The 70487-nt window shown below is 30.5% G+C and overlaps 8 protein-coding genes and 1 non-coding gene across 15 annotated transcripts; 3 read left to right on the top strand and 6 right to left on the bottom strand.

Annotated features, from left to right (window-relative positions):
• Positions 1 to 16321: 16321 nt before the first annotated feature.
• On the top strand, positions 16322 to 18950 carry LOC101215923 (protein FIZZY-RELATED 3). The gene is made up of 10 exons (XM_004142717.3): positions 16322 to 16984; positions 17067 to 17189; positions 17280 to 17384; positions 17482 to 17661; positions 17747 to 17809; positions 17891 to 18085; positions 18173 to 18274; positions 18365 to 18427; positions 18520 to 18588; positions 18709 to 18950. The coding sequence occupies exons 1-10, from the start codon at positions 16511 to 16513 to the stop codon at positions 18760 to 18762; spliced, it is 1428 nt and encodes a 475-aa protein (XP_004142765.1). The 5' UTR covers positions 16322 to 16510; the 3' UTR covers positions 18763 to 18950.
• Positions 18951 to 18979: 29 nt separating this feature from the next.
• Positions 18980 to 21206, bottom strand: LOC101216412 (ribosomal RNA large subunit methyltransferase E). 2 transcript variants are annotated; one of them, XM_004142719.3, is made up of 6 exons: positions 21017 to 21201; positions 20862 to 20948; positions 20727 to 20789; positions 20526 to 20627; positions 19676 to 19937; positions 18980 to 19599 (listed from the first exon to the last, which is right to left on the bottom strand). In XM_004142719.3, exons 1-6 carry the CDS (start codon positions 21092 to 21094, stop codon positions 19475 to 19477), a joined length of 717 nt encoding a protein of 238 aa, XP_004142767.1. In that variant the 5' UTR covers positions 21095 to 21201; the 3' UTR covers positions 18980 to 19474. The 2 variants fall into 2 exon arrangements, with proteins under 2 accessions (XP_004142767.1, XP_031741806.1); XM_031885946.1 differs by having other exon boundaries at positions 18980 to 19937; positions 21017 to 21206.
• Positions 21207 to 26743: 5537 nt separating this feature from the next.
• On the top strand, positions 26744 to 27979 carry LOC101216168 (expansin-A16-like). Its single transcript, NM_001280756.1, is given in 3 exon segments — positions 26744 to 26958; positions 27066 to 27384; positions 27478 to 27979. Coding segments are annotated over 3 exon segments (735 nt in total). The 5' UTR covers positions 26744 to 26846; the 3' UTR covers positions 27782 to 27979.
• Positions 27980 to 29193: 1214 nt separating this feature from the next.
• On the top strand, positions 29194 to 32661 carry LOC101215680 (transcription initiation factor TFIID subunit 7). Of its 4 annotated transcripts, none has more exons than XM_011657069.2 (7): positions 29194 to 29448; positions 29579 to 29670; positions 30434 to 30576; positions 31060 to 31193; positions 31280 to 31399; positions 31907 to 31976; positions 32304 to 32661. In XM_011657069.2, exons 3-7 carry the CDS (start codon positions 30462 to 30464, stop codon positions 32468 to 32470), a joined length of 606 nt encoding a protein of 201 aa, XP_011655371.1. In that variant the 5' UTR covers positions 29194 to 29448; positions 29579 to 29670; positions 30434 to 30461; the 3' UTR covers positions 32471 to 32661. The 4 variants fall into 4 exon arrangements, with proteins under 4 accessions (XP_011655371.1, XP_011655373.1, XP_004142764.1 ...); XM_004142716.3 differs by having other exon boundaries at positions 29196 to 29448; positions 30437 to 30576; XM_011657071.2 differs by lacking the exon at positions 29579 to 29670.
• On the bottom strand, positions 32662 to 35825 carry LOC101214322. Of its 2 annotated transcripts, none has more exons than XM_031886168.1 (9): positions 35477 to 35825; positions 34828 to 35385; positions 34400 to 34715; positions 33900 to 34323; positions 33716 to 33815; positions 33574 to 33633; positions 33381 to 33470; positions 33177 to 33281; positions 32662 to 33090 (listed from the first exon to the last, which is right to left on the bottom strand). In XM_031886168.1, exons 2-9 carry the CDS (start codon positions 35038 to 35040, stop codon positions 32782 to 32784), a joined length of 1617 nt encoding a protein of 538 aa, XP_031742028.1. In that variant the 5' UTR covers positions 35041 to 35385; positions 35477 to 35825; the 3' UTR covers positions 32662 to 32781. The 2 variants fall into 2 exon arrangements, with proteins under 2 accessions (XP_031742028.1, XP_004142839.2); XM_004142791.3 differs by having other exon boundaries at positions 35269 to 35385.
• Positions 35826 to 37263: 1438 nt separating this feature from the next.
• Positions 37264 to 37335, bottom strand: TRNAK-UUU. Its single transcript has one exon. It is a non-coding gene; the product is annotated as a tRNA-Lys (tRNA).
• Positions 37336 to 38850: 1515 nt separating this feature from the next.
• Positions 38851 to 46381, bottom strand: LOC101215450 (synaptotagmin-1). Its single transcript, XM_004142715.3, has 10 exons — positions 46091 to 46381; positions 45689 to 45754; positions 45118 to 45256; positions 44641 to 44776; positions 44493 to 44535; positions 40919 to 41047; positions 40346 to 40411; positions 39718 to 39856; positions 39251 to 39386; positions 38851 to 39146 (listed from the first exon to the last, which is right to left on the bottom strand). The coding sequence occupies exons 1-10, from the start codon at positions 46155 to 46157 to the stop codon at positions 39093 to 39095; spliced, it is 975 nt and encodes a 324-aa protein (XP_004142763.2). The 5' UTR covers positions 46158 to 46381; the 3' UTR covers positions 38851 to 39092.
• A 1877-nt stretch (positions 46382 to 48258) lies between these two features.
• Positions 48259 to 51252, bottom strand: LOC101214969 (receptor-like cytoplasmic kinase 176). The gene is made up of 6 exons (XM_004142713.3): positions 50810 to 51252; positions 50016 to 50335; positions 49686 to 49821; positions 49415 to 49557; positions 49205 to 49328; positions 48259 to 48988 (listed from the first exon to the last, which is right to left on the bottom strand). Exons 1-6 carry the CDS (start codon positions 50859 to 50861, stop codon positions 48558 to 48560), a joined length of 1206 nt encoding a protein of 401 aa, XP_004142761.1. The 5' UTR covers positions 50862 to 51252; the 3' UTR covers positions 48259 to 48557.
• A 6796-nt stretch (positions 51253 to 58048) lies between these two features.
• On the bottom strand, positions 58049 to 59993 carry LOC101214077 (receptor-like cytoplasmic kinase 176). Of its 2 annotated transcripts, none has more exons than XM_004142790.3 (6): positions 59832 to 59993; positions 59450 to 59736; positions 59207 to 59342; positions 58890 to 59026; positions 58643 to 58766; positions 58049 to 58533 (listed from the first exon to the last, which is right to left on the bottom strand). In XM_004142790.3, the coding sequence occupies exons 1-6, from the start codon at positions 59881 to 59883 to the stop codon at positions 58229 to 58231; spliced, it is 1041 nt and encodes a 346-aa protein (XP_004142838.1). In that variant the 5' UTR covers positions 59884 to 59993; the 3' UTR covers positions 58049 to 58228. The 2 variants fall into 2 exon arrangements, with proteins under 2 accessions (XP_004142838.1, XP_031741038.1); XM_031885178.1 differs by having other exon boundaries at positions 58397 to 58502.
• Positions 59994 to 70487: the final 10494 nt, after the last annotated feature.

Genomic DNA, 70487 nt, shown 5'->3' with positions numbered 1-70487 from the left:
TTTCTTTTTCAATCATATACCTTTTGTTACATTTGTCTTCTATGTTTTCTCTCTATTCTCTCTTCCCATTTCTTTTACATTATTCTTCCTATAACTTCTATCTCATTTTTAATTAGTTTTGTATTCCATTAACTTTACTTTCAATTAAATCATGTATGAAAGAATTGAAAATTTGTAATGTGTAATGGTAAAGTGAAGAAGTGAAGTAAATGTGGTGAGTAGATAGAAGAGTGGTTGTGGGAACCACAAACATGTTCCCTATAGTACCCATCCTCTGCCCCTTATTCTCTCATTTTCTCATTGCCCACTAATATATCTTCTACTCACCATTTCTTTTTCATTATTCTTTTATTCCCACACACTTCTCTATATTTTTCACTTTAACTTATATATTCCAATTTCACTTTATTGCCACACACACACACACACTAATATTATTATGACATGTTGGTTGAACTAATAAAGATAATTCCTTTATGATATGGGCATATAATGAAAAGAAAACATTTTAGTCAATTTCAAGTTTATGTGTATATTAGGGGATGAGATGTGCAATTTAACTTTAAGCTAATTACAAAATATTAAATTTAAATGTGTTTAATTATAACTTTAAGGGTAGGAAACAAATTATAGAAACTAGTTTTTATACAACATTTATAAATATGTGAGGGTGTGAAGTTTTTTAATATTAGGAGAATAGTTTTGTTCATTGTATGTGTTTTGACTTTTGTTTCATAACCAACTCAATTCATTGATCTCTTGGTTGCTGTCTTAAGGTTTTTTTTTAACTAAGGGACTATTGGAAATAAAAATTTCACACTATAACTAATGGTATTCTTGTAGGTTTGGAGATAAATCACACAAAGAGCCTTAAGCCATACAATCCCATCACATCCACACCTTGAAAAAGAAAAGGGTTCGACCAAAGGCACCAAGGTCACTCCTACGTCAAAGGGCTAATTAGAAGCTTCAAGCCAACCAATAGGTGAACTCAACTCGAGGAAAACTAGAATCGTGCGTCAACATGTTTTATGAAAACTCATTAGTTCATAAAGTTACTCAAATAAATAGCTCAATTAGTGTCATAACCAATTAAAGAATTATCCTAAAATAACTATATAATTAACGCTGTAAAGACACAAGTTAGCTAGAGTTAATTGGTTAAATATATGAACAAAACAAGAACATAATTCAAATAGTTGAAAAGTGTAAAATGTTATAAATTTGAACGATAACGATCTTCCTTCACATCAAACATTTAATGAACTAACAAAAAAAAGTAGGTTTATATTTTATGTTATCACATGAGTACAATAATGAAGAGAGGGAGAGATATGAAAGGGATTGAAAAGAGTAGAAGAAAGGGTAAAAGGTGAGTAATATTTGAAGAAAAACAAGTTGGAAAAACTGAAAAAGGGTACTCTCATTTTGCAGCTTCTTTATATGACCTCACAATTCCCCTAATAAATGTCACTTCTCTCCACACATATCTCATTCAATATTTCTCATAAAAAAAACCAACCCAAAACCCTAATCATATTTACACCAAATACACGCCATTTGTTTTTGTATGTAAGAATCTAAGGTCACACACACAGCCTAGGAGTATCGATATTATTTGTTAGTGTAGCCTTAGGTGAATCATAAGTCTTTGCCCTCAAATTTTGGCCTTATTGATTTTGCACATTTTTGAGTGGTTTGGTTTAGACTATACTATACTACTTACTATAGGGATGTTCATTCTTTTTTGTATATCTTACCCTTTACTTCAAATGGAAACTCTATCAGTATATACTTCTACCCTACACCTTTCCCTATTTCCATTCTCTCCTCTTTGACTTTCTTTCCTCCTTTTAATTTACTAGAAATCAGATTACAATCACTCTTTGAAGGATTCGATATATTTACTCTCTTTTTTTAACGATATTTACAAGGAAAGAAGGATCATTCAGTGCTCCAGACATCACAACTAGGATGACTACTCTCCAGCTCCCTCCTCACACCCCAAAACCGTGTGTCTTTCACTCTTTGAATATAAACTAAGTGTCTTTCTATGCATTATATATTATATCTTTTTCATATATACTAGTAGCATTTTTTGGTGAAATCAATAGTATTTATGACAGAATATTAACAACTTAAGTTGTAACTAAGTTAACGATATAGTTAGGAGAGAATGATCATTCGATTAAGGAGTGTAAAGAGAGGGTGTGGGAAAGAAGAAAGAAAGAAGTACAATGATATTAGAGAAAGGAAGGAGAATAATAAGGGTAAAAATAATAATAAAGAAAAGGAAAGTGAGAAGGACCCCTTAGGGCTAAAACCACCTGAAAGTTTAAAAGAAAAAGAAAAAAATAATGTGGAATCCAATGCAAAGAAAGAGGTAAGGTTTGTGTGTGTGTGTGTGTATATAGGAAGTTCACTTCACACATAAATTAAAGTTGAGAGATGTGCCCTAAAAACCAAAGGATTAGTACCATTACTTGGGGGGGCAATACCCCCTTTATTCACTGACTCACTCACTGCCTTCTCTTCTTCCGCTTTGCCAACGTACAATAATTCTCCCCCAACCCAATCATACTCTCCAATATCCTACTCCCATTGATAAGACTATATAATCGACATCTTTGTATGAATGACCTAAATTTTGATTATACTAATGCCAAATTAACTCAATTTTAAAAATAATAAAAACAAACATTTTGCTTAATTATCTCACAAACATCATAGAGTTAAAGTTTCCTATTTGTGATTGCGTATCTTACTGACTATGAGACCTCGAATGCAATTCTACATTCGATAAAAGTCCTAAAATTGCAAAAGTTTAACAATAGGCTAGTGAGAATTTGTATTTGATATAAAAATCGCATTTGGGATCTTGTCAATTTGCAATAGATGCAACAAATGGGCTTTACGAAAAGTTTATATTATTTTTAATTATGTTTTCAAAATTCTGATCATTTTTTTTTTTTTTTTTTGTTAGTGGAATCAAATTTCGATCATCTAAAAAAAAAAAGTCTATATTGTCGTTCAATTTTTTTTTTTTTTTTTTTTTTTTTTTGAGTAAAAGGAGATAGTCCTAAAAGTATTTCAAATTTAAATCTAGGAATTATGTGAGAATATAAATATTTTGAATCATTTTACACCCTTTTTCTTACCATTATATATATATATATATATGATATTGTATCATCTCCCTTCCCATTCTAACTATTTCCCAAAGGGTTTGTTTGTAATCACAAAAGCACCTACAACATATAAAGAATAATATAAATGTTCATAATAATGAAGTAAATTTGGTGACAAAAAAAAAAGGCCATGCATGCATACAGTAACAAGGGACCAATGTCCCTACATGTATTGTACAAAAGAGGGCCACGGACCCCCACTATATGATTTCTCATTTATTGTTCATAGTATTATTTTCTTTTACACACAACTTGAATTCCACATTTGAGCGGTGAATTGACATCTCTCTTATATCATAACAAAATTTCTTAAAACATATAATAGAATAAACCATAAAATGCCACTAATTTAACTATCATTTTTTTGGACAACTTTAGATTCATACATGCTCATATCTCATCATGTCTCTCTAATTAATTATGAAAATATAATATAATTATGAACATGTTTTTAACCATTTATGAAATCAGTAACCTCAACCCAAAATAGTTCAAAACATATTTACTTGATAGCGTTTACCTGGAAGTGCATTATATGAATTTTTCGAACTTAGAAGAGATATTTATTTTGAAATATGAACTATTCTTTGAAACAAAACTTTTTCTACCCTATTTTATAACAATTATGTTATTTTATGTTTTTGTAACATTTTTGTAAAATTGAGATCTCAAAATTATCATCCACGTCAACATACTTTACCAAATATTCCTACCTTTTAAATTAATTACTTCTTAACATTTAAAATGGATACAATTTTTTTCGTGCTAAAGTTTTTCAATTTATGCAGCCTCTTTAATTAACAAATGGGAATGTAAATATTTAAATTTCAATGTAGAAAAAAAATTGAGCAATAATTAGAAACTCTCATTTAGTGTTTAGATGGGGTTTTCCCTATTGATTTAATTTGTTAAGTATTATAATCTAAGTTTATGATTAACCAATTTTGATTTCAAATGTAAATAGTTAAAGCACACCGTTCAAGTGCTTCGAGGGATAAACAATGGTCTTTGTAGAGTGAAAACAAAACCACAAACACATCTTCATATAACTAGTTTTCGAGGGTGTACTCAACTGGAGACCACATCGGTACAAATATTCTATAAATATTATGAATCAAGAACCCACCTCTCACCAACAAATTTCAAAAGGTTTAAACATAAAAAAAAAGTTAATTATTTCATTCATTCGATTCAATTTTTAAAAAGTAACCATTGATTTGGTCCACTATGATATGATTTCATACTGTTAAACATGATCTTTAGTTTGTTTTGATTGATTTTCTGTTCTTGAAATTTTAGCTTATAAATATTACTATTTTTTTTCTCCTTTCTTTTCGAACAATATTTTCAAGATCTAAGTATCTTTCCCAAAAAACTAAATTTTGTTTTCATTTTAAAATTTTAGCTAAGAATCAAAAAAACCTTTACTGCCATAAAAATATCAAAGGGATTCATAACTGAGAAATGTGGAATACTCCTTATGAGTGTGTACATTTAAAATTTATAAAAACAAGAAAATTATCTTGAATTCCCACCAACTGATAGATGGTTCCCAAAATGAAATTAATTATCCCAAGTTATAAAAAGAAAAAAAAAAGTATTTTACCCTGTCTTGAAAATATTCTATAATAAGTAACTAACCATCTTACATCGTAGACATTAATATTTGGATAAATTAACAAGTATTTCTCCATTGAAAATTACAAGTCGATGCCAATATCCTTTCTTTTTCTTTCAAAACAGTAAATAAATAAAATAAATACACACTGTACTTGTCTTATTTGTCAAAGTTATATTATTGAGTCTCATTAATTGGACATAATTAAAAAAATATAATTCAAAAGTTCTAAATTAAATGTTGAAGTACTTGAAATACAAAGGCTTTTAGAGTCATGGGTTTGAACTTCGAATCTTGAGATCATAGTATAGTACCATAAGATATAATACGATGACAAAGAACGTTAGGTTTTAACCCATTTTCAGAAATACAAACCAATGCTGAAAAGCTTGTTTATAAGCAAATCAAACACACAAACTTAAACCAAATCGAAAGGTCTATGCTTGACCATTACGACGATCGCAAGAAGAGAAGGATTTGTACGTCAAGGTTTTCACGCCTGTTTGGTGGAAGGATTTTGTCGCTATTCCATCAAATGTTTGAGATGAGTTATTCTGATTTCTGACAAAATATATCATAACGACCATCTATGTATTATACAAAAAATTAAATTAGTTAAGTAAAACAAATGAGCAAGAGAAATGTATATGTAAAGAAATTGAAAAGCCATTTACATTCTAAGAACACTCGATAATAAGTGAGATGGAAGAGGAAAAAAAGAAAAATAGCTAAAATTTCTTGAGGTGGGTCTACATCTATGAACTCACTCAACAACAAACCATCATCATAATTATATCTTCATATCTTTACACATCTCTCTTACTTCCCTTCTGCAGAAACCTAGTCAAACCCTAAAATTCCTACAAACAAAATATACAATACACCATAGGAAGAAATAAGAAACATAATTAATTAAATATATATATATATATATTCTCCATGAAATAAAGGGAAAAAAAGCATAATCTCCGCTCAATTGAAAAGCCAAGACATAAATAATAAATATTTATACCTTTTTCTTCCAATGGGTACCAATTGTTAAAACAAGTACAGACATTTCTGAGAGAAAGGGGCCTCTTCCCATCAAGAAAATTTAATAAACAAAAATCACTGAAAGCAGAATCATAGACATTACATAGTTTTACCCACTTGCATTAAGGATTTATATACATACATAATATATAAATAATTCAACATAAAATATAAGAGATGATCTTAAGAAGGGCAGATGACTAAGTAATGAAGAATTGAAGGGTTGGAGGTAGAAAAAGAGCCATTAATTGCCACTGCAGCATCATCAAGATTCTCAAGGGGGTTTGGAGCAAAAATAGAAGAAAAAAACTTGTGAATCTTGAAGATGCAGCAATAGCAAACAATGGCTGACCATTACATCGAAGGCTTTGTTCTTGAAATTCTTAATCAATATAACAGGAGCATAAAAACTAATATGTAAAAAAAAGTTTAAGGGAGAAATGAAAGGGGAAGAAGAGGAGAAGATAAATGGGGTTAGGTTTAGAAAATGTGTATATATAGAGTTTCCATGGAGGAGGAAATAGGGTTTTTATTTTTATTTATTATTTAAAAAACATAAATAAATAAAGAGAGAAATAATTAAAAGAAAAAAAAAAGGAGAGAAATTGGTGTACCTACAACTACAACAGTTAGCCATCGTAATCCTAGGTACCAGATTTACCAAAACCTTTAATCCTTTTCTGACCTTTTCTTTATCTGTCACACATGTCAACATAATATAAAAGGTAATCTTTTGAGATTTCAAGAAATATAAAATCATTATTTTTAGAAAAACAGATTAGGCAGTTTTAATATTTGATGATATGTTGTTAGTTTCTGCATTGTAAATTAAATGGGTTGTGTTTGTGATGTTATTTGGTGACATTAATTATTATAACGTGGTCGACACAAATTTTCGTTGTTGGATGTAAAGATTACTCCTAATCGGCTGTGTCTTACGCTAGTTCAGAGACCATGGAACGTGTTTGTTTATCAATTGGAGATTCTCTTCTCTTCCGTTTGGGATCGACTTAAAGATGCTGCTACTACTCAAAACCTCCCACATTTTATTAACCAAGCTCTCCGGGTGGGATCATTGATAGCACTCAAAGTCTGCTATTCAATCTCAATTAATTTAGGATAGTTCAATGATTTTAGATTTCTATTTCGATATTTTGTAGGTTTGTTATAGGATAGAATGTGTCTTCGTGTTAAATTGGAGCTAAAATGTGTGAAAATGATTTCTAAATGTATTTATCCGGAGTTAATGAGGGCAAAAGATGTCAAATAGGCTTCTACCTTCACAATAGCTACCTTTGTCACGCACAACACACAGTTTGTTGCAACGCTCCAAAGTCTAAACGTGTGCATATATATATTCGTCAGTGTTGCGACGTCGTAACGATTTTATAAATAATATGTTCTCAGTCTATGTTAGATCATCTCGGATTCAAGTTGCTTTTGGGTGTCTTCCTCCCTATTTTCTAAGTTCATTTGGGTTTTTCTTCTCTTTTGTTATCCAAGCTTTCCCCATTGCCCCGCGTGTCAAGAATGGGATAAGGTACTCTATTTCTAGCTTGGGATACAAAGATTTTCATTATATTTAATTGCATTTGTGAAGAATTGAACTAAATTATTGTATCATCATACATATACCAATTATGTTTTGAATAGACTTTTTTAATTCATATTGTCGGACGCTTGAGGACATGTGATGTTTTCTTTCTATTCGTGTGCAATTTACTTATGAATTGTGCATGATGTTCATGAAGTGGTAAGTTGGATTAGCTTGTTAACTAATGTTGCTTTGCTCTAATCAACTTAGGATTGAACCATCTGAATAGTTAGCTATAACATGGAAGTTAATTATTCATCCTAACGCTCTTAATGCAACATGATTTGATTCGAATTTGCATGATTTTCATCTTTTTCGAATTAGATTAGTTGGATATTCAGAACAATTTAATTAGCTTTTCTAATTGAATTGGTTAGGTGTAGCCAATGAATTATATTCAATGATCAGAATCTCATGAACAAATGTTTTGAACAGAGTGAACTTGGTCAACCCAAGTTAGGATTTTTTTATTAGTGAATTCTTCCCAATTTACTTTTTGTGCAATTTGAATTTATTCATGCAAAAAATTGCAAGCCCCCTCATTGATAATTAACCTTGGGTTGGAAATTATTTACTCGAGAAATTTACGTGCTCTACGTGTTTGACCCGGACTTTGCCTCTAAAATTGGACTCTTGATGTGTGAATTGGTTTTAAATTATTTGGATGGTGAATTTGGTTTGAAAGAAATAGAAATATGTTTCAAGTATCGACAAATTCTACAGTCACATATGAGATGAAATTTATCATTGGTATCATTTGTCGAGCACCAAATCCAACCTTTTTGGCAATCATATGATGTATATACTATAGTTCTTTATTGGATAACTTTTCTTTAGTCTTTAATTATCACTACTTTTTTTTTTTTTTTTTTTTTGTGTTTAGTTGTTCTTTAGCTTTCTGTATATCTTTATGTGACATGGATATGATGACAATATTAAAATGTGTTAATCTAATTGAGATATCCGAGTGCACTTCCTCTTCTCAATCTATTTAAGTAATTTTTTTAAAAAAATAACATATATTCAATTTATATTTGACGATTATAAAGAGAAATGCCTCTCTTGTGATATTCTCACTAAAATTTGAAGAAGTTGAAATTGTCAAACATGAGGATTTATGAACTTCAAATTTTTATCACACCTAAACACAATAACAAAAGAAATTACAAGTAAAGTCTTACAAGTTTTGCTCGTTTGATTCAAAATAGAAACCTTTTTATGAATGGAAATTATAACCTAAAACAACATGATAAATGGAGAGGTCAAATTTTTATCTAATATTAACTATGACAAATAAAATAAAGTATTAAAATATTTTTGAAATAATTAAAAAAAAAAAAGGTTAAAATTAAGCATATTGATTTTGGTATTAAATTAAGTGAAAACTTTAATGAAATGATGATTGGCGTTTAATTAGAATAATAATTAGGGTTGTGGGAGAAAGAGAAAAAAGGAAAGGAAAGAATTGGGTAATTGTGTGGATGAAGAGATTTGGGTGTGTCCTTTGGGGGGGACGGTTCTGAATTGACATGACCCTGACCCTGACCCTAAACATGACCCTCTCACCCCCACCACACCCCATTGTACCCAACCCCTACTCTTCAAACTAATTAACCCTTTTTCCCTCTTTAATTGTTTTTTCTATCTTTTCTATTTTTCTTTTTCTTTTTCTTAAACTTAATTGTGTCTCCATTCATCAATATACAACATTCACCTAATTACAATATGTATATTAATTAATACTTTTACTGTTGAGTATAAAAAAAATTTATTAAAATTTAATAACGTTAATAAGATACCTGGATTATTTATCTTATTGTCAAGTGATTTACATCGCTAAAAGAATTAAATGATGTATAGTATAGTCTAAATAATTCATTTGGGTTTGTAATCTTTTCAACTTTTAACAACATTTTGATTGTTGTGGATGACTAGATCTATGCTTATTTAAGATGTTTTCATGTTATATTATCCTCCTTTTGGCGTATGAGTCTAAGTATTTGCCATATATTATCCTAATGTGTCTGTTCTCCAAAGTTATATATCATTTGCAATTTTAATAATTTTTACATTATAGTTCTTAATTGGAAGCCTTTTCATTTCTAGTATCTCTGCTCTTGTACTTCGGCGTTTTTTTACTCTTGTACTTTATTTCCATTATCAATACTTCTTTTGGATCGGAACGTGATAAGGACATTAAGGAAGTATTAACCCTAGTTGAGATGTTTAGGTGCGCTTACCAATCCCTTGACCTTTAATGCTCTTTTTAAAAATAATTTATATATAATAAGGCCGTTGAGTTTATGCATTTAATTTATATTAACACAAAGTAGAAGCCTTGAACGTGAAACTATTTGGTTTTTCACATACGGGAGGTTTCTATTAACTACGTACTAATATTTTACCACACTTCTAAACACTTTCTATTCATTTTTATTATATTTAAAAACAATTTTTATTATTTTAATTAAAGTGTGTTTTTGGTGGTATCTTTGCCATAATTCATTTAGTATTTGTCCTTTTAAAAGTTTAAATGTGAAAAATAGTCTAGCCAAACACAATACTTCTATTAATTTCACAAAAAAGAAAAGGAAAAATTATGTAAAAAAGATATATTTCAATGTTTAAAAGTAATAAAATTTGTTAAAATTAGGAGAATTATAAAAAATAGTAAATTTTAACAAAATATTTATAATATATAGCAAAATTTTTAGATTTTATTAATAATAATCATTGATAACCGTTGATATGCTTATGTTAATGACATTGATAGACAGTGATAGAAGTCTATCAATAGCTATTATTGAAAGAATCTAAAATTTTACTATAGTTGATAAATATTATAATTTATTTTACTATTTTTAAAAATACTCTTTCAAATGATGAGAAATTAAAATAATAATAATAATTAATAAAATTAGAATGATAAATGTTTATTTTCAAATATAGTAGCATGAACCAAAATATATATAAAATGCAATAAAATAATATCAATGTCTATCGTAACATGATATATCAATATATATATCATTATAGACGCATATAGTAGTTTATCTTCATCTATCGTGGTATATGACATATAAATTATGCAATTTTTCTGTATTTATAAATATATTTAGAAGTCTCGTCGTTTAAAATAATTTCCATGATTAAATTTTGACATTTGAGAGTAATTTTTAATTATAAATAGTATTTTAACCATAAAATCTTTTAATATATATTTTTTTTGGCAAATATCAATTTACTCCATGAACTATGAGTTGTATCAGTTTAACTCTAAACTAACAAGGAGACCAATTTAAACCATAAACTTTTGAAGTTGTATCAATTTAAACTTTAATCTAATTAATAGTCGTATCAATTTAAACTCTAAATCTTCACAAATGTATCAAATTAAACCTTAAATTTACATAAATATATCAATTTAAACTCTCACCTTTCACAAGTATATATATATATATTAAGTTTTTAAGTTGATAGAACTACGGAAGTTCGTAGTTTAAATTAATACAATTATTAGTTCGTGATCTAAATTAATTTTCAATAAAGATCATATCAATATTGATATGATCTATATAGCTTAAGTGGGTACTAAATATCTATAACAATGGGTTTAAGTTAAAATTTGTATAGTTTGATCCTACTGATTATATTTATTATTGTTTACGTATAGAAGGAAAATATATGATGGCAGAATCTTATTTGGAGAGACATCGAGGGACGTGATGACATACATCTCGTGAGACAACAACCATAGGAACCTTAAAAGATATATAGCCAACGCCAACACCAAAAGAATCAAAGTTGGAATAAGATTTAAAATTTTTATAGTTTGATCCTACTGATTTTATTTGTATTCAAGTTATGTTTACTGTTAACCAAAATTGTAGAACATGACTCTGAGTCCTTCCACCCCGTAAACACTCAACGATCTTAAAATAGTAAACCATAAACATTATATAATTACTTCAATTTAAGGTTATGTGTCAGCCATACATATATATCTTTTCTATCTCACAAAGCTAAGGTTGTCAACTACACTTCAAATCAAACTGACAAGAACACAAATACAACTTAAGTAATATCAATCTAAAAAATAAAAGAACCGTGAAGGAATCTGAGTGAGATGGTGAACTTAATTAATCAGGAGATGGAATCACCAAAAAAACCAAAAATCAAAAGGGTGGTAAGATGAAAAAAGCATATGTGTGTAATAATATGGAATACAAAATGAAAATCTGTTTTTTCGGACAATTCTACTCATTGCAGTGTCTAGCTTTAATTTCTTACAAAAGTAACACTTCATTCTCAAGATCTATCAAACTATATACTACAATATTTTAAGAGAGAGAAAAGTGTTAATGAAAAAGTAAGTTCCATTTTCAAAAAATGACTTATTTATGTACTAGTTTATGACCATTTCAGGTAATCGTACCTCTTATTCAAGTTGGTTTATAATTATAAACGAAACGAAGAACTATGAAACATTTATTTAAACAAGATACGATCAAATGAACAAAATAAATGTATAGGTGTATAGGAGTAGTTGTGTTTGGTTTAGAAAGAAATCAAGAAATCACATCCCATCAAGAGATAAAGAGAAAAAAAGAGTAAAAAAGAAAGGGAAAGGGTTTTGCTTTACTTAGAAGGAATGATGGGAAATGGTGAGATTTGAATCATACACACCAACTCCTCTATATGTGAAAATGTGGGACTCTCTAATTTGTTCCAATTCACTTAGCCAATTTTCGTCCTTTCTTCCCTTTTTCATCACTTTTTTTCATCAATTAGCTGGAGTAGTTGTTTTTGGCTTTACCAAATTACCAATTTTGATCCTTTTTTAATATATATATATTCTTTTCATATATCTCGCTCTCACTTTTTTTCATGACTTGATATGGGGTTTGAGTGTGGAGAAAAAGTGATGCAACCATTGATAGTAATATACATAAAGCAGCCATGCATCTATGATGTAATCTCAAAGTGATGATGTTATATATCCCAAAGATCCAACTCAATTTAAAGCTTTCTAGTTTCACTTTCGGTTTCATAACTTTTCGTATGCTTTTTCATTTTTTTTTCTAATGAACATATAGTCCTTTATCTTTCTATTCGAATAATGTCACAATCTACCTTACATGACTTGGCTACATAGTTTGTTACTTTTCTTTAATAAAAAGAAGAATTTCACGTGATTTTTTTTACCCAACATGAATTAAAGTGTGACTAAAATGAGTAAACAAATATCTTTGAACTGTAAGTTAGATTTTATTGTTTGAATTGTTTTATCAGCTCAAATTAGAGGTTTAACTGTTGGGTAGAAAGTGGACGAAGATACACCTACATCAAACACAAGTTTTTAAAATTGTTTTCTTTTACAATTTTTAAAACTCGAATTGAATTTTAAAAACAACTAATCAAATTAGAAAAAAAAAAACAAAATAGTAAAAGAAAGAACAATTGTAATGAGTATTACCTTTTAAGAATAATAATGAATTGTGTTATATTTATTACATGGTGTTATATGGGCTAACAAGTTTCATTGCTAAATTTTCAAATGTATCCAAAGAAATAACTTGAAAGGAATGGAAATGATAATACTTTCATCATGTGGCCTTCTGATGATAGAGATATATTGTAAAGACATGCATGGGTAGAAAAGAGGCATCCCACAAAGTACACCAACGTGGTTGAAACCAAAGGTTTATAAGATGAAAATAAAAAGTGAATTTTGGTATTTCGAAGGTGTCGAATCAAATTAATAAGTGATGTGATATTATGACGGCTAATTAATTTTTTATATTATATTGTATAGTAAGATGCAGAAAAATGTGGTATAAAATTACAATAAATAATAAATGTTGATGTGGGAAAGCTTGGAAGTTCGTGCAATAAGGCAAAGTTAAGTTAGGACCCTCAAGGGCTCAAATTATGGCATGGCCCCCTCTCTTCTTCAATCCTTCAAATGCTTCTCCTTAAGATCTTCCCCACTCCCATTACCATGAATTTTCGACCAACCAAAACCTAAACAGTACAATTCCCTCCTTCACAATCCTATCCTTCTTTACTTCCCCCACACACACACTTCTTTCTATGCATCCAAATTGTTTCCAATAGTTTAAATTAACTTTAACACGTGGTTAGAGAGTATTTAAATGTAATAAGAGTTAGGGAAGATAATAGAAATTTCGAAAAGTGTGAGTAATTAAAAACGAAACAAAAACGAGACCGTTAAGGTTTAAAATTGTGAGAAATAGAGGGGTTGAAAACTATCAAAACAAAATAAGTTTTATAGTTCAAATCCGACAAAAAAAAATGCACAATCCAAATATGATTTTTTTATTACATTACATTACAAACCCCCTAAATGCTTGGTTTATTATGGAATGTCTCTTTTTTTCATTTGTGAATCTAAAATAGGTTGAAAACTAAACAAGTAGATGACCTTTCATAGATTTGAACAACAGACTTTTTGGATCACATGCACAAATAATCATGTCTTATATCACAAAATGCTTAAATGATTATGCTTGTATGTACTTTCACATTATATCATATAAAAATAGTTTATGTCAAGAATGGATAAATATTATAGAAATGAACTTGATATCCTTTTAATTTAATAGTAATGCTATTTGTCCACTTTAGGTATAAAGTCTTCCTAAATTTGCTTTTGGTTTCATCCAAAAAAATCCTAATCATAATCAATGATGGAACTTTGCTTGCATTCTTAATAATCATTATCAAGTACCATCTCAAATAGTCATCATATCTGAATTACACTTGAGCGTGTTACTTTCTTAGAGTATGTCAACTCACTGGAGGATGTCACATGTTGTATGTCGTACCATTTATTCATTATGACTAACTATGACTAGTTCATTTAAGTCTGATAAATGTCTTTGATTATCTTTACGATAGATATGATATTGTCCATTTTGAACATAAATTTTATGGTTTTGTTCTTGGTATCATCCAACAAGTTTCATACTATATTATGGATATATAGTAATTGTTCTTACTTCTATATATATAACAATAATCACCTCTTATCAAATCAACGAGAACTTAGTTACATTTATATAGTATTTATGATTATCAAGAAATAAATGATATTGTGACTGTCTTGATCCCAATATGGAGAAGAAAAAGATGAGTACTATTATGACACAAGAAAAAAAAAAGCATATTTGTATAATTTAAATTCTAACTCTCACGCGGTCAATAGTCTATATTGATTCTACTATATTTTGAATTTTTGTTGTACTTTGAATTTTGAGCATAGTTTCTATTTAGTTCCTAAGTTTTAAAATATTACACATTTTGGATAAATTTGATTTCAATTTAGTCCCTAAATTTTAAAATGTTACAATTTTATGATTGATATTTGAATTTTATTTCAATTTTATCCATACATTTCAATATTTATATTTTTAACCTTAATTTTAGTAAATGATTATCTTTTGTCTTTAGTGTTAATGTATATTAATAAATTTAAAATAATTAAACTAATTATAATCAATAAAATTTCATTATTTTTCATCACTTTCCAAATTAAATTTAAACTTTTACTTTATAATTAATTTAAATTAATTAATAAGCATTTTCATTCATGTAGGTATGCAAGTAAGGGAGTATTTAATAAAAAAATTTAAAGTTAAAAATATAAAATAACATTGAATTCTCCCTACGAAATTGAAACAAAACTTAATTGTTAAGAGTAAAATTATAACATTTTGAATGTAAATCCAAAATTGAAACAAAAAACAAAACTCAAGCACGTATAAGCTTTTGAAACCCAAGAATTAAATAAAAGAGTCTTTGACTAAGATGACTTAAAATGATCATATTACAAGATTGACCCAAATTTTACAAATGTTTGAGAAACTTCTTGAATGGACTAATATTTTATACAAATATAAGATCTAGATGATCAATTTACCCATATTTATTGTTAATAATATATTAAAAAATAGAAAGAAAAAAAAAGAAAAATAGACCATGATGAATATTTACATTTATTAGATATCCTACATAAATAGGTAAGTGATTAATTCTATTATGTTAATATTATAATAAAAATAAAAATTCTTCCTTGATTATTTTTCTTTGGGTAATTTTGTTAAAAAATTCTTCCCTCTTGATTTCTCTCTCAATTTCCAATCTCTCTCTCCGATCAGTCTTTATTTCATTTTACATTGTTTTTCATATACTTCACCTACTCATATAATATATATTGAATAATATGGTGTATATTTTATAAATGAAAGATTCTTATATCAATTTGTTTACGTATTTTATTTAAATATTCATATCTTACGTAGTAAATAATACGTTATGTTTGAAACAATAGTAATTATATATGAAAGTTGTTTATGTTTAAACATTAGTTATTATCTGGTATATATATCTGTGATGTAGGGACTTTGACGAAAGAGTTGAAGATCTACGAAATTGTAGGAAGAAAAATTTGAATGTTAAATTGTTTTTTTTGGGTAGGATTTTATTAAAAATATGATTACAGTGTAAGATAATAATTTACACCATATTTAAACTTACATACGGAAAAATGTATTTTTTTTTTCCAGAATAATATTATAATATTTAATAATTAGCCGTACAATTCCGAATACCTAAGTTTATGGTTATTAACGTTGAGAAGGGAAATGAAAACCCATTCAATAAATGGGCTTTGGAGAACTTGTTGGGCCGGCCCAAATTAAAGGTTCCGATAGGTCGTAGAAAAGGCGACGAAGCCAGCTAAGCGAGAGCTTCGTTTATACAAACTGACCGTTACAAAACTTTCCAAACAGATCAAATCTTCCCTAAATATATATTTTATCAAATTTTCAAAAAAGCCCTCTTTTCTTTTTCTATTTCATCCCGCTCCCTTTCTCTCAATATAAATCCTACCCAAAAAATTCGACCGTTATATTCAAAAGAAAAACCTCATTCTGCTTGAGAAGAGAAAATTTTAACAGAGGAAACTCTTTACTGGTTTTCTCTGTTGCATTCAAATTATCAACCGATTTCCCCCCCTTTCTTTCTTAGATCAAAGAAAGAACAAAGAAACCAAGAATGGATTCACCTCAAGCAAGAAAAGCTGGGCTTAATCTCCCAGCTGGAATGGCCGAACGGTCGCTTCGGCTCGAGACGTTTTCCGGTTCATTTCGAGCTATATCAAACTTGTCGTCACCTTCAAAAACGTCGACTTGCAGCGATAGATTCATTCCGTGCAGATCGTCTTCGAGGCTGCACACATTCGGGCTGATTGAAAAAGCCTCCCCTGTGAAAGAAGGGGGAAATGAAGCTTATTCAAGGTTGTTGAAAACAGAGCTTTTTGGATCTGATTTTGGTTCTTTTTCACCTGCAGGTTCTCAAGGTCAAGGCTCTCCTATGAGCCCCAGCAAGAACATGCTCAGGTTCAAAACAGATCACTCTACTCCAAATTCACCTTATTCCCCCTCAATTTTCAGCCAAGATGCTGGTTATTCTTCTGAAATCTCAACCCCGCCAAAGCCGCCTCGAAAAGTCCCCAAGACACCTCATAAGGTTTCAATTCTATACCCTTCTTCTTCTTAAAAACTCTTTTTTCTGTGTAACTATTCAGCTGAGTTCTTGATTTCTGATGTAGGTTTTGGATGCGCCATCGCTTCAAGATGATTTCTACTTGAATCTTGTGGATTGGTCATCACAGAATGTGTTGGCTGTAGGACTTGGAACTTGTGTTTATTTATGGAGTGCATCAAATTGCAAAGTAATCTTTCATTTCACAGATCAACTCCGGTCCTGTACTTACTTTTGTTAACCCCTTCTCAACAAATCGGTGGTTTTATTCAATTTTCAGGTCACTAAGTTGTGTGATTTGGGACCTAATGATGGTGTATGTTCAGTCCAATGGACAAGAGAGGGTTCCTACATATCAATTGGTACAAACCTGGGTCAAGTTCAGGTAACATATCAGAAGATAAAGATTGAAGTTTTGAGATCAAGTTTCATTACCATAGTTCATCTTTTTTTTTTTACTGTTATTTCAATGTTGTAACTAGATATGGGATGGGAGTCAATGCAAGAAAGTTAGAACCATGGGAGGGCATCAAACAAGAACTGGCGTTTTGGCATGGAATTCTAGGATATTAGCATCAGGAAGCCGGGACCGTAATATTCTTCAACACGATCTCCGGGTTGCTAGTGAGTTTGTGAACAAACTCGTAGGCCATAAATCTGAGGTGAGAACGTTCGAACTACTCTGTTAAGATAGATATAACACAACATCATCAAAGGCTTATCAATTCTTTTAATGGACACCTGCAGGTTTGTGGGCTCAAATGGTCAAACGATGACAGAGAGCTTGCTTCTGGTGGAAATGACAATCAGGTAGATCTACAGATAACCATCCTATGCAAAAGGTTTCTTTCTTTGATCTGATCATTTAATATTATGGCTTCTTTTGAACAGCTTTTGGTATGGAACCAGCATTCACAGCAGCCAGTATTGAGACTAACTGAACACACAGCAGCAGTTAAGGCCATTGCTTGGTCACCGCACCAGAGCGGCCTTCTTGCATCTGGAGGTGGAACTGCTGATCGATGCATTCGCTTCTGGAACACTGCAAACGGCCACCAGTTGGAGAGTGTTGACACCGGAAGCCAGGTTTTTTTCCCTTGTAAAGATGATGATAATTTTGATTCCAACTTCTTATCATCAACCTTTTGATAAATTCTGTCAAATTTTGTTCAGGTTTGCAATCTTTCATGGAGTAAAAATGTAAATGAACTTGTGAGTACACATGGGTATTCACAGAATCAGATTATGGTGTGGAAGTATCCATCAATGGCGAAGGTTTGCTTTCCAAGACAATTCAAAATGTAACATAATCACTTCACATACAAATTCTCAGGTTTAGAACTGTTGTTTTTTCTTTCTCAATAGGTTGCTACTCTAACTGGACACACAATGAGAGTGTTATACTTGGCAATGTCTCCTGATGGTCAGGTATTTGAAAATGTTATATGTTACTTTTTTAAGGTTAACTTCTCCAAAAGGAACTTCCTTTATGAAAATCCTATGAATGTGGTTTCTTGCAGACAATAGTAACAGGTGCGGGAGATGAAACTCTTAGGTTCTGGAACATCTTCCCATCAATGAAAACTCAGGTAAAAGCAAGGAGAATGTGATTCTTTATATTAGATGAAACACAGTCATTAACCTTCAAGAAAATTCAGACGATTACTTAATTGTCTAAAAGATTTAAATGTTGTTTCTGTTTTTTCCAGACACCAGTCAGAGATACCGGCCTGTGGTCATTAGGACGAACGCAAATTAGGTGACGAAGTTCCTGAAAGCTTGTTTTTCAGCCTGTTTTTCATTCATTCATTCATTTTGTAAATGTCAGCCCCTCTTTGGAATTCTCCCAAAGCAAGCATTTTAAATGTGTTATGAGAAGTGTTTTCAATTTGTAGAAAGTTCCATTTTGTTCTGAAATTTCATATGCAAATGATAACAAGAGTGTCTTTTAGTTCTTGGTTCACACAATGAAAGCCACTTCTATCAAACAAGTTTAATAATATATCTACCAACTAATGCAAGTCTGCCACTCAACAAATCCCTCAAGTTTTGTATTGCACTAGCTCTAGAAAAACCCTCTACCAACTAATGCAATGAAAAAGCACTTCTATTGGCTGACTAAATTATGAACAAACAAGCTTAAATAATATATCTATCAACTAATGCAAGTCTGCCACTCAACAAATCCTTCAAGTAATTTGCATTGCGACTAGCTCACAAGTTATGTTTTTTAATAACAACTAATGCAAGCCTGCCACTCAACAAATCCCTCAAAGTAATGCATTGCAATAGTTCTAGAAAAACCCTCTCTACCGTCTCGAGCGCAACCAAGGTCCAAAACAGAGGAAACATTGTTTGGGAACTCTGCTCCGATCTGACCATCTTGATTTGAAATTTGGTTCTTCAAAGCACTCTGATTTGGCACTTATCTCATTCTAGTTGTATGCAGTTGCAGTCAGCTGAAAATTTGAATATTTATGTTCTTGCCTGCAAGTGCAAGCTTTGACATATCAGATAAATCTCTCTTGATGACGATCTTGTAGCCTTAGGCCTCAACCAGGATGCCTTTCTGAAGAGTGGTTTCAACATCCGGCTGAATTCTGAGATAAAGAATAGAGGAAGAATGTAAAGCCAGGCAAAACCAAGTATAAACAAGCTGTGGAAATAAAATTCTACCTTGTGTGTCTTCACTCTCCAATAGTTTTAAAACAAGGTGGCCTCCTTGTCGTAAGACACCATCACAATCTGAAGCTGAAGTTGAATCATCGACACTATCCTTGTCCTTTCCATGTATAACATCTCCAACACCTAAGGCAGCTTCTCCGAGTGCCAAATTAACTGCTTGCATACCCAATTCAACTGATAATGCCGCATCTCTAGTGGTGATTCCAGATACTAAGGGGCACATGTCTGAGAGTATTACAGAAAATCCCTTCTCCTGAAAAAACAGGATTTAAACAGTGTAACTCACAAATTTATCTTCCCCAGTCACCGCAACTTCTCTTCATACTCCTCATTGTCCATGTTTATGTTTTATGCTTTTTGTTTAACTTCCATTTCTGAAGTAAAGAGCAAATACCGTGTCCCCTAAACTAAACTATTGCACAAATCTTGCACTTCCATATGAACTAGTGATTGAGTTATTGAGTGCTGTTAGTAATAATGTCATTCAAAGAGAAAGACCGAAAGAAAGAACATCCTTGATCAGGAATGTCGCCAAAATGCTCATGTGTATAAACTGTTTTTTTTTTTTTTTTTTTTTTTGTCTAACGACTTTAATTTTCTAAGGTAAAGAGCAAATATTGTATACCCTTAAACAAACCATTGCACAAACCTTGCACTTCCACCGAATGCTAGTGATTGAGTTATTAACTGATACTAGTATTTTAACATCATTCAACGTGAAGAAACCAAAAGAAAGAACATTCTTGATCAGGAATATTACCAATTGAGCTCTATATTCAGGAATAATACAACATTCAATGTTAATACTACAAGAAGTCTTACTTTTGATAAGTGAAGTTACCTTAGGGGATAGTGACTTCAATTTGCTTTTAGGAAGGTTCATAACATCAGCACTAACAGTTTGTACCCTTGAATCACAATGCATATGAGGAACCTTTACCTTCTGTTCTGCAAGATCCATATTTTTCTTTAACAAATTAAAACTTTCTGGTAAATAAGATTCAGCATAATTAAGTAACCCAGAAGAAGATAAAGAGTTAACCTTGATATCAATACCCAAAACAGAGCCTCCATTTCTGGGAGGCCCCAGACTCTGGCAAGCTACCTAAAACCAACAGAAATTTAAATGTGAAATGAAAAGTTAAGGGAATGGAGGTGAAGGGTGGAGAAACGGGACCTGAAGCCAGGCACCGGGAGCGCAGCCAAGGTCCAAGACGGAGGAGCCTGAAGTAATCAATTTGAATTGGTTCTGAATCTGAAGCAACTGAAGAAAAAGAGGATTGACGAGGGCATGAAGGAAGAAAAACAGAGAGGGGAAGTAGGGTATTATACCTTGAAGGCTGATCTTGCAACATAGCCAAGGCGTTGAGCCTCTCTGTAGAAGAAATCGGGTGCTCCTGCTCCACTCATTTCGTTCTTCCCCCAATGCTTCTTCTTCTTCTTCTTCTTCTTCTTCTTCTTCCCCGGAGAATTGATTATATCTAAAACCCTTCTCTAGGGTTTCAACTCCAATTTCAAACTTTTTATTGTTATTCTTTCTTTTTAATTATTTTACATTTTGTTTCATATAAATTTTTTAAAACCAATAATTTTGTTAGTTCAAATTTGATTTGGAAGTATGTACTTACAATTTAGTAACAATTTAATCTATAATTATTTTTTTTGATCCATAATGTAAAAAATAATAAAAAATTAAACTGTATTTTATAAAAATATTAAATTTCAAATTAGTTAAAGATTTATTTATGAAATTTCATTAAATCTAATAAGTAACTATATTATATGATAAAATCTAAATCAATAATTATCTTTATGAAAGTTTAGGAGTTAAGTGTGATTTTTAACCTACAAATGTATTAGAAAGAAAAAATTAGACCATAAGTTGAATGAAAAGTTATTAGATTAATATGGTCTTTTCTTAAAATTATTTTTAATAGGAAAATGGAGAGATTTGAATTAATCGTTAACCTATTCTATAATTAATTGGCTAAAAAAAGTGTTAAACATATCACATATGTCACTGTATCTTATTATGGTTGTGAGAGTTTTCTTCTTTACAACTTATCATCCTTACTAAATATTACAATATTCATGATAAAAGTTATATAGAGAGAGTGGAATAATGAATTTTTTGTAATTAGATTTTCTTTGTCTAGTTTTCATTTGATTGTTATGTTTTAAAATGTTACACTTCTAATCTAAAAATTTGATTTGTACTTTTAAAATCTTAAATTTTCACGATTTTTTATTCGATGTTAAAAATTATTTTTAAATTTTAATTTCATAATTATTTTAAATTAATTAATAGACTAGTTTGGATTATATTTACAGATTTGTTATAATTATTGTATATTAATATGAAAAATAGTAACAACTATTTAGAGGTAAATTAATGTACAAAATAGATGCTGCATGTTCCTACATCATTTTTATGTATCTTTACAATGGTAGCATAAGGAATTAAATCTTTGATTTACAATAAAAGAGTTTCTAACAAGTTTTAACTATTGATCAACATTTTTCTTAAAAGAAATTATAATTGATGGCTATTCTCACTCGATCCATATCATTTGAGTCATCCCCTCCTCCATTGAGAAAGCTTTTCCATTGGTCAACCCCTCCCGACTCTAATGCGACTTTTTTGGATGGTGAAGTGGGAGTGTTGGTGCTAATGTTTGTAATGGTATCTATTATGAAACTAATATTTTAGTTTTTTGGGTTAAAACCGACTTCAAAATCCTTTGAAATTTTTTTGTTGAAAATTTTGACTTTTCGTTCATGCCATAGAAGACCTCCCTTATTTAATGTAGGTCCAAACATATTGATAAACTTTTCTTTTAAGCTGTTAAATTAAGTCAATAGAGTTAAAATTATTCATGGGTTGGAATTGCATCCACTTCCAATAAATACAAAACTTATTATGGAAATATGGTACATTAGTATGTGTAAATATAAGTACATATGTGTAGATCTATGAAACAAATTTTTTTTAAAAAAAAAGATAAATGTACATATTATCTAAATATATTATATATATACATATATGTATGAGTGTATATAATTTAAAGAAGAGAGGACAAGAAAAAACAATGTTCAAATCAATCAGAAAACTTAATGATATAAAAAGTCCTAAGTTTCACTAAGTTGTTAGATACCTCGTATAGAGTCAAAATATTATTTTTATAAAGAAACTTGATCTAGAGTTTATATTAGTTCAATTAGAATTGAGATATGAATTTTTCAATCCTAGATACTAGGTTATCTTTCGAGTTAAATGGGTTAAGACATGCATTTGACATTTTTCATTTATCAAGCTCGTGCAAGAAAGCTATTGATTTGAGCTTTTCACTCAAACCATTTTCTTTTCAAGGCTCATATAGGTCATGGTACACTCTGGTTTCCAAACGAAGAAGGTCTGTTTTGTGCAAGGATGAAGTCAATCGGACTAGCCAATTAACCATTTTTCTCAACACCATTTGATCCCCTTAGCTGAATTTTGCTCCTCTATTCGTTATTGCTTTCTTTGTTAGGTCACTTTTATCTTTTTATCCAAAAATCACTCATAACAATTTGTCCTGATCTATGTATTCATAGCAAAGAAATTTAACTAAATTCCACCAAACAAAAAGTGCCAAACTTTTATTTTTTAAAGAAAGAGTGATCTAATTGTCTATAGTTAATAAATACATTTAGTTTTTATTTAATTCATCGATGCATGAATAAATCAAACCCCCGTTATAAAACTTAACAAATTTTTCGTAACAACAATGTGGTTATAAATTCGAAAGTATTACAAAAGAGAAAAGTCCCACAATTAGTTAGTTGAAAGTAGTGGAAAGACCCAAATTTTTTTATTACTTTAAATAAATGAACATCCAAAACAAAATAAATTATTTAAAAGAAATAGTATCAAAATAATTAATTAAAGTTGTGTGATCTTAAAATATAGTGGTAATGAAAGAAGTTAGGTATAATAATGATACCATGAAACACCATGCTTTGAATAATAATGTAAATGGTAGTTAGGTAATTAATAGGACGGTTAGCCTTTGTGTGCTTCAAGCTTGAAGAATCCACAAGGAAAAAGCAAGAAGTGCAAATGATTTAAATTTTAATACATGGTGACTAAGCAAGCTCCAAAATCATATCCAAAAAATATATATAATCATCCTCATATATACACTTCCTTCCTTCTAACTCTTTCTTTTGGGTACCCTTGTTTGAAACACTTAACTCTTAAAAAAAAAAAAAAACATTGTACAATTAGTACATAACATATTTGTTTTTAGTAATTATATCATTAAACTAAACCAACTGATTAAGCACAATAAGAAAAAAAGAAGTGAAATGTATGCATGAGTGTTTGTATTTGTAATTAATATAGATCATAAATATATACAACTTGTAGTTGTAGAACTTTTTTCTTTTTTCTTTTTAAATTTTAGAAATATCTATTTTAGCATTAATTTGATGAAGAAATTCTTAGCTTAGAGTTTAGCAATATTAATATATTTCACGGAATTCTGATTTCTGAAATGGCATACGTGAGGGTAATAAAGCATATAAAATATAATATTGAGGTTGAGGTTGAGGTGGCAAATATAATTCAAGAAATCACATGTGGAAGTCAAAGTTGGTGAATTGTCGTTGGGAAGAGAAATATAAATAATAAAAACAAAAAGGAGGTTGTGATGACGTGGTGGAAATGAAAGATGTGGTTGGTGGATTCGATTAAACACGGTGGCCACGTCAGCCATATAATGGTTAATGTAAAAGCGCACCGTCTTGAGCCGTCCCAACCGTTTCCAATTCAACTCCCCGTTATTCTTCATCTTCTCCCCTTCTCCCCTTCTCCCTTCTTCTTCTTCTTTTTCTTCATCTTCTTCGTTTTCTTTTTTTTCCTCTACAAAAATTTCTGTGAATATATTTATTAGGGACTGCAATCATTAAACTTTTTATTCATAATTGCCTTTTTCTTTCAAATTAAATTAAAATAATGGTCCAAAATATATATATATAACATTTGATAAAAATATTTACACTTGAGAGAAGCAATGCATTTCTTAAAAAAATTAAATGTAATAATTTCGATAGGAAATGTAAATATTTTTTTAAATTAGGTCTCTCAATTTTATATAATGATTTAAATATTTTTAATTAAAATATTCGAACTCATTATCAAGTTACAGAAACAAGTTTTTTATTTTTCTTTTAATTTTCAAAACTTTTGTATAATTTTTACAAATATGGGTAAAAAATACAAATCAAACTAAGAAATTTAAAAATAGATCGAGTATTTACAAGCTAAATTTTCCATCACAAAAATTAACTAACAAATTTAAACATAATTTTCAATCAAAATCATGTTAGAATATAATTTTTATCCTTCTTAATTTCTATTGTTTTTATATAAAAGCTTATCGAGTCTCTTTAAGTTTTGATAAATATGGTAATTTTTACTTCAACAAACGTTACAATTTCTAACTTTTTAATGTACTTTCATTCTAGAATTTGACGGTAAAAGTATTTTAATGTCATTAAGTTGCAAAATAATAATCATCGTTTAAAAAAGAAAACAAAACTTTAGTTAAATTTTTATTGAAATCATAGGGTGATGTTTAATAACTATTTATTTTCTTAAAACAATAGTCGTGTTTTGGCCCTTTTTTTTGTATTTTTTTTGTCATGTTTTCACTCATGAGCAAATATTTAAATATGAATCAAATTTTAAAACAAAAAACTAGTTTTCCAAAACTATCTTTTAATTTTCAAAAACTTATCTTAGAATGTTTAAAAACACTTTACAAAATGAACACAAAATAATAACCATTTCAAAAAAAGAAAAAAAAAACACCGAGAAATAATAAATATCAAAATTAAAGTTAACTTTCTACATTAACGAATATATTTGTTTCACACAAATGGGTGGATTGTCACGTACTTATTTGTTTTCAATCTTTTAGATTTTAAAATTCAAAATATTATTATCAATGAAATATTAAAATTCGTTCGAGATGGATTTTTTAATGCCCTCCAAGTTACTTACGGGGACTTTTATACTTAAAAAATGAATGAAGTCTAGTTAATTAATAAATTAATATCATTTAATGATTATTGTTAATTTTAATTAATTATTAAATATAAATATAATTATTTAAACTTTGTAAATTTTTAACTAATATATCTTTGATTGATGTGTTATGTTATCGTATAAAACTATTTAATATATGATTTTATAATTAATGGTTAATATTTTAATTAATTATTTTTAAATAAAAAAATTTATAAACTATTTGTACTCCGGACAACAAAATTACTAAAATACAAAATTAAATATTTGGTTCCACTTTTTACAACTTTTCTTCAAAAATTAAACTATATTTACTTAATTATTTTTATTATTAAATAAAATTATTTAATTAATAATATTTTTCTAATTGATGCCTATATTACTTGTTCATTCAATAATTATTTAGTTATTTAGTTTTGGTTCAATATACTCAGTTCCATATCCAAACTAGACATTAAATACGGTAAACATTTAAATCCAAGACATTTAATTTCTATACTCATGAAATAATATATGTGATCCAAACGACCCCTAATTGATTTTTATTTTACTTTTGAGATTGACGCGAGTTTTATTATACAAATCTCGTTAAAAGGGCAAAATGGTTTAAAATGTGTACAAATATATTTTTAAAAAACATAAATTTATTTCAACCTGCCAATTCAAATTTTGTTGTCACTTTATATTTGTAAATAAGTTAGGTTATTTTTAAATTAATGGGTGAGAATTATAGAAATTTGAATTTTATTTTAAAAGAAAAATAAAAAAGTTGTAGTAAATTTAATGATAACTAATGCAATATATTTTGCATTAGTTGGAAAAAGAAAAATGCTTCCACATGAAGCTGGAATTACCCCGCTTTCAAATTTTGTAAATGAAGTTAAAAAGGTTACTATTTTTAAAGAAACCCATCATTTCTTTTTCCTCTCCCACTTTCCCACCATATAAATACCCCTTTCCCTTCTTCGTCTTCTTCAATCCCACAAACTTCTACTTCAAACTCAAACTCTCTACTCTCTCCTTTCTCCCTCTACAATGGTGCCAACTATTTCCACAATCTTTCTCATCTCATTCTCTAATTTCTTGCTAACAATGTCATTACCATTTGAAAACAGAGCGCTCATCGGAGGTCTTCACGGCGCCGGACCATGGCACAATGCTCATGCTACTTTCTACGGCGGAAATGACGCTGCCGGCACAATGGGTATTCTCAAAATTCCAATCTCTTTCCAGAAAAAAAAAATCATTAAAATTTCATTACCATCACTTCAAAACATTACATACATTTTTTGCTCTGTTTTTGCTCTGCAGGCGGCGCGTGTGGTTACGGCAACTTGTACAGCCAAGGCTATGGCGTGAACACGGCGGCGCTCAGCACAGCTCTTTTCAACGACGGATACAGCTGCGGAGCTTGTTTCGAGATCAAGTGTGTTAATGACCCGCAATGGTGCCACGCCGGTAACCCTTCTATTTTTGTGACGGCCACCAATTTTTGTCCTCCCAATTATGCTCTGCCTAATGACAATGGTGGATGGTGCAACCCTCCTCGCCCTCACTTCGACCTCTCCATGCCCATGTTTCTTAAGATTGCCCAATACCGTGCCGGTATTGTTCCCGTCTCCTTTCGCAGGTAAACAACGAAAACATGATTATTCTTAAATTATGTTCAATTGTAAAACTCTCAATCACAATATCTTGTTTTTTGGTTTATGGATTTGATCAGAGTGGCATGTCGGAGGGAGGGAGGAATGAGGTTTACGATCAACGGATTTAAATACTTCAATTTAGTATTGATAACCAACGTGGGAGGCGCAGGGGATATTGTGAGTGTGAGTATCAAAGGGTCGAAGACAGGGTGGATGAGTATGACACGTAATTGGGGTCAAAACTGGCAATCAAACACCGTTTTGGTGGGTCAGTCACTTTCGTTTAGGGTTAAGAGCAGTGATAATCGGATTTCAACTTCTTCCAACATTGTTCCTTCTCATTGGCAGTTTGGTCAAACTTTCATCGGCAAAAACTTCTAATTCTTGATTTTGGGTTTCTGATTTGGTGTTGCAATGAATCATCTCTCTATGCAGTGGAAAATTTTAATGTTTTAAGTTAGTGATAATGATCCAATAGTATATTTGCTATCACATCATAATATGCTTGTAAATTGATCACATCCTTTTCAATTATATAAACCAATTCCTAATGTTATCCATTGCTTTTAAGATTTAAAACATCTACTTCATTATTGATATCAATACATGATCAACTTTTTATCCCTAAAAGCTACTCTAGCTTATAATATTTTAACTAATCAAAATACGTTATACGTCGGATACAATACAACATAGCCACCACAAATTGAGCTCTATTACTACTTTTATACATTGCAACCACTTCAACATGTATGCTAAACTAGCCACAAATCCTTAGTTCAATTTTTGGTTACTACAACACTTACTAAAGCTTAATGTTTATTTTTTTCATATAACAAAAAATTCAATGTTTAAATTAAATTAAACTTAAATTGTAAGGTTGAAATGGACTACTTAAAAATTAATTTGTATATAATTAGTTAAGAAATATACCAAATATTAGAAACTTTCCCTACTTTTTAATTGTACGAGAATATGCAATTAAACAATGTTGTTAATAAACTAATTAAAATATAAAAAGTTACCAAAATAAAGAAATGTATTAAGTAATTGTTCGTAACAAATGATTCAACCTTTATTAATACTATGTGAATTAATGTACTTATAAATAGGTTTAATGTGTGAACATTATTGAAGATAAAGGAAGTTTTTTAAAGTTATTGTTATTTTTTTCGAAAGTAATATATTCCGGAAAGTAAATGAGACTTCACAGAGGAAACAACACATCACACAAATTAAGAAAAAAATGATCCAATTTCAATGTTCAAACTCATCGTATGAGAAGGACACATGGAAGTAGCATAGACACGTCTATTGCACTTAACCCAAATATGATAAATAACAACATACCAAACAACTATTTCTCAGCTAAAATGATAAAATTCGAATTAAATGAGTATTTAGAAAATGAGATTAGACGAGTACCCAAACTCCACTAAACACAGAGTTTCAGATGGTCTTGCTAAAAGACTACTCAAAGAACAAGTGATTAAAAGTAGTAGAGCACCAGTGCGTAACAAATACGCACTCTATTCTGGATTGGAAGCCAAAAAACAAGGCATTAGGCCATGAAGACTCTCAAGCACTTTCTAAAACAACACACCAAGCCAAGAAGGTAGCTAGATAAGACCATCCTTCTGCCCAATATCAAAAGTAATCACGAAAAAGCAACTAAATCCGTAGAAATGGAAGGTCAGTTGCACTCCCACGAGGACAAAAAGAAATGATCGTTTTATTTTGCTGTAGTTTTTAAAAATGTTTCTTTCAATATTTAAAAGAAATTAGAATTTTATTTTCAATTAAATTTTTAAAATTGGGTTTAAATAACTAATAAGATGGAGTTTTCCGGATCTTCTTCGTCTCACGAGTCTCCACTCCCTCCCCCGCGCAATCGGTATCCATATCCTTCCATCTCTTTCTCTTGCTCGTCGCTCGCCGCCGTCAATCATCAAAAGAAGGGAACAGTTTTACTCTCTCTTGTGCGAGGCCTGTTTCAAGTTCGAACCAAATAATAGAAAACTTCATACAATAACTTTCCAGCATTCAAGGTAATTGGCAACCCAAGATTGTGTTTTCAAATTGAATGAATTGAACCAATTTTTGTTTCGAGACCCATTTGTGTGCAGATTTGATTATCCAAAATACACTATTTTTAGAATCCCATTTCTATGTTTTCAGCCTTTTGAAGTCTATATCCGAAAATTCAATCCGTGAGGCGTAGGTGTAGGTTTTTTCTGAGACCAGAAAGAAGCGTAGCTCGAGGGATAGAGGTTTTCTTCTTCTCATCGCATTGTGTATGGAGTTATTTTGCTAGATAATAGATAATTGATTTTGTTAAGTCCGAGTAACTGTTCGTTGGATAATGTTTCTTCCTGTAGAGTTTGGTTAGGGCCAGATTTTCTTTCATTATCCTCTTATTGTCCAACTTTTTGATTGTGGGAAATTTTTGTACATGATTGATACTGGGCCTTTATGAAATCTAATATTACACTTATGTCACCATGCACTATCTCCGTACTCATTGCGTTGATTGTCATATCTATCGTAGTTCTAACGCGAACATGATGACCATCGCCCTTGCATTAGGGCTACATGATCATCCCTAACACAACATAATACAGTATTGTGTTCTGGGGTAAGCAGTAGGTTAGATTTCATATGCGATGGTCATCAATCCTAATGTGGCCGGTGAAAGGGTCATCCATACGAAAAAAAAAAAAAAAAAAACTTTGGTTGTGGGCTGTTGCTGATTGGATGTTTATCAGTTGGACCATTTACCGTGTTGTTTTTTCCTTGGGAGTGATATTGGGTTATTTGTGTTTGTTCCCCTCTTGCTAAGTTTACGTGTTGAAATTTTTGGGACTTTATAGTTAATGAAATTTGTTCCCCAAAGAAGTCTTTTAAAGGACAGCAATGTTTTCTTTCTTTGTCAAATGATAATTTTGTTTATCAATCTTTGAAAGAATGAAAATGCTTTTATGGCAATACTTGCGAGCCTGGTTCCATTTATGATGGTCGATCTTTTCTGTGCAGCAGTTTTGTTAATTTAGACTCTGAAGTTATGGAGGAGCAGTTTGTATTGAGGGTTCCACCGTCTGTTGCTGAACGAATTGAACGTCTACTAAATGAAAATGCTTCTTCATCTGATGATGCTTCGTTGGATTTGTCTTTCTCTGGTAGTAGAACTTATACAGTCATCTTTTGATTCATTCTGTACCTTCCGTGTTTTTTCCATTGCATCTGCGATGTATGGAAGAATTTTTAGATTTTCCGGATAGATTAGTTTCGTAGCCTCTTAAAAAAAAATAAAAGTAACTTCTGATACAAAGCCTTTTCTCTTTCTGTTATTTTTTTTTTACTCTGAACGTTCCCTTTTACTGATGATTGCCAATGTGTGCTTCTTAGGCCAAGTTTTGCACATAGTTGATCTCACTTTTGCCATGTGCTTGTCTGGCTAAGTTTAGTTATGGTGTATGGAAATCCAACACTTAAATTAGCCAAATCTTTGTTTCCTATTGTACTTAATGGAAAAGAAATTTGGCAGTAATATCAGGAGGTAGAGAGAGATTTGGAAATAGATCAAATTGTGCAGTATGGTTTTGTTCTAATTTGAGGCTTGGTTTAAATGCCTATAATATGGCCTCTTACATTGCATCCAGATGACGGGAGAAGTGGAACTTTTGCCATTGGTGATGATCATTTTCCAGCATCTCTTCTGGATCTCCCTTGTGTCGTGGAATCCTACAAAACATATGATGATACTGTGCTAATCAAAGCTGCAGACATTGGTCAGGTAAAATGATATTAAAATCATTGGCACATGGATTTCAAAAGAGCACTCCGTTTCTTATGTTTTATGAGTTGATGTTTTTTCAATAGATGATTATGGTTAGAGAACCGAGTGATCCTGCTCCAGATTCTACCGAGTATAGGCATGGTCTGACCCCTCCTATGAGGGATGCACGAAAGCGTAGATTTCGAAGAGAGCCAGATTTAAATGTATGGTGTTCTAATCCCTCTTACTAAAAGTTTCATGTAGGATTTTCTTATGAGTAAGTAAATTGCTGTACAACATCATAATAAATTGAGATTTCTACTAATGTAATGAGCAGGTAGTCCGGGATAAATTATTGAATGATGCAAGTACAATATAGTTACCTAGTTTGTGCTTTACATGTTTTTCTCATTTATAAACCTTTGATTAACATTGATCTCTTATTTTTTTGAGTCAATAGTGACATGCTAAGCTCCCTTTTCTTTTCCCCATCTTTCCAATAATAATCAGTCTACATTTGCATTTGTTCTTCATATCAAATTTGTTGCATCTAGAAGGGTGTCTTTTGATTCTAGCATACTGATTCTCAAGGTTGTTAAATCATGAAATGTAACACGCATCAAAATGGAATTTTAGTTTATTGTGTATTAATTTCTAAAAAAACAGAAGTCAGAAAACAAATGGATTCTAAACAGTCCCTAAATGATTCTGTTTTCTTTCTTTTTTGGCAGCCTGAGCTTGTACGGCGTGTGGAGAAAGATTTATTAAATATCATGGCAGGAGGAACTACTGAAAATGCCGATATCCTTCATACGTTATGGTTATGCTTTTCAGTTTCATTTGTGTTTTAAACTCATTAGCATATTAGTTGATGAAACAAATGTGTCATCCCCACCTCAAGCCACATCGTAAAGATTGTTTAAAGCCCAGTAAATATAATGGATTGAGAATTATTTTAATTGGCCCTCACATGAAATTCTTTGATTGAAAAATTGAAAAAACATACGGGAAACAGGAAATGACAATTTTCTAACACAAAGGGCCTTTTTGCTTGTCATATTCTGACATATGTTATATGTTCTTATGCTGCAACGTAACTTTAGAAGTTCCTTGACTGAGCGTTCTCACATGTTGGAGTGGCTGAGCAACAGGATGATAGAGATGAGAATCCTGATCATACAAATGCAAAGCCTGCTTCCGCACCTGCACCTAAGCCTGATGTAATGGAAACTGAAACAAATGTTGGTGAGCCTGAAAGGAGCGATTCTGATGACTCTGATCGTTCAATTGATTGAATATTATCATCATCTACTTCTAAATGTTTGTCTCCCTAATGATGGAGGTTGTATCAGCCTGTTTGTATATGAAAGGAAATGGTAACTGTTGTCTGTATCATCCCTTCTCTTGCATCTAGAAACAAAACACAGGATGATTTCTTTGGTGTATTTTAACATCTTTCATTTCTATAACAAGATATCTTCTTGAATTTCTGGGGAAGAGATGACCATTTATTTAGCATAATGCAAATGAAGATTACATGGCTAAGACTTTCCTAACCAGACAGGTTGAATAAATAAAAAAAATTGCATTTGCATACAAATTTAGACTACATGGGAAGTAAGTATCGAAACTCGGAATCATAAGGTTGGATTTCCACCATTTTATTAACAGGGGATTTAGTTTCACCATTCAAACACTCCATTATAGACCTCTTCAAGGTTGCAGAACGAGGAAGTTGGCTATAAATCCATTCCAACAGTGATTCCATGTCGTCTGCAAAGTCTTTCATGTGCCATTGAAGAAGCTTTGGCACCATTATCTTCTTCTTGCTTGTCATCCCTACTGATGCTTCCAAGTACTCCACTTTTGCCAACCCCAACTCATTCACCACGTCCTCTGCAGTGTACACCCTTAACTTCACAAAGTTTCAACAATTCGTTTCTGTCAATTTTCTTTCAAAGGTTCTTCAGAGGCATAATATATGTAGCAGAAGACACTTACTGCAGGTGATGACCAACTGCCTCGACACAATGCGAATGTCACATTTGGTTCTGGATATCCTAAGCCATAAGCATGTCGAAGCAGCATTTCTTTCTCATCCAAAGGCTTCAAAGAGAACTCGTTCAATTAATTATCTCCTTGTGTACTGAAAGTGATAGTACTTGTTTTGAAGTATACAGTTTGCTATACAAGATAATCACTTACATATTTTGTTTCTGCTTCGCTTGGATGACGAAGAATGAAATGTTCAATAGCCAGAGCATTGAGAACTATCCCACCAACATTAAGAGCAGCCTGCAGGCCAGAAGAATAGTATATGCCTCAGAGAAGCTCGATGATAATGGTTAGATCTTGATCTATTTCTTTTTGTATTACAAGTTAGGAGATCGGCATATACCTTGTTCATCAAAGCCAAGAGTTTTTCAATTGTTGATGGCTGTCCATGTTCGAGAAATGCCTGAAATTTTCATGATTAATGTCAGCATATTGGAATAGGAGCATGTCTATTATTCATCAGTGTCTTACATGTCTTACAGTACATGCATTATAGAGGAGTTATATATGTTTATCCAAAATGCTAACTTCTGTTTGTATGTCAAGAAGGTCAAGTCCACACTCCTCAGCTTATGAATCAAAACCCTGCACAGAAGGGAAACACAACAACATTTTCAACTTTTCAGCTTAACTTTTGGCAATCATCAGGTTAAACAGACTTCTAGTTACCTCAATTTTCTGATTGACGGCGAGCACTCAGGCAATCTACGGATGTCGAAAGACGTTCGTGTTATATGGATGAAGTTCTTATAAGGGCCAATATCCCTCACAGTTCCTTCTGAGTCGAGCAATATACTATAAGGATTGGGATTGGGATTGGGATTGGATGAGCTATAATCAAAAGACAAGGTGAGTTGAGGCGCTTTGCAACTAAAGCTTGTCTTTGCAATGGAGCGCTTTGAGTTGATACATGAAAGGCCATGTTTTGGTATATTTGGTGAAGTTTGGCTGTTGTTTGATGGCTGATTAAGATCAAGATAAATGCTTATGAGACACTTAATCAACTGTTCTGAAATCTCATTTGGTGTTTCAATGCAAGGTCCTTTGTCGAATTGACTTTGGTTTCGGCTTCTTGTCATATTCTTCCTAGCACCTACATTGCATAGTCTTAAACATTGAAAATTGAAAACAAGAAGAAGCAAATGCAGCAAAATGGGAAGATGGATTACCAGTAGAAGACATGGTAATTTGGATATCAGAAGCAGCACTTGAAGAGAATCTCCTTTCACTAAGCATTATATCTTTTCTAAGTTCATCATAATGCTGAGATCTTGATCTTTGGCCATTAATCTGTGAGTTGCTATTATTTTCAGGTCCATTTAAGAGCAAGTTTTGTTGGCAAAGACTTCTGAGGCGCTGCTGAATTTCCCATTCCTTATTTTGTTCCTTCTCTTTGTATAAGTTGAATTTCAACTCTTCAACCTTTTTTTCTAATCTATCAATCTCTCTTTCCACTGCTCCCAATTCTTTCATAACCAACTGCACCTGCAGATAACAAGAAATGATACATGTCCTGTTGCTTTTGCTTGGGAAAACTGCACGAATCGCCTATTTCTGGAGGCTAAAATGATATCTGACCCAACGTTTGAAAACTTACGTGAATGAAATTATCAAAATTACAAAAAATGCAAGCATGATGGACCTTGCTTCTCCTCCCAATTCTCGCTTCTTGTTGTACCATCTTCTTTCTCTTTCTCTTCTTCAATATAAAAGCTTTCTTCTTTTGTCCTTCCTCTTTCACGATGGAAGTTGGAGAGCGAGCATGCATTGTTGTGAGATCAAAGAGAAAGAACGAGAATCGAGGGAACATAGAGGAAACAAACAGAGAAAGAAGGAGAGAAACGTGTATTGAGGAGCCAGATATAGAAGCGAGATGGAGAATTGAGGAGCTAGCCCGTCACACATGTATTTTGTTTACTTTGGTAATTTCATTAACAAAAGGCAAAAAAACCCATAGCTTGAATGGTGCAACTGAGTTGGATCCTTGAAAAGAAGCCATTCATACAAAAAATCCCAATGCAGAAAAGAGTAGGCTTACCTGAGGGGGCAAAGTAGAAGAAACATGAGGATGAGACAAGAGAGGACCATGAAGAGCCCAATGAAGAGCTTTGTTGAGGGCCTGTTCACCATGCAATTCTGCTTGCAACTTCATAACCTAAAGAGAAAAGGGTAAGTTAGTAATTGGAGCAATAGCTTGTGTTTCTCTTTCAAAATACTTAAAAGAAGAAAAAAAAACAATCTCTGACTTGACTCTCAAGATCAAGTTTATGCTGCTGATGCTCATCTGGTGTTGGCTCCATTAGAAAGTCTTCAAATTTCATTATTTTTGGGGGTTGACAAGAACATATAGAACAATATAAAGTGACAACTGAAGGAAGTCCTAAAAAGGGTTTTTATTTAAAAAGAAAGAAGAGAGAGAGAGGGAGAGAAGGAAAGTGGTGGGGTGCCATTAAAGATGACATGGGAAGATAAAAAAAATGAAAAATTGGTAAAGAGTTGACTAAAGATTTGAGGTTTAGAAGGCAAGTTTGTGAAAAGGAAAATGAGGAGATGTATATTAGGATTTGATTTGAGATGGTCTCCTGCTGCGGTGGAAGAATATGTCTTTTCTTTTCTTTTATTTTAACAACATTTTAATTTGGTCCCTATATATCATCTTAGTTTCTAACATTTTCTTGCATGAGAATTTATTATTATTATTATTTAAGATTGATTAAAAGTAGTAAAGAAAAATTTATTTTGAATGGAAATGGACGGTTAGTATTAAATGTATAGAGATTGGGAAGTTGATGATTTGTTTTTGGGTGAGAAATTAGAATGTTGAATTCATAAATAAGAAAGGTGGGGTGGTGAGGAACGTGAACTACATGAATACAAAAGAAAAGAAAAGAAAAGAAAAGAAATGATATGTTGAAGATTGAGACAAGAGAGAGAACTGAATTTGATGTTCATCCAGAGATGCTTTTTATGTCAGAATTAAACTATTAGTTTCAAGTTTTAAGGTAACACTTTCATTTATATATCATTCAATTTTTTGTTCTTACTCACTTTCTATTCTTTATTTAATAATTGTTTTCTTTTTCTCATTTTGAGAAAGTAATTAACGATTGTTATGGTTAGTTTATGAATACAATCCGCTCATACATATAGATTCTTTTTTTAGGCAAACACTCTCAATTCTCTAATTCTTATATCAATTTTGCCACAACCAAATATAAACCAAAACTTCAAATTAAGTCATCAAATTTCACAAAAATTGAAATAAAAATGACCACTTGCAACTTACCAAATTGAATAATATCCAAATACAACAAAGTGTCATTGACTATTAACACGCCTAATTACTAACATACAAGTCTTGTTATTTGAAAAAGAAATGAGTGTTTAAAAATATATTGCAAATAGAAAACATGTTTATCCTTTATAAACTATGAGTTTTAGAACATAAAACCCTACAGAATAGTGCAACCATACCTTGTAACAAATAATAGTCTTTATCTTATGAGACCATTAATATATCTAATTATATTCTTTGTAAGATACTTATTTCAATTCAAAACCAAGAACAATCGGTGTAAAATAAGTGAGTTTAGTTTTGAGTAAGTTGTTGAATATTAAAGTAAACAATGGATGATAATAGAGATTAGAGTCAAGTTTCAACTTACAAATAATATATCTTAAATTGTATGACGGCATCAAGTCAACATCGACTAATTATAAATAGATAACTAAATCTTGTTTCACAATTACTTGTAGGAGCTATAGATATCTAAATCTTCGTTTAACTTAAGCAATCTCTAAGTTTTATGGTGAACTTTTGTCTAGAGTTACACGACAATTTATGTATAGATCGCTTGTGTCTTAAACTACGCAACAATATATTTAACTCTATATCTTTATGAAAAAACAGAAAAAAAAAGAATGATAAAATTTGATGAGATTGTTTTGACTCGTGTTATCTTTATAAAGGAGAACGAGTCACATAGAAAATTAGTCCATAAGTAGACGAAATGTAAAAAGTAAAAGAACGCAACGCCGTCTGTGGGGATCGAACCCACGACCACGTGGTTAAAAGCCACGCGCTCTACCACTGAGCTAAGACGGCTTCACCGATAAGTAATCATAAACTAAACATTTTAAAAGATGGAAATTAAGTTAATCCCTTCAAAATAAATTTAACACAAAATGGATCTTTTAATGGTTTTTTTTTTCTTCCATTCCACGAGCTTCTTTATAATCCAATAGTGTCAATTTTAGTAAAACTGAAGATATATTTCATTCATACTTCTTCCTCAATCAAAGTAAGCTTTTAAATTTGTTACTTTTCTAGTCACCCGTATGCGTTAACCATGCTTAACCAATAAGCTAACTTGTGATTGAGGGCTAAATTGAAGGTGGGCTAGGTTTTTGTAGAAAATAGAATTTGGCAGTGGAAGTCTCTTTTGAATTGGCAAAATTAGAAGAAGATCATGTGTGTGTGTAAGATTGCCAAGAGCTTCATTTGGTGTAGAAGAACAAAATTTGTGAGTTTTGTGAGCTTTGTAAGAGTGATTTGTATTCAAATTTTCTAGAGAGAAAAGTGAGAGAATTTAGGGTGTACTATTCTCCCTAGCTATTTTAGTAGAACTTGCATCAATAACACAAAACTAGTTCACAATCAGTATAAATTGAGTATCATCTCTCTTCCCTTAACTTGATTTATTTAAAAACTTAGGTTAATTTATCATTCTTTCCAGTTACAAAATGCCCTTCTGCATAATTTGGAAACTTATTTGATATGGGATTATTGGTTAATATAAATTCTCTCAATTTAGTTGATAATTTAGATTGATATACTATTAACCCTATTCGCAGGGTGGTGTTTGAAAAGAAAAGATTTTGGAATAAACTACTTTCAAGTATCATATGTGGCTCTCTTTCTAATTTTTTTTTCCATGTGGCATTATATATGTAAACACACGTATATACTCAAAAATCATAATTACGTAGCGTTGTAAATGTGATTTGAATGATTTTTGTGTAATATTTCAACCTTTTAAATCATTCATGATAATATTGTGTCTAGGCTATTAATGTAATTAGGTATATTTAAATAGGTTACTATCGTAAACAACCAAATAATATTTAAAATAAAGTTCTGAGTCGAAAAATAGGTTTAATTTAACTTAGATGTTAAATAAGACCTAAATTCATATGATTAAATCTAGGTACTAAGTCCATAGGCCAAACAAGTCCAAGCTCACAAGGCTCGTTAGAGAAGTTTAGAAAGAATTCTTCCAAAAATCAGAAAGGTTTTTAGCTCCCAAAACTAAACTACTAACACAAGTCCAACTCCATAAAACATGTTTCTTCAAAAACTTCAAGACTAGTGAAACACGTTTCTCCTAAAATTTTAAGACTAGAGTAAGTTACGATTTTATTTGATTTGAATTTAAAATCAAAACTTGAAATTAAGAAATAGTAGGTGGACAACGACATGCTTCTCCTTCTCTTTCTTTCTTTTTTGATAACAATATTTGGGAGTGGTTGAAATGTGAATCGAACGCCGTGTGCTTGTTTTGGTGCATGCAGATAGACTTTTCCCAGTTACTCCAAATATCATTGATTGGACGAAGCAATATCACACAACTAAAATACTCAACAAATCTTCATTTGGAAGAAGTCAAAGTTGGATTATTTAACATAGAATCAAAAAGGACTAAAAGGCTTTAAAAAAAACATCCTTCCCAAGAAAATTAGCTTTATAAAAGAACATTCATTGTGTCTGTTCAAAATTATAGAATAGAAAAATGAAGATATAGAATTACATACTACAGAGAAAATTTTTCCATACATTCATCTTTGAGGCTAAAGAAGCCAACCTTAGTATTCACTTTGCTTCCATCCTCCCACTTCTTCTCTATCATATTCTGTTTCCTATTTCATTTCATCAAACCAAACAAACAACTTTATAAACAAATGTTCATCTCATTTTCATTCCTTTAAGAGTTCACATTCAAGGAGTAAAGATGTTCAATTACCTTCCGAGTGAAGGTCAGTCCAACTAGAATTTCTCCAGTGTAGTTAAGATTGTCTCCCACAACGCTATATTTTTGAGGCCGTAACTCGGACATGCCATTCTCAGCTCCAAGAGCTAATAAATCTTTTACATATATCCTGTGATGGTCGTTTGACACTTCTTTTTTAATAAGCAACAAATGAAGAAACAGAACTTTCTAACAACATATAGAAATTTGGTAAACCAGATCAATCTATTTAAAAGTGGTGGTGGTAGTAGAGTAATCTAACAACAGTATTGTGAGTGTTTTTATTAATTATTATACTCCAGATCCATCGATGCATTTTTTAGTTCAACAATTACCAGGTAGAGGACAGGTCGTGCCAATTACTGTTGAGCTGAGCTTACTCTAACAGATTCATCGATGCATGTAACTTCCTATCATTTTCTTGAGCTTACAATTTTGTAAAAGAAGATTAAGGGTCTTACGAGGTTTGGCCTATAAAGTCGTCAGCAGAGAAGGTGTCGTGGTCCAGGATCTTGAGGATGATCTTGAAGTCGTCACCGCTTCCGGGGTACTCAGCTCTGAATGTAAATTTCTCATTCCACACTGGACTTCCTCCTTCATCTGCATCATTAAAGTAATACAAATAAGAACGCCACTTTGCTTTGAATTTGCTTACCCTTTGTTTCCCAATCACTAATAACCTCTAGAGCACATCTCACTTTCCCAAATCCAAATTCAATCTTATGACTGAAGTTCAAACCCAGAATGAAAAACGTCATTTAATTCAACAAACCGAACCCCATAACTGAAAATTTGTGTATTCAACTCCAATTCCCAGGAAAATACTCCACGAAGAGCTTTAGTAGATCATACATAAAGTACTGAAGAGAAACAAATGAACTAATAGCATTTTATATACCAATCCAGTAGATGTTTTGGCTAAGAATTAAGGATAAACTCTCTCCAAGAAGTCTATCAAAGAATGTTTGATAAATTACATAAGAGAGATTCTTAAAAAGAAACTATTAAAAATTGATCACCATTCACAACATATATAATAATTCATCATTTATGAGGGTTGGAAAAAACAAAAAAGAGGGAAATACTCACTTCTGGCGACACCGCTCTTGTGTTCTTGGCCTTTATATTGAATGAGAACATAAGGGTCAATTCCACCTGCCATATGAGAAGAACATCATTTTTCTGAACGAGAAAGTAACAGCATAGTCATTATCCACATTAAATTAGCTTAATCACAAACTTAATTCACACTAATTTATCCAGATCAAACAGCTTGATTCAAACAATATAAAGAAACTTAATTTATACTAATTTATCCAGATCAAACAGCTTGAGTCAAACAATATAAAGAAACTTAGTTTATACTAATTTATCCAGATCAAACAGCTGGATTCAACAATATAAAGAAACTTAAGTTATACTAATTTATCCAGATCAAACAGCTTGATATAACAATATAAAGAAACAGAGATTGTAATGTAATCTAACAACAGTCTACAAGAAGAAAAATTGAATCCTTCTTTTTAAATGTAAATTAGTGATAAAAAAACCCCAAGAAAAATAGAAAGAATCTGAAGAAGACCCAGGTATCAAAAGAAAGGGTAGGTACAATTTGTCCAAAGAAGAGAGAGCATGAGAATGAAGAAACAAAAAAAGGAATACCCAGAAAATCAGTGCCTCCAAGTCCTTTGGCGTTGACCAATTTGACCTCCAAAGTTCCAATCGCCATGGCTGTGTTCTGTGATTGTTGAGATGTTGAAGGAATAAAAAGCGGGGAGTGGCAAAGGGTTTATATAGTTGTAAAGATCGATGACAAGCAGACTGGGGCCGTGACCAAGAATGTTGATGGCCATGTCTTTTGAAAATTTCCCAAATATATTTTTGTTGACTTCATTCTTGAAATGGGGGAAGGATCAAGGATGTGACTCGGTTTGGGAAAAGCACATAGTTTTGGGCTTTTGGAATTTGGTGGCTTTGCCATTCCATTTCATTTAGTTTTTTCGAACATTATTTTCTCCCCATATGGCACTACAACTGTGATTATTTCTATTTATAATACGTGGGAACAAAAGTCGCAGTTTGAGTGAGAATTATACACCACCATGCTAATCATTCGTATTTGCACTCAATACTCTTTTAAAATCATCCATAAACATTATTTAAATCTCTCTCCTTTCCCCCTCATTTTTTATTTTTACTATTTATCATATTCCACAGCAAGAACCTCGTAAGCTGCTGCCTATTATCGTTCATCAGAGTTTCAGTGCGGGTGAAGTCATCTGGAGCTTGATTTTTCATTGCTTGTTCATTGATTCATTTACGAATTTCTTGCGGGACTGATTAATGGAACTTATCCTATTTTATGTCTTTCGATTTATGGTAGGCTTTCCTCTTACTAGTGGGTTCCCACTCCTTTTGCATCAAAATGCAATTCCTTCCTTTTTCTCGTTATCATTTTTCTATTCTTTGTTGTACTTACTATTTCTTTTTCGGACTAAAATAATCTACACCCCAAATACTAAATGGGTGTTAGGGCGCAAACTAAGTTATTATAGTCTATGGATTATAATAAATTGTGTGTTACTATAATTTCTGTTTGGAGCGCGGAGTATTATAGTATAAGTTATATGTTTGGGGTGTAGAATATTATAAGATGTGTTTGAAATCCATATTATTATAGTATAATGCTAAGGTTTTTCAAATATTGTGACTTTTAAGTTTAAAAGATAATTTTATATCATCAAGCAATTAAATTGACCAACAAAAAAATGAAAAATGTTATTAAATAAAATTAATAATATTTATCACTCATGGAATTAGGATAGGCTTAGGAGCTCAACCCCTCTCAACTTCATGTTCTTTATATTACATTACATGTATATATATATAACATTTTATGTTCTTTAAACTCAAATAATATTAGAAGATTTTTCAAAATCATTTTTATTTAAACAATTTTGACAAAAACTTCTTAAAATAAAAACACAAATGCCTTTTAATAATAATAAAAAAATCTATATACAAGTTTCTTTTATTTGTTATTTATACTAAAAATATTTTTATTAAAATTTTTAAAAGTTGATTGTTGGTGACTTTCGTTAAAGTTGGTTGTCAGAAGTCGATCACTAAAGATTGAAAAAAAAAATTCTTAAAATGTTTTTATTAAAAATTTTCAAGGTTGATTAGTAGCAATCGGAGGTTGGTTGGTGACGATCGTTGGAGTTAGTTTTCAGAAGTTCGCTAATGGAGTCACAAGAAATGTGGTCAGAGATTGACCAATGACACACCGAAGATTGACCTAAACCCTAATTTTTTTTTATTAAAATTTTCAAGGTTGATCGGTGACGACCAAATGTTAGTTGACGATGGTTGTTGAAGTTGGTTGTTGGAAGTTCATCGTAGGAGTCACCAAAGGTGGCGGGTCGGAGATTAAGTGTCGATGATCACTAAAGATTGACATAAACCCTAAAAATGCTTTTATTAAAAAAATTCAAGGTTGATCAATGGTGTTCCGAAGTTCACTGGTGGAGTCATTAGAAGTGGTGGTTGGAGACTGGCTAACGACGATCACTAGAGGTGATGTTCAAAAGTTAGTCAACGAACTTCCCAAAACCCTTGAAACAAATACCCCTAGAGTTAAAGAATAATAAAGACATATGAGTTATTTTAAATTCTAACCTTAATCTCCAACTAAAACTAAACATTGTTTCAAATAAGGAGTGAACTATTATATCCGACTCCACTCCACACCTAGTCCCAAAAATGCCCCAACTATTATAACTCAACTATAGTTTATAACAATAATAACTTACTCTTTGTCTCAAAGGTCTCCGAAGATGATTTTTTTCTTTCTTTTTTTTAATAATGAATAATTGAACCTCTAACTGTGAGGTTAACAACATTATGTTATATGATTATTTTGACATTTTTCCGTTTTCTTTTAGCCACACAAATTTTAATCTAAGAAGGGGTAGAGCCAGAAAAAATGTTGATCGGATGAGTACATCTTGTTCAAATGTTTTAAACAAAATTGAAAGTGTCTTAGTAGTTATTTGTCAAAGATTTACTTATTCTTTAATTATCCCTTTAACTAGAGTAATAATGGTATTGTTAGGTAGATGTTAAAAGTAAAAGAACAACACTAACTACTCCCTTCACATGTAATTTAAGTCTAAATATAATACATCTTTAAAGTATTTGGGTGCATTCTTCATGTGCACATACCTAATGGACAAAACAGATATTAAACAACAAGACCTTTTCTCGTGTCCTAGCCATCCTTCGTCATTCTTTTTCCTTTAAGTTTTTTACAAGTAGGTATTTTTCATATGGCATCTTCTTCCTTTTTGTTTAACATATATTTGTCCTCTTCTTCCATGATTCAACGTTGCTATAATTTTTATATGCAATATTGAATTTGATGAATTTTGCTATATTTTATAAATAGTTTTAATATTGTACTATTCAAATCCACAAAATCACAGGATTAAAACTCACACGCACTACTACTAAATTAAGACAGCTTTGTTGTTGTGAAACGTAACCGGGTTAGCATTAATACTGAATTTCATATTTTTTGAAATATTTCTTATTAAAACAATTGTGCTTAAAAAAGAAAAAAGATTTTCTAAAGTTTATTCAAAACACATTTATTTTAATGAATCTCACACGCAAGGATTTGGAGGGGATTTTATTTTCCCACTATAAATCACCATTGCTTCCTTATTTTCCCATATCATGAATATATTTCTTTTTTCATATTTTTTAAAATGTTGGAACGTTCAAATAAAGAGTTACGTTTACTAAATGAAAAAAAAAAAAAGAACTATGTTATTGTTGATAGTATAATTTCTGTCAATTTAACTATGGTTATTTAGCATATTCAAATGTCCAAATGTGCTTTTATCACGTAATCAACAATTGACGTAATAATTGTTAACCCACCGTTAAAATACCCAACAAATCTTCAACTAGAAGTCAAAGTTGAATTAGTTAACATAAATTAGAAAAGACATTAACTACAGCCTTCCCAAGAAAAACAGCTCTATAAAAGACCATTAAATCGTGTAGGTTCAATCTTTTCTATAATCAGAATTATTCCATCTTTTCTATAATCAGAATTTTACAATAGATATATGAATGATAAAGAATTACATGTTACAAATGGGGGGTCAAATTAAAAGAAAAAAATCCAGACATTCATCATTGAATCTAAAGAAGCCACGTTAGTATTCACTTTGCTTCCATCCTCCCAATTCTTCTCCGTCATATTCTGTTACCTATTTCATTTCATCAAACCAAATAAGCAACTTTATAAACAAATGTTCATCTCACTTTCATCCCTTTAACAGTTCACATTCAATAACTAAAAGATGGTCAATTACCTTCTGAGTGAAGGTCACTCCTACTTGAATTTCTCCATTGTAGTTAAGATCGTCTCCCACAACACGATACTTTTGAGGCCATAACTCCGACACGCCATTCTCAACTCCAAGAGCTAATAAATCTTTCACATATATCCTGTAATAGTCATTGGGATTTTGTTTCAATAAGCAACAAATGAAGTTAAACATTCCTACTTTCTATGTCACTGTTTCAATCTATAACTATACGCACAATTTTAGTAAACCGGATCAGTCTATTTGAAAGTGGTGGTGGTAGAGTTATCTAATAGTAATGTGAGTACTTCTTGTTATACTTCATATCCATCGGAGCGAGGGATTGAACCTCCGACTTCTAGAGAATGAAGGTTATGTCAATTAATGTTGAGCTAAACTCATTTTACCAGATTCGCCGATGCATTGAACTTCCAATTTTTTTCATGAGCTTACAATTTTGTAGAGGAGGAGTAAGGGTCTTACGAGGCTTGGCCAATAAAATCATCAGCAGAGAAGGTGTCATGGTCCATGATCCTGAGGATGATCTTGAAGTTGTCGCCACTTCCGGGGTACTCTGCTCTGAATGTAAATTTCTCATTCCACACTGGACTTCCTCCTTCATCTGCACCATTAAAAATGACACAAATAAGAATGCCACTTCGCTTTGAATTTCCTCATCCTTTGTTTCTCAGTCACTACTAACAACCTCTAGAGCACATCTCACTTACCCAAAACCAAATTCAATCTTATGACTAAAATTCTAAATCCAGAATGACAAATTGAACCCTTTAATTCGACAAACCAAACTGAAAATTTGTGTATTCAACTCCAATTCCCCGGAAAATACTCCTAGAAGAGCCTTTATTAGATCATATATAAAGTATTCAAGAGGGAAAAAATGTACTAATAGCATATTATATAGCAATATAGTGGACAGAATCTGATTAAGAATCAAATGTTAATGAATACGTAAGAGAGATTCTAAGAAAGAAAAACCATGTATATAATAGTTCATCATTTATGAAATTGGAAACAAAAGAGAGAGAGAACTAACTTTTGGCAACACTGCTCTTGTGTTCTTGGCCTTTATACTGAATCAAAACATAAGGGTCAATTCTACCTGCCATACGAGAAAAAAATCATTTGATGAATAAGAAAGTAACAGCATAGTCATTATCCACATAAAATTAGCTGAATCACAATTCACAAACTTAATTTATCCAGATCAAACAGCTTGATTCAACAATATAAAGAAACCAGAGATTGTAATGTAATCTAACAACAGTTTACAAGAAGAAAAAATGAATTCTTCTTCTTACATGTAAACTAATGATAAAAGAATAAACCCCAAAAAATGGAAAAATAGAAAGAACGTGAAGAAGCCCCAGGTATCAAAAGAAAGGGTAGGTACAATTTGTGCAAAGAAGAGGGTATGAAAATGAAGACAAAGCAATACCCAGAAAATCTGCGCCTCGAAGTCCTTTGGCGTTTGCCAATTTGACCTCCAAAGTTCCAATCGCCATGGCTGTGTTTTGTAATTGTTGATAGTTCGAAGGAATAATAAGAAATGGGGAGTGGGAATGGGTTTATATAGTTGTGAAGTTCGATGACCGGTTAAACAAGCAGACGGGCAGCCATGACCAAGAATCTTGATGGCCATTGTCATTTTGAAAATTCCCATATTGCGTTTTCTTTTCCACAAGTATTCAAATGGGAAGGATGGCATGCGACTCGGTTTGGCAAAAGAAAATAGTTACGAACTTCTGAATTTTGATGGCTTTGCCTTTCCATTACAATTCACTTTTCTTTTTTGAAACATTTTCTCCCAAGATGGCATTAGAAGTGTGATTAAAGAATTATAATCTTGTGATGTACCTAATTTTTCATCAAAATAAATATTAGTTTAAGAGTAACAATTAGATGCAATCTTCTTTATAAAACTAATTTTGAAAAATCAATTTGTCACGTTAATTAATCTAAAAGAATTTGAATGTGTTGGGGCAGTTATTAGTCAAAGATTCATTTATTCTTTAGCTATCCCATTAGTTACACAATCCGAGAGAGATAATGGCCTTTGTGAGATGTATCTTAAAAGTAGACGATGACACTACCTATTTTTAAATCTCCTTAACCTGTCTAAGTAGCTTCTGGGTAAATATAATACTTATTTATGTTTATCTACAACATCCTAAATACATCGAATCGTTTCGACTATAACAATTTAGATTTGAATGTAAATTATTTTAGTTTAAGCTAGTTATAATAACATGTGTTTACTGTACAAACTATTTTAGTTTAATAAGTAGTAAACGCTATAACCGAGAATAAAAAAGTAGAAACTTTTACATGGTATTTACATTTGATTTTGAACTGATATCCAATAAAGAAAAACCAACAGATTTGTTTTATTTGGTTTGGTCCTTCATAATTGACCTTTTTTTTCTTCCAAATTTTTATTTTTATTCTCAGTTTTGTTTTGAAAGGTTCATTGTTGCTAATTTAAAAATGAAATTAGGTCCATAATGATCATATCTTTTTTTTTTCTTCTAAATAACAAACATATTTATCCTACAGTGATTAAAAATATTACAAGATACGTAATATTATTGGTTGGGTTTTAATTGATATTTCCAACGGAAAAAAAACAATCCAATGAAATACTACTTTGTCTTCTCCAAATACAAACCAAGATATCCAATTTTATACTAAAAAACCAAATCAAACAAATGGATGAGTTTGGTTTTTGGTGTTTTGGAGTGCAGCTTTATGTGTTGTCATCTACCATATTTAAAAGGATACTATAAGTTCATAGTTCATACTGCTGCCTTCCACCCAAATGAGTTGTCTAAGTTGTTTCATCACATCTGCTTTTATATCATTCTAACTCCATTATTGCCCTTCACGAAATTCATATACCTTCTTTTCCTTGGGATCTACTTTACATAACTTATCTCTATTTTACTATTTCTTATCTTTATGTTATAACTCTTGTGATTAAACATTTATCTTAATATCCTAAGGTCTTTTTTTTTTATTATTTAACTTAATATTTTGATCTTGTGTTCAACATGTGAAATGGGATTTCAAATATTTAATCTCTTGGTGTACATGTGAAATGAGAATTCAAACATTGATCTCTTGGTCTAAGTACATATATTTTTATTCTACCAGTTTGACCGCAATAATTCAAAGGAATATATTGAGGCAAAATATAAAATATAGGTATTGGGGTATGGTCAAATTAAGCAACACATGGGGTTTGATTTCCTTTTGAGAAAGCTTAAAAGACACCTAAGTTCTTTACAGCGATGGCTTTTAAACTCAAGCAGCTGCTGCTTTTCAAGATGTGGACAACCACAAAAGGGGATATTTTCCATCTTTAGAGGGTTTTTATTGTTAGATCCATATAAATATAAAATATTATCATTTGCCAATAAAGCACTGCAAACCTTTCTATTATATGACCGACCTTTTAACAAATGCTTTACGTGATTAAGTACTCGTCCCACAAACATATGAAATCTGAAGTTTTTTTTTTTATTATTTCTCATTGAAGATACAGTGCTAGGACTATGATAGACATAACCAACCCTAATGCAATAAGTTATAAAATGCACTAGTTCATTATGAAGTAAACAAACAGTTAGATTTTATATGTTTGTAAGAGTGGGTCATTAATCATAAAGGAATGATATTGATACCTGTCTTAGTGGAATCAAATCTTATTCTTATCAAAGCCAGAAACAGGAAAAACACGAGGGGGGGAGGGACTGATTCTGGGGGAAAATTAACCAAACTGGAAAGAAGAAACTGTACACTGTTTCAGTACAAACATGAGGGGGTCATCCAAATACAATCTTTACCTCCTCGGTTCAGCTGAAATGTTAGCCTGTTTGCCAGATGTTCTTCTTCCGTCCCATTTTCTATAGATTTAGTACTGAAGCTGATGGTCTAGGATAAGAAACAGGTTTGTTATTTGTGGAGCCACTGCCTTGGCTGGATGTGTTTAAGGGTTCGCTTAAAGTTCCCCTTGATCCACTCGTTTCACTCGAATCCTGAAGTTGTTCCAATGCTTTCACGACTGCATTCATGTTCGGTCTTAACTTAGGTTCTGTCGATATACATTGAATGGCAAGTTTAGCCGCTTTTAGTGCTCCTCCGGTCGAATATTGGCCTTCAATTCGTGCGTCCAACATTTGAAGTACTCTTCGTTTGCTAGTGAGGTAAGGTTTTGCCCATTCCACAAGGTTGTGTTCTCCAGATGGTCGGTTTTTGTCTATAGCTCGTCTCCCTGATAGGATCTCGAGAAGAACAACTCCAAAGCTATACACATCACTCTTGGCTGTGAGATGACCTTCAAAAGAAGAGGAAATGTCCAGATTTAAGCATTCAATAACTTATAGTCATAGTCAAACTTAACTAGAGTAAGGCAAATCATAACCTAGGAGGAAAATCCAGGGAAAAACTCCAAAAGTAGTAGATAGGCAGAATTTGTTGTAAACATTGACCTATACATTTTCATTAACTCAAAAGACTGATCTTGGACGTATATGACCAAAATGAAAGATACCTGTGATCATATATTCAGGAGCTGCATAGCCAAATGTTCCCATTACCCTTGTAGAAACATAGCTTCTGTCACCTGTAGGCCCATCTTTGGCTAATCCAAAATCAGAGAGTTTTGCATTATAGTCCTGTCATTTCAAAGTTGAAAACAACTGAGATCAACTACAGATATTTTAGAATCATAGGTTTGAGGAGGTTGAATTGTCTTGCATACCGAATCCAGCAAGATATTAGAGCTTTTAAAGTCCCGGTATATTACTTTCGCTTCATCGCTATGTAGAAAAGCTAGACCTTTAGCAGCACCAAGAGCAACTTTCAATCGGAGACTCCATGATAGAGGTTGAAAGTGAGAACTCCCTGATACCCCAAAGAAACAGAAGAAGAATCTAAATCATTCTTGCAATTCCAATTGAGTGTTTAACTTTCTTATTCAAGTTGTGAGAGTTTTGATGTAACTGAACAAGTGAAATAAGTGAATAGCTTACTCCTAAATAGATGATTTTCCAAGCTGCCACGAGGCATAAATTCATATACAAGAAGTCGATGCTCATCCTCTAAGCAAAAGCCAATCAATCTCACAAGATTAGGATGATGCAGCTGGCCTAGATAGTCAATTTCTGTCTGCACATTGAGACATCCACAAATTAATCCTACTTCTTCATAGTTGGACTTGAAATACAAAAGATCATATACCATTCCAAAAACAGGACAATATAAAGATTTAAATATAAACTCAAAGCTACAATTTGCTTATCATGTCAGCAAAACACCTCAAAGTATAAACCATGGGCAATAGTAGATAAAGTGATACTAACCAGCCATTCTCTATGACCCTGGAAACCTTCCTGGTTGAGCCTTTTTACTGCAATGACTAAGCCAGTCCCGGGCTTCGTAACTGCAAAGGACTGTTCATCAATCCACCCCTTAAATACAGAACCAAATCCACCCTCACCCAATACACTATCAGGACGGAAGTTTCGGGTGGCAGCTTTAAGCTCATTGTAGGAGAAGTTTTTCAAGTTGGAGGACTGCAAGATCTCGCCCTCTGTTCGAGGGGTCCGAGGGGTCGAGACAGATGACTTGCTGGTTGAATTCCCTTTATCATTTCCATCTCTTGCATACCTGGAGCTCAACCCTGTGCAGGAGGTATTATATAAAACTTCTATTACAAAATGTATACGTAAGGCCTAGGTACTAAGGGCATAAGTAGAGGATGCAATAAAACCACAACATTAACATGAAAATTGATGTTTTTAATCTAGTTTTTAGGTTGATTCAAAATCTAAAAAGAAACCCCTCAACCAGCAATACCCATTACAATCAACCCAATACCCGTTTTAGTTTTCCCATCAGAAACATCAAAAACAAAATCCTAAAACTAGAACCTCCGAATACCATTTGACAAACCCACATCCTCTTAAATGAATCATACAAAAATATTACTAAAACCAGTCACTCCAATCAAACCATGTCAGCTATTAAAGACAACCCAAATCTCAATCCACAAAACCAAAATCAAAGAGAACCCAGAAACAGCAAACACAAGAGATCATAAATTAGAAAACCCAAGTAAATATAAAGTGAAAAATAGCAAGTTAAGGGTTCAAACCGTTGTGAAGAGGGCTCTCAGCTTTAATTCTAGCACTAAGGCAGGACCCCATGAATAGTAAGCTGGAAAGAGAGCTATGGAGAGAACAAGCCCAGAAGAGGAAAAATGGGAATAGTGAAAAAAGGTAGAAAGAAGGGGGGGAAATGGGGAAAAGGGTGGGAGCTAGAGCAAGTCTAGCCCGTGAATAGGAAGTGGATTTGGGTTGCAAGTGTGAAAAGGGAGAAGGATTTCCATGACCAAGCTGTCAAAGAAGAATCCCAAAATTGGATGAGTTGGAAGGAAAAGGGAAAAGAAAAAGAAAATCAAATTGAGATGGGTAAGGAAGAAAGAAAGCTTTGGGGGTCCTTGAATTGAACTAAAATTTGGGAGTATACGCGTGGTTTTGTATTTGGTTATGGGGAAATAGTTTTTATTCGTTTGTATCAAGAAAAGAAGGGGAAAGGAAGGGTTTATATTTCATTTTAAAAGAAGCTGAGGACAAAAGTGTAAAGGGGGTTGACTTGGCATTTGGACTACACCAAGAGAACTGTTAATCAACAAGTGGGAGAGAGAGAGTTGGAAATGGGAAGAAGCATTAACTTCAGCTGTTGGATGAGTTAACCCTATGCCCCCTTAAACCTATTAGTACCGTTTAACATTGGATGCACATGAATGCAACAAGCTTTGTTGAATCATAAATCACACCATCTGTCTATTCACGACTCTCACCTTCATTCTCCCATCTTATAATTATTTTACTACAAAATACTATTTATATATCACAAAACTGTGTATTATAATATTCCATCCATTTTTTCAAAAAATTATTAAAAGAAAACTAATTATTTATCTTTCACGTCCAAAACTACTAAACAGAAAAAAATTCATTACACTTGATATTTTATGAAGTGTAAATATCTTGATGTCAATATAGGTGTTCATTCTGTAAAAAAGTTGTTTTGCTTTTTACAAGCACGTCCTCTTTATTTTAAGTACAACAATTAAAGTCAAAAGATTCAAACCTAAAAAAGTATGTCAATTACTGCAAAACTAAACTCGCACTAGTTTAAATACTCATTGTTTCATCCTATATCATCCTCTTGTTAGTTGTAATTAATTATCTTGTTCTTGAACCAATTTTAAAACTTCTAGAATAGCAAAATTCTTGGACACTCAAACCCCACTCGAATATAGTTTATATAAATTTGTACTTTAGAATTTTTTAGTATAATGAGGACACAATTAGTCTTCAAACTAATGAGATAAAACCTAAAGAAATAAACAGAAAGTACAACGAAAAACAATAATTAGCCAAATCATGTAGGACAACTCAGGGAAACGAGTTATAGAAGTATAGTAATGTCAAGCATCCATGTATAAAGGTCAACAATATACTCAACCTTTTTCTTCAACATTTGAGTAAGAAGTAGAAAACTCAATGAATGTTAATGTGAACTATGACCCAAACGGTCAACTAGACATATTCCTTCAACAATGCAAAAGCTTCCAAATACGTAGAGCACCTGCATGCGATGATGTCCACACCCAAAAGGCAATAACCCCCATAGTCAATAATGTCCACACCAAAAGTGCATGAAGCACATGATCCTTTAAAACCATACTAGATTTCATAGTCGTGTCCTTCGTGATATATGAGATACTTTGGCTTACTTTAAAGAAGCAAACTCTGATGAGATAGCATCCCAAAATTCTTACTATAAGAAACAATTAATTCATTCACATCAAAATTGATTTGAGGGCACCTCATATGATGACAAATTTTGTTACCATTGACTCAAATAACTCAAGGCCATGACACAACAACCTATGTTGAAATCCTCCAGCACCAAGGCAACCTCATTGATAGCCAAACATCTTGAATTGCAAGAAAGAATCAAAGTCCAAATGGAACTAGGCCCTTTTACAACTAAACAAAGCATGAGTAATAGTTTCCTTCTTCTTATTCTCATAAGGTAGCTTAGATTTCCATCACTGCATCCACATTGGTTTGAGACTAATGAAGGAAGTGATCATGTGTATATAAATGAAAACAATTATCTTCATTTGTCTACGGTCTTTTAGGATAAATTTTTTTTTAAAAAAGTAAAGGGAGTTTATGTCCAAAATGGACAATATCATATTATTGTGGAGATTTATAGAAGTTTGTTTTCTCATAATTACCACTAACCACAAAGTCAAATTTTATTAGAAGCCTCATATTTATAGATACTCTTAATCAAGTAATGATAAGAGAGAAAAAATTTGAGCCACGTAGCTTCTTAATTACTCATACATATTATACATCAATTAAGTTATACTAGCGACAACTTTAATTTCAAACTCTTTTTATTAGAATTTTGCTACTAATTAAACTATATCAAACAAGACAAAAAAAAATATCAGAAAAAGTTTTTTTTTTTTTTGTTTTTGCTATGCTATATTAAATTTAATTTTGATTCGGTTTATAAATTTTAAATTATTATATACAAACTTTAAGCTTAATTTTTATTTGATTACTATATTTTTTTATTCAATTAAATTTTAGTTTTAGTAATCTTTAAAGCTGGAGGTTTCCCTAATAATCAATTTAGTTAGTAAATTTAAAAACAATAAATTATGAAGTGATATTTAATTCATTTGAATAGTAAAAGAAAAAGAATTGGAGGAGCAACTAATTTTAGTTAATTTAAAAAAATAAAGAAATAAAAATAGAAAACACAAAAGTTAATGAGAGACAATTAAAATAGAATGTGAAAATGATGAAGGAAATCAAGAAAGAGTGATTGGTGAAAAAGTTAGGTGTGATTAATGAAGGGTTAGGAAGAGTTTATGAGTATAAAACAGAAATTAATTAGTTGCGTAAAATCAAGCTTAGCTCATCGTATAAATCACATCTTGCGGCCCCCATTCTTCATTAATCACCCTTTTTCTCTTTTTCTTTTTTTTTTTTTGCATCTTAGACTTAAATAATATAAACCATCACCAATTGCCTTTTCTTTTTTTCTTTTTTTCTTTTTTCTTTTTTGAATAATAATAATAATAACAATAATAACAATGAAAAATAAAGAAATCCGCCGGCAAGGTTGACCTCTTCACCTCTTACCTGTCATGTGCTACTTTTATTTAATTTGTCTCACTCAACCTTTATAAAATTCAAATTAACTTCTCAAATTTTTCCTAAGAATTTATTGAAAGTGAATATTTTATTTATTTATTCTGTTGTTGCTTTCTCATCCTTATTCTAAACCCCATTTCTAAATTTTAAATTTTAAACCATTTTATATTCTTTAAAGTTTAAATAGTTAGATGTCGATAGGAGTTTATCATAATCTAAATACAAGTCTATTATTGTTATTATCAGTGTTAGATGTTGTTACAAGTTTATTAGTATCTATCAAAGTTTTTTTTGTTTGTTATGTGTATAAATAGTTTGATATTTTCTTATCCTAAAGTTTGAAGCACATGAGAAAAGATGTCAAACTATAATGTGGATCATGTCGAGAATCTTGAACATAACATCCTAAATTTTTAATGTGTGTTAACGTATATTTTAGTATAATATGACAAAAGAATTAGTGTACAAATTGGGTTAAAAAAAATATTAAATGGTTCAAGTTGGAGTATAATTATTAGTAAAAGAGATAAAAAATTTGGCCATAGAGGTTTATTCCTTATAGTCAACCAATAGCTAAATTTTAGAACATTGAAATAGACACAAAGTCAATTGAAGTATATTATTAAATTTGTTTATGCTTCTATTTGTATAAATCAATTGGGCTTCAAATAATGAAGGGTTTCTTTTCTTCCTCTAACATTTTATTTTCAAATTATAAAATTTGAACAAAAGTATAGAAATTATGGAAAATAGTTTCTCCTGGTTATGTTTTGATTTTATTTGACTCTGTTACCTTTATATTATAAAATTTTTAATTGGCTCATTAGTTAGTGAAGAGGCACGCTAATTATTCACTTTTCATTTTAAAGGTCTTGGGTTCAATTCCAATTTCTATTCTTTTTTTTCACTTCTCTATCTCTTCTTCTTCTTAATTCCTAACTTGTTTTCTTTTTTTTTTATAAGACTAACATTGATCAAATAAAAAAAATTACTTTAGTGTATAAATATGAATGGTAAATATTTTGTCAAATTTTATATTTTTTGAAGTCTTTTCTTCATTTAATTTTAAATTTTAAATGGTTCAATATTTAAATTTATGTATTATTATCTTTTAAATTTAAATTGTGAATATATTTATTTAAATATTTTTTAAATTTTATATTTCAAATTTTGCAATAGGCATGTTTATAAGATATTTTAAATTTGTTGTTTTTAGTTTCATCCAATTTAGTAAGAATTTTACTTTTTTTTATTAAGATAATCATTTAGGTAGTATTTAATATTTTACAACCACAACATTTAAGTAACAATATAAATGAGTTGGATTTAAATCAACATCCTTTAACAGAAATAATATTTCAAATCAAATTTTAATTCATCCGATTAATAAAAACTATTGTATTATAGTTATTAGTTATCAACAAGATTTAGTGTATTTTTCTGTATTAATGTTTTTTAAAAAGTTATATTTTAATAAATTCTATATGTATTTTTTACATAACTAAACTATATTTAAACAAAAAAAACAAAAATGTTATAATATAACATAAAAAAATGAAAAACAAAAAAATGATTATTTGTTTATGTCTATTTTTTTTTTTTTGAAGATGTAAGAAATGAGAATAATTATTAAACATAGTCTTATTTCTTGTTATCTTGATCTGCCTAGTTAATTTTCTTCAACCTACAAAGAACCTAGTTTGTGTGATCTTAACTAGTTTATTTAATGCATTAATTGTTAAAAAGAAACAAGCTTTCATCAACCATTTGATGCGTCTTTTATTGATTTTTCGTTTAAAATTCATAGATAATTTTTGCACGTGTGTTTACTAATAATTGTGTCTTCATTAAACGTTTTAGATTTTATTAGTAAATCTATTTACATCATACCTAAAATTGAAAGAGTAAAACAAAATGGATGGAATACAAAAACAATCGCATTAAAAGAAAGAGAGGAAAGAAAGAAGAATTAGCTCATGCAAAAAATGCAATAAAGTGGTATAATAGATACTAATATAAAACAAATCCATCTAAACTCTAAATCATAATTCAAATAAGAAATAACTTTAATTGATCAAACAAGTTATCACTAAATAAAACATCATGTAAACATTTATACATTAATTAGTTCCCAATACAATATAATTAATTAATTTGAGAAAGTCCGTGATGGTCTCACATTTTCCAAACAAAGAAATCAATATATTATCTATCTTACCATTGCTTCACTTTTGACGTTATCTAATCTAATTATTTTTCTTTTCTTTTTCAATCTTTCTAAATGTCAACTGTGGAAAATTCAACTTCCCAACCACATCTTTACTTTCCTTATATATTTATGATCTTTGACTTCATCTCATCTACATAATATTTGATAAATCATCATATCATATTTCTTATATTTTTCTAAATCAAAAACCATCACATGTTCTTTTTTTTTTTTTAAAAAAATGCAATTAGATCACAATATAAATATCTGAACAGAGTTGGTCTTCAATCTTCATTATTATATATTAAGTTTTTTGTTCTTGTGTCTTTTGCATGCATTATTTGTTTAACAGTTATTTGAATCTGAAATCCTCGTAGACTCTGACCTGTTTTTTTTTCTTTCTTGTTGACTCTTGTACAATGAATTCAATTTTCTAATGGCCGTTAATCATGTTAATTAGTATGAGTTAATTGAAATTTCTTTATAATCAATGTCATTGTAATTTCAGCCCAATGTTTGTTGAAAAGTATGGCGGCATTAATGCCAAACTGGTTTAGGTCTAAAAACAAATGTTCAAACAGAAAAAAACTCCAGCCCTTGACTTTAGAAACCAAATGAAATATACTAATGTGACACATAATCAAGCCAAACTTAGTCTTGCACTTTACAACAACCTTGATGGTTATCACAATCTTTTTGGCATCCTTTGCATTACATACATGTAACTACATAGATGTGAGAAAGGATATTATAAATAATGTCACGTGATAATTAAGTAAACTCTACGAAGAACTCTAACATGATCATTTAGTTGAACTATACAATGTATATTTTTATGTACTAATAACTTAAGCAAGAAAGTGTGTGACGAACATGATATTGTATGAATACTATAGACACATTTGTCGAAAAACCTAATTTAAGTTAATTTAAGAAACAATATATTAATTAGAATTCATTTACATATGTTTAAGGATGGGAGTAGTGTTTGGACTTAAATTTATTTGAAATTTCTTTGTGATTTAATTTAACTTTATTTGAAAACTTTAATTTCATTAATTAGTCAAACTTCTTTTTTCCAAAAAAAAAAAAATGTACTGTATCATTTTAAATACGTGATGACTAAAAATATATATTTTTAAAAATTTAAGAACTAAATACACATCTTTTTATTTGAGTTACATGTCAAACGACGTAAGTGATTTTCTACTATTTTTCTTTCGATTTCTTTTTCTTTCTCACACTTTAGTTAGTTGCATTATACTTTTTTTCACACAATTATCTAGTTTATTCATACTTTCTTTTGTTTGTGCAAACTTCTTTTATGATCCTACAATTTGAAAAATCAAGATTTTTTCGATAAAAAAGATTTGAAAAAGTCAAAACTTAGTTGATAAAGACTATCTAACCAAATAGTTGTTGAAAATGTTTCTCATGACACAAGGAAGACCCTTTGCTAACACATGCATGGTGGTATCCCGGTGGTTCCTTTTAACTTCGCCCTTTTCAGTCACCATTTTATATGACGTTGGAAAAAAAAAATCGTTTCCCATGCTACAAAACATGCGTCGAAGAAAGGAAACGTTTTTTCAATGTCCATTTTGTCACACATTAGTAAGACATTGGAAATGAACGTTTTTTCACACCCTTAATTTAAGAAAGGAATTTAGTCAAAATTCTTGTAAGAATGGATTATAAAGCTTAATCTCTATAATATATAAAAGGTATATGTGTTTAAATGTTTTTTTACAATTTTTATAGACATGGTTAATTAACTCAAAACACAAAATTTTTCTTTAAAATACAACATTTTCCAAAAGAAAAGTAAAAACAGTTGAGAAAAATATTTTTAAAAATATGTAGAAAATAAAAAGTTATGAAAATAGAAAAAGTAAAAGTGAAAGATGGCTAGAACTCCAAATTAAAGACAATTATGTGTAGTAATTAAGTATATATCCATAAATGGATTCAATTTTGCATGCTCTAAACACACATGCATAATTTCACATTAATCAAAACAAAATTACAAAATCAAAATGCAAAGAATTAAATTTCTGCATTTTAATGTTCATCTTAGGCATGGACAATTAATTAATCAAAAAATAGAATGAGCTAATCAAAATTCTTGAAGTTGCTCCAAATCAGTAACTACTTGATACATTGAAGGTCTATGTTTTGGGTCATCAGAGAGGCATTTAAAAGCAAGTTTAGCTGCTGTTATTGCCTTCTTTACACCACATTCTCCCTCAATTCTATTGTCCATAATTCTCATTATTCTTCTGTTGCTAATATTTGGCTTTGCCCATTCTACTAGGTTTTGCTCTCTTCCTGCCTTTGTCGCATCCAATGCTCGTCTTCCGCATAGTATCTCCAATAGAACTGCTCCGAAACTGTATACGTCACTCTTGGGTGTCAAATGACCTAATTTCATAACCCGAACTTAAGTACTTTAGAAAAAGAACTAAGATTTAAAGTTGTAGTAAGAGAGATGTGAACGAATGAAAGATGACATGTATATATATACACACACCTGTGGCCATATATTCAGGAGCTGCATAACCATAAGTGCCCATACATCTTGTAGAAACATGACTTTCATTTCCCACCGGGCCGTCCTTAGCTAATCCGAAGTCCGATATCTTTGCATCATAATTCTGTTTTATATTAAGTTCAAAACAAAACTCTAATATTAGATAATTAATACATAATTAAACAAACTTTATTATTGTAGTTAATTAAAGAACTATATATAGTTAGAATTTCAATAATTGACATACCGCATCGAGCAAGATGTTTGATGATTTGAAATCACGATGGATAACTTTTTTGCCATGTAAATACGCCAATCCTTTAGCTGCGTCCAATGCAATTTTCATACGCAACTTCCATGAAAGTGGTTGAGATCCAGATCCTCCTGAAATTATAATTACTTACTCTATTAGTTATTTATTGATTACATACTCTTACTGTTACTATTAATTAGGATTAACTCACAAAAAGCTTTAACTTGTATTATTTACAAATTTGACTGTTATGGTACATTCTTTACTACTTATTGTTGAAAGGGAAGATGAATTTAGGAGGGTGTACTCACTTCCAAAAAGGTGATTATCCAAGCTTCCTTTTGACATAAATTCATAAGCAAGAAGCTGATCCTCATTCTCCAAGCAATAACCAATCAATTTCACCAAATTTGGATGATGCAACTGCCCCAAATAATTGATTTCCGCCTACAACAAACCAAATTCCAAACACTTGCCCTGATTAATAAAAAGAAGAGAAAAAAAATCTAGCCAAACACAATGAGGAACGAGGAAAGAAGTAATTGGATACTAACCAACCATTCATTGTGGCCTTGGAAGCCCTCTTGATTATGTCTTTTGACAGCAATCGCGATGCCGGAGCCAGGCTTGGTAGCGGCAAGAGAGTGGTGATCAATCCAACCCTTGAACACACTCCCAAACCCACCTTCCCCCACCATACTCCGTTGTCGGAAGTTACCGGTCGCCTTTTTGAGTTCGTTAAAGCAAAATCTCTTTAGATTTGGAGACTGCAGAATCTCATCCTCTGTTCTTGGACTTGGATGAACAGAAGCAGAGGAGGTGGAACCATTGGAATCGATTCCTATAAGAATGAAGAAGAGAGACTAAAGATTAAAAAGAAGAAGATAAGGTAATGATTTTTGTGAGAAAGTTAAAAAGATGAACAATGAAATGTACCATGAAAAGGGGATCGATTGTCGATTGCAGGAACACTAACACAAGATCCCATGTTGTGTGGAGAGAATTAAGAAGGAAAAGAGATTTGTGGATTGAACACAAAACCCAAATGGCTTAATAATTGGAGAGAATTTGTTTGTGTGTGTATATATATTAGAATATGGAAATGGTGGATATTAAAATGAAGCTTTAAAAGTGAAAGCAAAATTGTGTTAAAAGGGTTGAAACGAGTTGACTTGGAGAGTCGGCCAGATACGGTATATCTTTATTATTATTCTTGTGATGGAAAAGGAAAGGAGAAGGAAACTCATGAATTTACTAACCAAAACACATTCACTCTCTCACTAAATCTTTAACATCTCTCCAACCATTGTTTGTTTCATCCGTCGACTTCATAACTGGGGTGTAAATAAATTTATTTTAATATTATCAATTCTGCACTCTTAATAGTTAATTCTATATATTTTCTAACTTAACTTGGTACCACAAAATGCTGTTCTTGTATAGATTAATCGTTTTAAAGTGAAAGTCAAAATATGGAAGACTAAGAAAACAGTGATTTCTGAAAACCAGTTTATCTTTTTCGAGGAATTTGTTAAAAGTTACAATTTAATTAGGAAAGTAGCTTTTGATATATTTATGCTTTTCAATTATAGGTTTTATGTTTATTACTATTATTTTAGGAAAAAACGTAGAGAGAAGAATATCTGTAATGGAAAATGTTAGAGGTGTGATAATAGAAAAAGAAAAAGCAAGAAAAAGCAATGGCAAGGACGTGGAGAAAACAGGGAAAAGGGAATTAGAGGGAGAAATCACGAGTTACATGTAGTTTCCAAAAATGCCACGTGGGTCGGTCGCAGAATTAATCCCATCCAGCTAAGCATAAAAATGATTATGAAATCAGAAATGGATGGGTTATTTACAAAAGCAATAGCTACTTCTTCCTCTTTTTTTTTCTTCTTTTTGGAAACAGAAAGATTGGAGGAAATTAAAAGGAAGAAGAGGGTTGAGAAAAAAGTAGTATGAAAAGGGTTTCTTAATTCAATTCTTCTATTAATTTAACCTTGCTTTCGGTCAAATCTAATACACCCGATCTCATTCATCATTTCATAATCTTATTTATAATTTCTTTCTTCTTCTTCTTCCTCTTCTTTTTATTGATAATATACCTAATTGATTATCCGTAGACTTTGTATATATAATAATATCCACACCATTAACTTTCTATTTGGAGCTTCATCTATTTTACAAAATGTCCATCTTCATTTTAAATCTTTTTCTTTTTATTCAATTTTGTATCCTCTTCCATTTTAACTCTTTAACCAATCATCATCCAACTTTTATATTTCCTTCTTTCACTTTATTCAAATATATCTTACTTTTTATAAATATAACAATATTTACGTCCGTCCAAAAAAATAAAAATGTCTATCAAACAAAATTTATATTTCTCTTTTCTTTTTATTGTTTTTTCCGACTTTTTTCTCTTTCCATCGTTTTTTTTTTCTACTTTTTCTAGATTATAATAATCTATGTTTAAGGTGTATAGATACGATCTTAATTTGAGTTAATAGAATTACACTCGTTCATATTCAGAGTGCACACGCGTACTATTTTAACATTGAAATTTAGAATATTATTAATGTACGTGGTTGTAAATGTAAAATACTAGTATTATATTTATATTATTAGAATCTTAAACACAGAGTTATGGGTTGAACTAATTATCCATTATGCCTCTATATAATTTGAAGAATGGAGGAGAGATTGATTGAAGATTATAATAAAAAGGGAAAAAAGGATGGTCCATATGATCTAATCTTCAGGCTTTTTTTTTTTTCTTTTTTTTGTGAAAGTTGAACTTATAATAGATAATGACTAAAATAGTCAAATGTAATCCCATCTAGGATAATGCTTCACCTTTATTGATTTGCCAATCACCATCATTTATTTTCCTATGTTATTATATTTTTCATACTAAAATTTCAATGTAATAATAATAAAGAAAAAAATGTAAATAATGCTACTTATTTCAATTGTTCTTATGAGTTTAAGCATGTGTGAGACTAGGAATAGTTTCAATATTGTTCACCACCATTCTAATCTTCAATAGTTTGTTATGACCAAATATTTTAGATGGAGAGAAAATGTTGTGTGAAAACAAATATTAGAGACAAAGCATTCGAAAATTAGTTTAAAACATCCTTAGATAATCTTGAAAGATTACATATTCAAGAAATAAGTTTGTAATTTCTCGACTTAAAATTGACGTAATACTTCCTGAATGGAACAATATATTACAACGATATATTTCAAGAATTCAAATTCTTGACTAGATTCAATATTATAGTATATGTATGTGTTATGCTCAATTTATCATAAACTTTTTTCTTATTATTTAACCTAATTTAATTAGGTAATAGAGCACACCTCCAATCTGAATTGCACTCCTTATATAATTAATTAATTGAAACAATTAAACATATAATATAATTTTCACTCTCTGAATGGTTGTAATCTTCGACGGTGCAAAATTATTTAGAAAGAAAAATGATTTAATTAAAGAAATACTTTTGTAAAATTCTTTAATACTATGATTAGGTTAGATTATATTTGAAGTAAACGATCTTAAGAAAATTAAATTTGGACACAAATAACAACATTTTAAAACTAATTTTCAACAATTTTCTAAATATAAAAAAAAAAAATCAATCGAATTTGTTGATTAAGGAACAATTTGTTTTTGAAGAAAGAATGAATACACAATCTTTTCAATCTTCATTTTGTTGTTACATTCAAAAAAATATTTTTTAAAAAGGAAACTTCCCTTTAAAAAACCAAAATAAAAACGATAGGGTAAATTGCAAAAACCACCCCTCCAAGTCTATGACAATTATAATGGATAATGATTTTAGGAATAATATTAATTAAGTGTATAGCAAGATTTAAAAAAAAAAATTCTAAACATATGTCAAAATCTATCTACGATAGATAGACTGTTATGGTCTATCAACGATAGATTATCATATTTGAACATAATTTTTAATAGATTTTGCTATATTTATAATTTATTTTAAAAAATAAATATGGCTACATATGCAAATACTTTAAATGTAATTGTTATATTTGCAACTTTTGAAAGTGGAGTGGTGGTAGCAATTTTGTTGGAAATAACCCACTAGATCCAAGGTCCACAAAAACACCGTAGAAGATCACTTATCCAGAGGAGTTGTAGAAGTATATGTTAGTGGTGGTAGTCACTTCACCACATGTGTACGATTGAGTTTGGGTTCGGGTAACTGTGTTGATTTAACTCTTTTGTTTTATTTTTTCTACAATATCTTAAACATAAGTAATTATTTTAAAAAATAAAACGGTTTTTGTGGTACAAAGCTTGAATAGATGGACTAAGCCTATATTTTTGCTTAGAATTACTCAAATGACCACAATTATAAATACTATAACATAGTTATATTAAAACAACCGAATGTGTTTTCACTTTGAAACTTACAACATAACCCGTTTTCTTCCATTTTCTTTACAAATCTCTTTTCGTTTTCTATTCTTTGATCTCATCTCATTCACCCTAATAGTTAGTAATTATTTATGATTATTCAAATAATTCCTTCTGAAAGAATTATGGGATGAGATAAAGAACACAGATGGGGCAAGGTTGGCTGAGTTAGCTACAATTAATATTAATATATAATATTAAACCTAATTTCCAATCAAATTTTATAAATTATTGGGAGTGGGACTAGATTTATATACTATAATCTGTCCCTTAATTTAGATTATTTAATGATGTTAGCCTTAGTTATTTCTTTTCTTTAACAAGGGTTGGTCTTAACCTTAAACTACACTTTGTGGGAGACATTATTATTACCATCAAAATTTAAAATATTTTTATTGTACTTCACCAATTATCTTTGAGGTTTGTGCAGACCAGCCCACAAAATTTCAAATTTCAAATCTCAAATATTTATTTATTTTTGTTTGGACAGAAGAGATTAGCAATTCTTGAAATTGATGCTGGCAAATATACTTGGTTTGGTAATTAATATATAGATATATTTGAATATGCAAAAATAATATGTTTAATTTATTATTTAAACATTTATGCATGGGATCGGAATAGGGTTTAGGTACAATTATCAAATAGCATCCTCAAAAAATATCATGCATTAACAAAACTATATGGCTACGCCAAGTAATTTTTTATATAAAATAAAAGGATATATTACCCAAAAATTTCTCTCTTTTCCCCCCTTTTTTTTCTTTTTTTTGAAAATAATAACAAGAGAGGAAGATTAAAGTTTTTCCAACTTGAAATTTTTTAAAAAAACTATCCATTTTTAAGCCTAAAAACAAAACTACGTATACTTCTAGATATATGTAAAAAATAGTTTATTTATTTATTTAATTATTATTATTCTTTTTTTTTTTTTTAACACTTTTCTTGAGCATTTTTCAAATTTAGTGACATACCTTTTCAATCAATACGTGGGAAATGTATGTGACCACAAAATCAACAAAGTATATCTAATGTAAAGTTTCTATTAAATATATTCCATGTGAAATTGAATATTCATACATTAACTTAATTCATAGGTTTGTCAATTTATTTGATGGAATTTTGTGTAACATGACTATTTGTACCAAAAATAGTTTATTTATAGTTTGTGATTGAAACTTTGGATTCTTTGGTCATGAGACCTTTAGGATTTATATTTGCTTTCTATAAACAATATTAAAGAGAAGTCAAAGACATGGAAAATAATGGAGCAATGGGAAGAGAGAAACATGCCTAACAAACAAACCTAATATATATCCTTATATTGTGGGTACATATGTGAATTACTTTTTGAAAAATCTTATTTAAATATGTATAATCTATTTGGTTATTGACTCAAATTTTATCATGGTAGTTTATCGTACGATAGGTTTTTCTTTTCTAAAATATATACGTTTTTTTTCGTTGTTTCGAGGAATGGAGTAACTTTTGTGTGATTGTAGAATCATGTGTGACAATTCTAGAGAAGTGAACTGAGGTTGTAGTATTAAAACTTTTTTCTCAAAAATAGAAATGAAATATAGTCAATTTAAATTATAACAAAGCAATTTAGGAACTTGAATAACTAAATTTCATAAATGAAGGAGTAGCGAGAAAGAGAGACACAGCTAGTGTATAACATTTTTAATGTATAACATAACATATCTTTTATATATATATAAAAGATATGTTATTGTTAAAAAAAAACCAAAGATATGTTATTGTTAAAAAAAAACCAAGAAAAAAGAAATCATTCTCATACAAATTCATGGTTATGTTCCTTTCTCTCTCTCTTTTTTTTTCTCTTATCAAGAAATAGAAAAACATGTGAATATAGTTATCTATTTTTTGTTCTAATAAAGAAGAAGCAGAAAATGAGAAACAACAAATAGGAAATAGGAAAAAGAGAATATTATCAAACGAGCCATCGTTTTCATTTTTCATTTTTTTTTGTGAAAATTAAAAAAAAAATACTTAAACATCTTATTTGTTTATTTAAATCTAAAAAAAAGGTAGATCTACCCTCTTAAATAAAAATAAGTAAAACAACATATAGAGAAGATGAGTTTGTGAAATTCAAAATATAAAAGAAAAAAATCTAAATGAAAAAAAAGCTATGTATGTTTTTATTAAAAGTGTATAGGTTCTGTTTTTTTTTTTTTTTAGGAGATTAATTGAATAATTACAACAAACAAACAATACCATGTTTTCACTAATACTTTCAAAAGTGCCTTATTACTACTAATCTTCTTTACTATATTAAAAGCAAAAATACACTAGAATGTTTTTATTCTCTTTTTGCCTTTACATTTTTTTGGTAATATCCATATTATTTTCCTTTTAATTCTTTACATTACTTGTGAAAATAAAATAAAATATCAGTATCAATGAATATGTGGATTAAAAAAACTAACTTCTTGGTCAAAACAAATTTAATTATCTAAATTATGACTAAACATAGGAAGCATATGAATTCCTATAGTTTAAAATCAGAAAATAACCAATAGGAGTTGACGGTATTGATTTGGGGCAAAAATAAAATAAAATAAAATGTATAGAAAAGTTCAACATGAGAATGAATTCAATAATTAAATTCTCTAGTTTATACTTAACAATAATTCTATATATATATTCAACAAATAATAGGTTACTAAAGTTTGAAGAGAAAAAAAAGATCAAATAGAAAAAGGTCAATTTCCTGGTTTATTAACAAAAATATGATCAAATTAAACAGAATCGGGTGAAAGTATTACCATTATTCATTCTCCTCTTACCCAAAATAAATACAAATAATTAAACTTTCAAAGTAATTAAATTAAAATATATAGATTTTTAAGCGTATGTAATTAAAAGCCTCTAAGTTGGAATAACGAAACCTCCATTTTGTTGGTGTTGAAAATAACCAAAAAGCTCAATGAAAAAATTAGCAACACCCATTGAAACCACACCAATCACAAAGCCACTAACCATTGCTCCATTCAGTTTTACGACTCCTACAATTTTTCTCTCTTCCTTTTCTTCTTTTTCACCCTCCACACACTCGTAAAAACACTCCCCACCCTCCATCTCATCCTCCAAACAACTACTCCCACTTACTACCTCACTGTCGTCGTTCAGGCATGACTCGGTGCACAAGCAAGTAGTTGAATCATCGACTTGGCCGTTGTCTACCAAGTCCGGGCTCCAGAACACAGCCTCGAGTTGGGCGAGGCGGCGAGCCATGTGCTTCAAACGTCGGGGCTTAAGCGTAGACGGGCATGAGGCAATCTCTGCGGTGAGGAGATTGGCGACGAAAAGCAACTTTTGGTGGAATTCTTGGGAGAGGGAAGGATGAATAATGGTGGTGAGGTTGTTGTGAGAGAGTTGTAGTTCGAGTTCTTGGAGTTTCTTCTGTAGAATTGCGTATGTTTTTGTCATCTTTTTGGGTGAAATTTTAGGGAAAGGGAATTGGGGAATGCATGCAGTTTATAGGGGTTGTACTAAGAGGGTATTTTTTGTGACCATGAAGGGTTACGTGTGGCGGTTGCCTCTTTTCAGTTACCCGCTCTATCATCCTTAGGGTATATGACGCCTTTTATTTTATTTTATTTTATTTTATTTTATCTTATTTTAGGGTTTGAGTATATCATTTCTATTTAATTTGTAGGTTTCAAATATTTTGAAATTTTATTCCTTCAATTTTGAATTCAAGTCTTAAAATCTTTTAATTTTCCTCTTAAAATTTTAATTTATTTTTTTCAATTTACCAAAAAAGTAGAATTTTCAAAGGGAATTAACTACCTAGAGTAAGGCAAAATGTGATTATAATCATGGTAGAAAGACAACACATATACTTTCAAACATTAAAATCATATACTTTCAAATTCTTATCAAATCACACAAATTACTCGAAATTAAAGTTTGAAAGAGGTGTGAGCGAACTACTTACAATTCTTGATCCACATTTCATTTCAAGGACAAAATTATTACATAATTAGAATTCAATTTCAAGAATCATAAATCATAATTGAAGGTGTTCACAAGAGGGGTTTTCTTATTCAAAAGCCACCGTAAATCTTACCAAGCACTCTTAATAAGTCCAAACCCTTAAGCAATAATCTTTGCATGCATGTTAATTAACTTCTGACTTATTTCCCAAATTTTAACTTCATCATAGATCCATCCAACAATTTCTGTTTCATCTAAGAAGCTTAGACAACTCACTTGGAGGGAACAACCAAGGGAGAGTCAATTGATTAATTACCTAATTTAACTAGATCATGAAAGCATTACAAATAGGGATTGCAATAAGATGAGTATCAACTTAGCAACACCCTAAAGTAATATCCATCGTGGTTCTTCCTAAGTTGATTAGAAAACAAACAAATTAATCTAACTTTTTTTTTGTCACTTTCCTTGAAACAATGATATAATAATTTTCATGATTAATCAAATTGAGCATCCTAAACTTAATAACTAGATTATATTATTTCATTACAGAATTGGATGTGAGTCTCACGTGTTAAGACAATTGCATAATACAATTAAACAAACTCCAAATTTCCAAATATAGTGAAATGAGGTTATTTTATTTATTTTCATCGGGAATGTAATACTATATATTTGTATTTGTTATATATATAGAGACGTATTTTTGAAAGAAAATAGATGGCATTGGATAATATTGATTAGATGGTACTATGAGAGTGTGCAAAGGGATGAAAATTGTGGAGTCAGTTAGGCCCATTGAAATCCCATCCGGCCCAAATATTCTCCACCTGAAAAGCCCATTCCAAACTAGTTGGCCCTTACATCATTAATAAAAAATATTGCACACTTTTCAATGTTTTTATCGAGGAGGACTATTTTAGCAATAATAATTAAAGATATAGCAACATTTTAAAAGAATTGCAAATATAGCAAAATTATCACTCAGATAGACTTCATATGATATATCACCAATATTTGCAACATGGTCTATCAGTGATACACTTATATCATTGATAGAATTTGACAAATTTTGCTATATTTGCAAATTTTTTAAAATTGTACTATATACTTAATTAATTTAAATTTAATTGCTAGGTTTGCAACTATTCCTTTTGTTTAAGGATCTTTATCTATTATTTCACGTATCATCTTAATAACTTACTAATTTATTAAATAGAGATGGTTGTAAATATATAAAATAATTAAAAGAAATATATGTAAATATAGCCATTAATTCAAAAGAATTAAAAGTATAAAAACAGTTAAAAAATTTACAAATATTGCCAATCTATTAACAAACATTTTGAATACGCATTAAATAGAATGTATAGTGCAATTAATTATTGTATTTTCATTTGATATTTTTGTTAGTTGTTTCCTCTTATTGTTAAGCTAAAAATCACTCTAATGTAGGAATATTTTAGGTAATTAGGTAATTATTATAACCTAGAAACCACAATTAATCAAACTCAAATTATTTAAACATACAAACATTCTTCAAACACTTCAATTTTAAAAACATTACACTCTTCTTCCTCTTTTTTTTCTTTAAAAAAAAGTACACCTAAAGAGAAACCAAATAATCAAATAATGTCATGCAAACTATTTTAATTTCTTTTCAAAATATGCTTTTTTTTTCTCTCTCTAAATTTTGAGTCGACATAGTTTTCAATTTGTCGGTATGTTTTCAAATGGGAGAATATTTAAAAAGTGTAGATTTTACAAAATATTTACAATCTATAACAAATTCTATCATTGATAGTGATCGATATGTTATAGTGATATAATCCAAAATTTTGCTATAGTTTGTAAATATTTTAACTTATTTTGCTATTTTTGCAAAATGTCCCTTCAAAATATTATAATTTTATTGTTAAGATTTGAGTTTTATTTCAATTTGGTCGATAATGTTGCCAAATGTATATTTTGTCTTTATATTTAATATTTATTAACTAATCTAAAAACAAGGGGTTTTTTTCAAAAATAGAAATAAAAAAGAAATTATTTAAACTCCATATAACTAAACCACAAAACTTATTACACCGTTTTTTCATCTAGTGTGAATATTTTGTGAAAATGTTTTACTTTTTACCATTTTTCTTAAAATAATTATAACAATTATGATTAGTTAAGTTTCCTAGTTTTTCATAAAATTTTAACTTCTTAATAATTTAAGCTAATTAACAAACATTCACATCCATGACTTAAAGTAAATACTTAATAAAAGAGAGTCAAAGTTAACATACATTCACTCTTGTTTTTGCCAAGTTATATTATACATGAAAAACTTTGCTTTCTCAAGAAGTTGAGTTACTCCTCCTATATAAGCCATTGCAAACTTATCTTCAACATGAATCCAACCTCTATTTATTTTCAATTATATTCTTTCCAACTCATTAATAAACTTATCTCCAACACTCTTAAACCTATTGAAACAACACACCATCAAAATTAGTTTTAATTACTTTTACAAAGTGAACAAATTAGACTAGTATTGGAACTAACTATTTTGGGATTTTCAAGTTCTTAAACATCAAATGTACATTATATTCTTTTTCTTTTCCATTCTCTTGGCAAGTACTAATGGAAAGTAACGAGAACAACAAAACTTTAACTACATCTCAACAAGAGCATGAGTCCTTCGCTAATTATACAAATTAGGAATCTTCAATAACATATTCACATACCTTAATTAATTTGGAGAAATTATTGTTCCTCATTTCCAACACAATAATTGTGACTTTTTTTTTTCTTTCAAATTTCAACCATTGGAGCAAATTCATCTAAATCTATAATGTTGAGGAAATCTTTTATAAACAAGCAAAGATATGAAAGTGATAATTGGAATGAAAAAGAATGACTGCCAAATATATTTCATAATTCAGCAAGAAATGGTTTCCACACACCCAACAGAGTTCAACCATTGTCAATAAGGCATTGTTGTATATATTTACCTACCATTCATCAGACTATCCTAAAATTCCAACAATACACAACCTAACTTTTAACACTGACACATTTCAAACACAGTTTCTTATCAATCAAATATAAGTACCTACTCAAAACTAGTTAAACATAGAAACAATACTCATATCTACAACAACTCGAATAACTTTCAACAACTCGGACTATCC

This window comes from Cucumis sativus, chromosome 5 (genome assembly GCF_000004075.3).
Source record: "Cucumis sativus cultivar 9930 chromosome 5, Cucumber_9930_V3, whole genome shotgun sequence".
In the NCBI taxonomy this organism is placed as follows: domain Eukaryota; kingdom Viridiplantae; phylum Streptophyta; class Magnoliopsida; order Cucurbitales; family Cucurbitaceae; genus Cucumis; species Cucumis sativus.
Note: the sequence above shows the minus strand (reverse complement) of the source record. Positions and strands in the feature narration are given on the sequence as shown.

Bases quoted from the DNA above. Each gene is read 5' to 3' on its own strand.
- LOC101215680 (XM_011657071.2), top strand. From the start codon at position 30,462: ATGGAGGAGCAGTTTGTATTGAGGGTTCCACCGTCTGTTGCTGAACGA. The intron at 31,400-31,906 runs GTATGGTGTTCT...CTTTTTTGGCAG, and splicing joins GAAGAGAGCCAGATTTAAAT to CCTGAGCTTGTACGGCGTGT. The intron at 31,977-32,303 runs ATATCCTTCATA...GAGCGTTCTCAC, and splicing joins AGGAACTACTGAAAATGCCG to ATGTTGGAGTGGCTGAGCAA.
- LOC101214322 (XM_031886168.1), bottom strand. From the start codon at position 35,040: ATGTTCCCTCGATTCTCGTTCTTTCTCTTTGATCTCACAACAATGCAT. The intron at 34,716-34,827 runs GTAAGTTTTCAA...TGTTATCTGCAG, and splicing joins ATTTTGATAATTTCATTCAC to GTGCAGTTGGTTATGAAAGA. The intron at 33,471-33,573 runs GTATATGCCGAT...TCTGGCCTGCAG, and splicing joins TCTTGGCTTTGATGAACAAG to GCTGCTCTTAATGTTGGTGG.
- LOC101216412 (XM_031885946.1), bottom strand. From the start codon at position 21,094: ATGAGTGGAGCAGGAGCACCCGATTTCTTCTACAGAGAGGCTCAACGC. The intron at 20,628-20,726 runs GTTAACTCTTTA...CTTGCAGAACAG, and splicing joins TTTTGGGTATTGATATCAAG to AAGGTAAAGGTTCCTCATAT. The intron at 19,938-20,525 runs GTAACTTCACTT...CTGTTTTTTCAG, and splicing joins TGAAGTCACTATCCCCTAAG to GAGAAGGGATTTTCTGTAAT.
- LOC101214077 (XM_004142790.3), bottom strand. From the start codon at position 59,883: ATGGGATCTTGTGTTAGTGTTCCTGCAATCGACAATCGATCCCCTTTT. The intron at 59,343-59,449 runs GTTAGTATCCAA...GGTTTGTTGTAG, and splicing joins AAGGCCACAATGAATGGTTG to GCGGAAATCAATTATTTGGG. The intron at 58,534-58,642 runs GTGTGTGTATAT...TTATGAAATTAG, and splicing joins TCCTGAATATATGGCCACAG to GTCATTTGACACCCAAGAGT.
- LOC101215450 (XM_004142715.3), bottom strand. From the start codon at position 46,157: ATGGCGATTGGAACTTTGGAGGTCAAATTGGCAAACGCCAAAGGACTT. The intron at 45,755-46,090 runs GTATTGCTTTGT...CTCGTATGGCAG, and splicing joins TCGAGGCGCAGATTTTCTGG to GTAGAATTGACCCTTATGTT. The intron at 40,412-40,918 runs GTATTCCTTTTT...CTCATATGGCAG, and splicing joins TGGAGGCACTGATTTTCTGG to GTGGAATTGACCCTTATGTT.
- LOC101215923 (XM_004142717.3), top strand. From the start codon at position 16,511: ATGGATTCACCTCAAGCAAGAAAAGCTGGGCTTAATCTCCCAGCTGGA. The intron at 18,428-18,519 runs GTATTTGAAAAT...GGTTTCTTGCAG, and splicing joins CAATGTCTCCTGATGGTCAG to ACAATAGTAACAGGTGCGGG. The intron at 18,589-18,708 runs GTAAAAGCAAGG...TGTTTTTTCCAG, and splicing joins TCCCATCAATGAAAACTCAG to ACACCAGTCAGAGATACCGG.
- LOC101214969 (XM_004142713.3), bottom strand. From the start codon at position 50,861: ATGGGGTCCTGCCTTAGTGCTAGAATTAAAGCTGAGAGCCCTCTTCAC. The intron at 49,329-49,414 runs GTATGCAAGACA...TTGAAATGACAG, and splicing joins CTAATATCTTGCTGGATTCG to GACTATAATGCAAAACTCTC. The intron at 48,989-49,204 runs GTATCTTTCATT...CTTCTTTTGAAG, and splicing joins TCCTGAATATATGATCACAG to GTCATCTCACAGCCAAGAGT.